Source organism: Melanostigma gelatinosum (genome assembly GCF_949748355.1).
Source record: "Melanostigma gelatinosum genome assembly, chromosome: 8".
NCBI lineage: Eukaryota > Metazoa > Chordata > Actinopteri > Perciformes > Zoarcidae > Melanostigma > Melanostigma gelatinosum.
In genome coordinates this window covers 5,748,547-5,820,635 of record NC_136641.1, presented here as the reverse complement: position 1 = coordinate 5,820,635, position 72,089 = coordinate 5,748,547, and the positions used below count along the sequence as shown (strand labels likewise).

Here is a 72,089-nt window from a genome sequence, read left to right as displayed (position 1 = left end):
ACTTATATTCATATGATGTCACTGTAGTCTATTGGTCACAGTACAGCAGCACAAATCTATTTTCAATTAGAAAAGCACACATGTATTTTTGATGTACATGTAGAATATATGACCACTAATTGGCTTGCATTCAATCGTAGAAAAGAGAAGAAATGAAATACTGAAGACTGTATATATACATACATGCTCTGTTGGACAGAGTTTAGAGCTTTGATGCTTCTCTTCCATAGCAAAAGCATTGCTGCACTTTAGAAAAAAACTCACAAAAGATCTGAGAAGCTTGGATAATATGTGTTGACACAATGAAGGCCTGGTCACATCAGCTTTTAAAGCGGCAAAAGTTTGCTGCAAAATGATTTATTTCCTGTAGAATCATTGCAATCACTTTGTTGGGTTGAAGTAAATCGAAGCAAGAATTGTTGCACTAAGTCATCTTCATCGACAGCATGAGACATGGCTAAAACTTGCCTGATTGAAACAAATTCCTGAAGACCTCAATCATTTCTTTTTAATTCGTACATGGGTTAGATGGCCAAGGTGACTTGTTTTGGGCGAGACCTCTTCTTCTTCTACTCTGTTTACTGGTGGATTACAGCCATGCGTAGCCTATGGCGCCAACTTCCGATGACACTGTGCTTGGCATAGCTGAGTTAATTCTCTCCAACCCGTTTGATAATTCGCATTTCTTTTTTGCGATGTTTTGAAAAGTTAATTCAAATTTCGCCCGAGAATAAAATGTAAACGCACCTTCCAGAAGTACTGACACTTTAAAAATCACTCCAAAAGAAAGATTGACCTCGCCAACCCATTCATGGGGATTTAGTGACCGCTTTAAATGCTGATGCGACCATGCTTTAGAGAAGGATATCATGGGAAATAGCTTGTAAGTTGGAGCGGCCAAGGGCAACGCGCAACTGGCATGACATGCAGTATCGCAAATCAGCAGTTATTTGGACCTAATTATCAGAGTACTGTAAGTACACAAATGTGCCAAAGCAGCCTTGCCTAACAACTCTTGTGTATTATTTTTGTTTTACCATTGATCTTATTCATGCAAATAATTTATTCATAATTTTTCTGCATTCACTGTGGGATGATAAAAGGAATGTGCCCAGGCTCTGCTCCTGCCTTTCTTTGTCCGTAAACACCCCCCCCCCTTGTCTTTATTGTTTATGTGATAGTGAAACGCAACCTTCTGTATGTTGCCTGTGTTGTTGTCATGTCCTGGCCCTGTAAGAATTGACCTCAACACCCTCCAGCTGATGTTGACGAGTTTGATCCATGTGAATGTGTAAACGCAGTACTCCTCGTTATGCTTTTCAATCAATCCCGAGCTTTGACAAACCACTCTGTCAAGTGATTTTTATTCTTTTTTATTTTGTTTTTGGTACTGTATGTTTCTTTTTTTTAAAAAGCAGTGGACTTGAAATCGAATGATCTTTTTATGGAATGATTCAAAGATGTCAAGTGTTTTCTAAATACAATAGCTGAACGGCGCTTTACTTTTTGTGTGTGAAATCGTTATTTATCATGTTATGAGTGTGTGTGAGTGTGTGTGTGTGTGTGTGTGTGACAGAGATCTTCCTGAGAACAGAAAAGTACAAAGAACATATACGATACTAATAACAATAACACATGACATAACATAGTGAAGGGCAAACAACATAAGAAAGAAAAGACCACAGAATAAAATGTCGGGGGCCTGGTATTGGTACAGTTTTTGGGTCCTTTCCTACCTTCCTTCTCACATCAATCATCCTATCATGCAGATACACTTACTTCAGTATCTGAAGTAAGCCAGATAAGAGTTGAATCTCACTCAATTGTCGCTCCCGGCTCAAGATGGTGGTGAAGATTTAAAAAAAAAAAAGGGATTTATTCATATCGTATTGAGATGAACTTCAGTGGTTCATAACATATGGAATTTAACGTTTAATGGACTGTACCTGTATAGCGCTTTTCTATTCTCTCGACACCTCAAAGAGCTTTAACACTATATGTCATCATTCACACCCATTCATGCACTGATGGCAATGTGCCACCTGCCCATCAGGACTAATACATTCACAAACTGTTGGCACAGCCTACAGGAGCAAACTGGGGTTAAGTGTCTTGCCCACGGACACATCGACATGGACTGGGTGAGCCGGTGATCGAACCTCCATCCTGTGATTGACGGACAACCTGCTCTATCGCTGAGGCACAGTCGCAAATTCATCTCCAGATGCTCACGTTCACAATCAAAATAAAATATTGGCCAGTCAAAAGGAGTGAGGTGTCAATGACGGTATAAAACAGCTAATAAAATGGGTTTTTAAAAACTTGTGAATCATTGAAACCACAAGAGGTCCTTGAGCATGGAGTCAGAAAAGAGCACAGACAATATAAGGCTGATTGTTCCAGCACTATGCGAGATTAGCCCAGGGCAGACAGAGAGATACACATACGAGCTAACACTTTATCAACCACATACAATTTGGGCAAAACAGAATGTTAAGAGCGAATCAGTGTTCCCCTCCCTTGTTCCGCTGCCTGGATTATTGCCCATCTTAATTTCCAACACTGTTGCCTTGTACACCAGCAGCAGCACCACATATGAAGACATGGTTTCCCTGACTACTGTCGAATCACGACACGAGAAGTTCCACCGTTGCTCACTGGGTTCCTCGCTGACATCTTTTATGAAGCCTGCCTGAGACACACACACAGAACACTGAACACCACAAGCAGGCTGGCATCATTAACACACACACACACTTGAACTGCGGCTCATTAGAAATTGACTCATTAGAAATTGACATCAAGAAAATATTTGGCTTGAACACGGAGCAAACAGATGAGACATGAACGATGAACGATAAAAAGGCTCACAGTCAGTTGTACTCTGGTGTTTTTACACAAATATATAGTCTCATAATCTCTCTCTCTCAGTGGCAGCCCTCATACTTTAGATGGAGCCAAACCACCACTGAATGTGAAGTTGGAGAAAGTGATTTCGTACCTCTGAACACAACATTTGGGTGTCTGGCTACATTGACTGTGTAGTACGATTTAGTGTAGTGACAGAAGAAGTATACTCATATCCTCTCTGATGCTTGAGTAAATATACAGCTAAATGAACTCAAAGCATCAAAGTAGAAGCCTTATTTTGTCCTCATTAGATTGATATCACTTATGTCCACTCAGTCCAGTTGGTTTTATTGTCCAATCCACCAGGGGGTGGTTCCTCACAATGTTTTAGCAGCCCCGATCCTATCATGTATTTAATGTCTGCTGATACTTTTATAACATGTTTGCTCTTCTTATTCAGCCTGCACACAGACTTCAAACCACTTCAATTTTTTGATGACCGGTAGAACCATTATCCTAATTATCAGAAGTACCGGTACTAAACAGGACGCAGGAAGTATACATCAAAGGAAACATGGAGGAACAATGGTGCGCTTTTCTAGCAGGGTCTCGGTTACCATGGTAATATTGTGACCATGTGACCTAATTCAGGTATACGAACAAAGATAATGATGAAGATCTAAAACAGCATGTGAGACAGTGACGTGGGTAAGTGGCTGCTTTAGAGGTAGTCCAACGAAAACATTATATTTCACACAATTTAAGCTTCTGCATTAATGCACTACAATTATTCAAACGTATTGTTCGGTTTGTAAGCCTCGTACCCAACGGGTTAATACGAATACGTGTATTGTTACACCCCTAGACGCACTCGATCAGCTTCCTGGTCACAAGCCAGGGTGGGAGGGGAAGAAGCATAATTACCTGAATGGAAGACACTCATGGAAACAGAGGTGAATGTGTGTCTGCTCACATGAGATCTAACACTGACCACTGAACTGTTCATAACGTCACATAGCAAATGACTTTCAAATGCATTCATTTGCTTTATAATGCTACAGAGAGGAAGGCCAAATCACTTACGTCTTACTCAACCTGGCAACACGCTGTCTGACACGCCCACCCCGGAACCACAACATTGTACCCTGGTGAGGCGCATATATATGGGATGTTAGCAACCATTGCTTGTAGAGTGGTGAGATACATCCGATTTCCCCAAAAAGATGGGAAATTGAGCGTGCAAAGCAGGAATTCTGTTTTTAGAAAGAGGAATCAGAAGCACACTGTTCCAACGGCCCATTACAAAACCCCATTCTCCCAAAAAATGACCGACTGGATTGAAAGACCATTTTCCCGCCATTTATCCAGAAAACTATGATGTAGTTTTTGCTTAATAAGCGATATGTGACATGTGCAATGGTATTTTCAGAGCAATGGGCCTGTGGAGCAATGGGACAACGAGCTTTCGGACATGTGGGCTTTCAGTCAAATGGGGTATTTTTCAGACTATTGGGGTTTCGGAACAATGGACCGTCGGAACCGTGGCATGGCACCGTTCAATCTACGTCCAGGTAGTTTGCACCGGCAATACAATCATTACAAAGGTGGTCGCCAAATTCCCTGCGTCAAAACATGATGACCACTGGCTACTTGGTAAGAAAGTTGTTTAGAGAAAATATTTGTCACACTGCTTCATTTAGACAGACAGACAGACAGACAGACAGACAGACAGACAGACAGATAGATAGACAGACAGACAGATAGATAGATAGATAGATAGATAGATAGATAGACAGACAGACAGACAGATAGATAGATAGATAGATAGATAGATAGATAGACAGACAGACAGACAGACAGACAGACAGACAGACAGACAGACAGACAGACAGACAGACAGACAGACAGATAGACAGATAGATAGATAGATAGATAGATAGATAGATAGACAGACAGACAGACAGACAGATAGATAGATAGATAGATAGATAGATAGATAGATAGATAGACAGACAGACAGACAGACAGACAGACAGACAGATAGATACTTTATTCATCCCCAGGGGGACATTTGTTGTAAGCAGATGGGGAAGGCACGTCAGACAGAACATCATTCAACATTATTTCCAATAACAGCGTCTTTTCATATATAGCCTTGTTTGCCTTACAAAAGTCGATGCAGCAATTCCAACTTTGCATGACCTTTTCTCAACACTTTTTCTGCCAGCCACATAGGTCTATGTGGTTATTAAACCCAGTGGGAATTACCTTTTAGCTCATGTATTTCGACAAACTAACTTGCAATCTGTGATTTCTTGCACGGCACTAAGATAATGTCCATCCTTTAGTCAAATCTGAAATATTGAATCAGAAATGTGGAATTACGAGCAGGAACAAATGCAGACTACACCCAGGTCAGCTGGAAAGAGATCAGCAGCACTCAACGGGCGGACACCGTACTGCATCAGTCCTGGATCGCTGCATTGCTGGCATGCTCAGAATGCAAGTCTAATCCAAGCGTCAGCATTTCGGAATTAAAGTGAAGGACAGGCTTGTGGATAGTTTCTTCGCTGATTGCAGCACAGGAAAGTCTGTGCCGGTTTTGGTGCAAAGACGGAAATCGGTCTACATTTAGCTGGGCTTTGAATTCCAACCTCATTGTCCGATTGTTTTTATCATGTAAAATGTTCTATGGTCTTCTTGGAAATTATTGCTTTCCAAAAGTGGTTAAAAAGTTTGATCTTTTTGTACATCCCAGTGTAAATGTGTGCCAGTGCAATATTTTAAAAGTAATGTGTCTCTACAGCCTGCAATAAACATGCAATTAAAAGCTACATGCAATTCATTTGGACGTCAATATATTTTTCCAAAACTGTTGTTTTTGTATTTTGTATTATGTAACTTTTGTTTGTGTTTTGCATCGCAGAAAAATGTATTAACTATTCACGTTGTGCTGAAGAGACTTTTTCAAAATGTACACGAAGTCAGGGGTTCTTAACCTTTTTGACCTCGGGGCCCAACTTTTCAAGTACAAAGTGTCCCGGGGCCCATTCAAATATTAACACTGTATTAGTTTAACGAATTGATCTCACTCTTGGTTTGATTTGTATTCAATAACTATATTAAATCCACTTACAGTTTAACAAGCAAAACCCTTGTCAAATAAATGAGATGATACAATGTGATGATCACAAAGACATTTATTTATCATGTGTACTCAACAAGAATCCCAACAGGCTTTCCAACGAGCGTTGGATGTTTCGTCGCTAAGTGTCGCTTTATTTTTGAAGGCTTCAAATAAAACCAATTAAAATGTGTCTGGAGCTGCAAAAGCTATTTGATATCACAGCTTATAAAGTTGTATATATAGTTATATTATATATACAAAAACTATAGTTTGTTGTATTTATGAAAATATAGAACAAGAATAAAGACAATTCTTGACATTTTATTGCTATTTTACCTGATATAACAATATCAAACTCTTATGAAGAGCTCAGTTTGCTGCAGCAGCTGAGGAATCGCTCATCTCCAGCGTGACACTTTTCAGCACATGCTGTGTGCTTGTTGTGGAAGCATAGAGGTAAGTCAGCATCGTTGGCAGTGAAAGCAAATGAAGATGTCCACGCAGAGTTAAACTCTCTATTTTCCTCCGTGACTTTTCCAAAGACAGCACTGGCAACACAGATTAATGTGACTGCGGTGGCTGCCACACACACACACACACACACACACACACACACACACACACACACACACACACACACACACACACACACACACACACACACACACACAGGGGCGGACTGGGGGGAAAAAGTGGCCCGGGAGTTACTGTCAGACCGGCCCACTCAATACACGGCGCGCTGCCCACTCAATGCACGGTTTTTGCAGCAGCTCACTCTTTTCTGCAACACTGTCTATGATTTTCTCACTGTCCAGCATCTGCAAAACATCTGTCTGAGTAGCCATCAACATAAAAGCCTCCAGGTGCTGTTGAGAGAGCGAGCTCCTGAGCCTGTTTTTGATATATTTCAGCGTCGAAAAGCTTCGCTCGCATGCTACCTGTGTGACAGAGAGGATAATCAGGAACCTGTATGCAAGGCCTATGATGTGGTATGCATCTGTCAGGAGGTTGTACTGCTTCAGAACTCGGTAGCAACAGATTGGACAGTCCTTGCAAGATGAGCACTTTTTGTAAACCATCTCTGCCTCATCTTCAGCCTCATCTTCAGCATCCTGGTTCCAGCCCGGGTTCTGTTGTCTTGGTTGTGTACTCCTCAAATACTGATGCCTTCAGCCTATCCCACTGTCGTGCCAGACGTTTGAGCTCGCTTTGTAACTCGCATAGTCAAATCAACGTAATTAACATAATGACAGCCACAAAGTCATAAGAACCAGTCACATATATTCATATGACAACAAAGCACATCAATCCAGCAGACCTGCAGCGGATCCACGCATTCCACCACACAAGAGCACGAGCCATCAAATATTATTCATAAAAACGTTACAAGAATTTAATCCCAGTACATCGTTTCAGTTCCAGTAAGAAGTCCTTCTCGATTCATGGACGCCGTGACAGTCGAGCCGCCCCTGTATTTCGCCGGTCTATGGCGGCCATTCGCACCTCCGCGGCCCCGCCCCGACCGTCGCCCGGCACGAGCGCACGGCGCAGACCGCGGTTATGGAGAAAAGTTTTTAAAAGCACCGTAGTGTCCAGCCGTGCTATGGCGTCTCAGATCGCAAGGAGTAGTATAATGTCAGTTTATACTGTTGATGCAGTTTTCACTGATTATTGACTTTCGGTATTAGAGTCAATTGAACGTGTTCTGTGAAGCATATAATATAGTCGGGCCGGCGATGTCAGAGACCGGCCCAAACCCCGTCGGCCTACCGGGGATTCCCCCGGTATCCCCGATGGCCAGTCCGCCCCTGCACACACACACACACAGAGGGTAAATGAGTGTTGTGCTCTGCTTAAGATCAAATGTTTGCTCCATCAGACACGGTCCTCAGGTGGTTTCTTTAAGAGCTGCTTCCATTTATTGCCATTCTCACATATCATATCTAATTAAAAAGAACAATCCATTGATGATTTTCAATTATTCTCTTGACCGTAATACACTCATCCTAACGTTAATTGATCAGTAAAATGTATGTTAATCCAGCAGCTGAACAACGTGCTCCTGACTCAGCAAATCAGATCACCCTTGTGTAATGAAAAATACATAATGACCTGCAACAACAATGTAATAGAAGTGCAACGCTAAATCAGTTAAACCCGATGGTATGTTCTGAGCCATCAATCTCCACTTGGTTTGAGCTTGAGATGATCAGTTGCTGTGCAAATGTTTTGTTTGCTACATACAAGGGTGATTATCTGAGATCAGTGTTTCCCAACCTTTTTTTTTTGTGGCCCCACTGTTTGAAAATGACACACCATCGCACCCCAATGCACAAAAGGTCTTATGAATCGTGGGAACGGGGAAAATGCCCATAAATGACCGTTCTTTACCATCACATTATATTATTTTGAATAGGTAAACCAGCCATTTACAAGAGATTCAGATTTGTTAAATCATAACTTTGTTTCATACTTAAATGAGAGAATGCATTCAGGCAGAGTTAACAGACTATCTTGCTCTTTTAATTTCATCTCATCAGTAAAACAAATAGAATGTACGCTAGCTTTTCAGATTGGATTCAATGTTTTGTGTCGGCTACACTTTTCAGAATCTTCAATCGATAAAAGTCCCTCTTTGTCAGTGTGTGTGATGTACCGTATGTACTGTGTGTACCATAGTGACCGGCCATGACAAGTCATCAGCAGTGCAGAAGCCCGGATTATGGATCCGAGGATCCACTGGACACGGCAGCTTGTGACCTTTAAAATTCTCTCTCCACTCTACGTCACTGAGCTCCCTCAAGACTAACTGTGCCCACTTACATAACCTCGTCCACAAAAACAAAGTGTTTCTGAGGGTATATGAAGTGCATTTGCTGTCTCTTTGTGGACTACCGTTTAGAATCCTTGACTTCGGCATTTTGGCCATCGCCCAGGGGCAGACTGGGGGAAAAAAGTGGCCCGGGAGTTACTGTCAGACCGGCCCACTCAATACACGGCGCGCTGCCCACTCAATGTATCGACCAGTCAGTGGCCTACTTGTAAAAATACCCATACACTGAACATTATTTTAGATGATTACAAAGAAATTATATCATATATGTTTGTTTTTTTACAACATTTGGATCCACCAATTTGCCTGGATGGACACATTGAATAAAATAATACTCGCTATTGTTACACTCCAAGGTAGGTATAGTTTGCTGGATGAATATGCTGAACTCTGGGCTAGTATCAGATGGTTATACCTGTGGAGCTGGTGGAACATGTTCTCTGTACTGCCACATCCAATCAATTTCAGCAAACATCCCAGAATGATTTAATGCAAAACAATTAAGGTATCAAACACGTATTAACACTTTGATAAACACGTCAGGACATCTTATTTGTGTCACCCACACAGGGAATTCAGTATAATATAATAATATATAAATCATATAATAATATGCTGTATAATATAATGATATATATATCATATAATAATATATATATATCATATAATAATATATATAGTATAATAATATATATATCGTACCAAAATATATTCACTATAATATAAAACACGCACACACACACATATAATTATTTATTTATATATCATTTCTCAGCAGGTGCTTCATGTCCCTCACTCCCTAACTGTCCGTGAGTCATCCACATTCAACCCCACTTCTCTTGTCATTTCTGTCTGTTGTTGAGGAAAATCTAGCAAATCTGCCTCGAGGGTAATCAAAAGGACCGAAGGACCGAAAAACAGAAGGACCAACATCATTTTAAATCTTTATGTTTTGTGGAACATATTGGGGCCCATTTCCTGTATATCAATCACTTCATTTTATTTGTCACATGTTATCATATAAGAAACAATTCCAGTGTAATTTCATACCGGCAGTACCTTCGATTTATGCACTTGTAGACGTGTTCCACCATGTCAGTGAAACAAAAAGACCGTTGGAGGGTCATGATTTAATTTGGATGTGTTTGATTAAGTTCTCCTTTTGAATGTCAACAGTTCCAGCTCCTCGCTTAATCAAGAATAAATCATTACCCATAGAGCAATGCTTATTTTCCATATTTAATTTGTTTGTTGCTAGTGTGAGCGGCGTCTTGATTATCTGCGTCACCTTAATTATGTCCCTCCCCCAGACATCAGAAGAAGTACTTTATTCATCTCTCATTGGGGAAATTCAATTTTCACACTCATGCTTGAAATGAACAATGAACATGAGCATGCACAAACAGGACCTGTAGACATGTATTCGTGGAGCTGCCATGTCAACACATTCTCACTCCCAACTCGTCAAATAGAGATGCTTGCAGAGTGTCTTCTCAAAATAAACATCCGTACTCTCTCAGTGACGGCATGTGAGTGGGCACTGAAATAAATAAACTCTTGCTTATCCTGTGCAAAACTCCAGGTTATTCAGATTAAGCCATTTCACAGGGCACATTACAGTAAATCCAGATTATCAAGGATGTACCGTGATATTATCGATTCCTACGAAAGATACTTACGATCACCCTGTAATCTTGCTCACGTGTTTTGGTTATGCCCAAAACCGCCTGGGTGTTGGAATCATTTATTTTGCGGTTTTCTATGAGATATTGATTGAACTGTCCCCAAAAATTGTCATTTCTGAGGAAGTCAAGGTAAGAAGAGAGTCCCGATTGTCATAGTCTTCAACCAATCACATCTTTAGTTTGACATGTTGGGCGTATTCTTTGACGTGCCAGAGCTACCGAGGTAGTCTACAAGTACGTCCCTGATCACGTTTGTTTTGCCGGAGATACTAATTGCTGATCATTGATAATCCATATTGGCAGATACAGATCTCTTTGTTGTTTGATTATAGCAGCTGGTCTACAAGGCTTCGGACCATTTGTTTTCCCACCGTCCCAAAAATAATTTGAACTGCTCTGAAGTCAGTCAATTATTATCCTTCTACTTTGTGATAGTAAGTTCTATGTTTTCTTCATAAAAACACAATTCAAATGATAAGGAAATAAAAGATTGTATATTTATTGATTTAAACAAATCTTGTCATTAGTAGTTTTTATGATATATCATAATCTGTTCAGAGCTAGTGTAAACAGGTCAGAATTTATCTCTAATATCTGTTCATGTTTTGTGAAAACATCTCTTTTAAACATCTGTATTTATTTAAGTTCCTCACCAGCACTACATTTGACGAGATTATATTTGAACACATCATAAAGTTAGCATATATCTTCGTCTAATACACATTTTCACTGAACAGAGTCTGAACGCATCATAATGAAACATGGAATGGTTGTTTACAATGCAACATTATCAGAGAAAAGCATGAATGCTGATGTCCTGATCGCATATTTTACTGAATATCGGTGGATAACAATTGTTTGTAAAACTTTATTTCATAGGATGATGGTTGCCGTTAAACTTTGTAATTATTCCGCAGCTCACATGCGTGACAAACCGAGATGGGGGATTCATACGGGTCACTTATCCACAATGGTCCGTTACACCACTACACTATAGCACTATAAACTTTGGTACGTCATCTCACAGGGAGGATATTGTTGGAGTGGGAGTTGGTAAGGGACGTTTGGGTGTATGGGTTCAAAATATGGGTTCAAACGTTTTTTGTTACGCTAATACATCTGTTACTGTACTGTTGAAAAAAAACTAAACACTTTGCTTTTCACAGGAAACATACAGTTTCAGTTAGTTACATGGATACAAACCCTTTTCAAAATAAACTCAGTATCAGATGCAGAGGTGCACTGGCCAAGCGGCAGTATTGGACGAGTTTGGAGTTAGAACCAGTTTGCCACATTATTGGGCACTTCAAGCAGTTGGGGGTTCAGTGCCTTGCTCAAGGGCACATCTGCATTGCCAAGGAGGTGAACTGGCACCTCTCCAGCTACAGGACCAGTGCGAGTCCTTCGGTTCTCAATCTGAGTCCCTACTGATTGAGCTACTGCCACCCTATCAGTGTTACGCAAGAATACCCTCAGGTGGTAATTCAATGAGCATGTTGATGGCTACAATTATCTTCCTCTGTCACAACACACAAACTCAAATAACCTGAAAGGTTCATGTAATTACTGACATGGCACACATTCAAATGAGTTTTGACTCAAGCTGGTCAACGTCATTATGCTCCTCTCGGGAAAAGTGTCAAATTTGAGCAGTGAGCAAACAACTGAGTCCATAACCTCATTAACACTGACTGTGGGGAAATAAGCTGCATTGATGCATGCATGGATGGTTATAATGATACAAAAGCTCGAGATTTATTCACAGCTCCTCCTGCTCAGCCAAGAGACACCAGGGCCATAAAGATAGATAGTGGTAATGACTCTATAGATATGGATGGACGGATCAAACAAATGCAGTACTTTCACCCAGGAGACCCCAGCTTGTGTCCCGTGTAAAACCAGAAGTCAAGCATTGACTTATTCATGTTGACTACTTAACTTACATACTCCTATTTTAACCAAAACCATGATGTTTTCATGAACCTAATCAACTCATGCAGATTGGACGCCAAATGAAACGGGTTGTCCTCAAAAAACTGCTTAAGTTCGTGCCGCAGTTCAAAAAGCCTTGTCAACACCTTGCCGCGGGACAACCAACGCACTTCAGTATGCAGCAGCAGTGCTTTGTGTTCGCTGCCCATCTCATTGCATAACAGTGTGAACAGTCTTGAATTTAGCGGACGCGCTTTAATGAAGTTCACCAGTTTCACAGCATCATTGAGGACTGAAAGTAGATCAGCTGGCATGTTTTTGGCTGCGAAGGCCTCCCTGTGAACACTGCAATGTAACCAGAGAATGGATGGACAGACTTTCCTGATGTGAGCTATAAGCCCTGTGTGCTTCCCCGTCATCGATTTTGCCCCGTCAGTGCAGATTCCCACGCAGCGTGTCCAGTCGATCCCATTGGTCCTCATAAAGATGTCAATTAAATTGAAGATTTCTTGTCCTGTTGTTCGGGTAGCAAGGGGCCGACAGAACAAAAAATCTTCCTGCACCGTGCCTTTGAAAAGGTAACGGACGTACACCATAAGATTGGCCAGATTAGCCACATCTGTAGACTCGTCTACTTGTCTTCTCAATGGAGCTCTGATGGATCGGTGCTAGGCTATGCTAACATCGTAGCAGCTCCACCAGCACTCAATAACGTCACGTAGACGTAAATACGGCAGCGTCTATTCATTGTTTGTACCGTATGGTTTACACACACACATGCATACACATAGTTTGGTCCGGTCTCTATTGATATGAGGTATCGTAGCGCTCTGGGTGAACACAGACGGCTACAGGATTTATTTCCTGATTCAACAACGGCAGAAAGCCAGTGATGACAGGGGGAGCAACTCAACGCTGATAGGCTGTCGCACCACGCGATTATTTCGCAGAAGTTGAAAAATTTCAACTCACGCATTCGCGATTTTGCGGCGCGATGGACGCGTCCACCAAAAACGCCGCAAAAACGCGTCCAACGCGGCGTGCCATCGCAAAATCGCGGCGCGCCAGTCTCATCGCGTCTGTGCATAGACTTTGTATGTATCTCGACACGCGTCAACAAATCGAAGCGTTTGGTGTGAACACGGCATTAGACCACCATTACATTTTCCTCTCGCGCACCCCCTAGAGGCAGCTCGCGCACCCCCAGGGCGCACCACACTTTGAGAATCCCTGATCTAGACCATCAAAAGTTATCAAAACATTTTTGATATCTCTTTGCGTTTCGAAGATATGGACCAATAAACTTATTAGGGCATGGCTTATATATCAATACACATAACTTCCCAACCGTTTGTCCTAAAATTACAAACCTTGCAGCATATGTGCACATTGCATCCTGTAACATACCCTTGTTTTGCATTCAACCACTAGGGGGTGCTACAGTAAACCCGCGAAGTTGTGCTTTTTGTCACTTTTTGCATTTTTCAGCCTTCATACTTTAACGAACTCCTACAAAATGTATGCGATCAACTTCTACTTTGGTCAGGATGCTCTTAAGACCTTTGTGATTAAATGTTATCAAAATCGGGAGTTTTCATCGAAGAACCTTGACACGGCGTGGCGGCCATTTTGCCTCATTGGTTATGAAAAAGGAAGTTGTTATAACTCCAAGGTACATAATTCAATCCGCACTAAACTTCTTATGCATGATGCTACTTCAACCCTGAACATACTTCAATTGAAAACATTTCAATAACTCAACGCGCCGCCTTCTGGCTAAAGGAAATGTCATATTTTATACTTTTATTTATTCCTCCCAGCCAGGTGACCTGATGAGTCTCAAATTTGGTAAAGATAGCCTTTAGATGTTGCCTAACATTATTTATTTGTGCCCGACTGCGAGAGGAGAAAGTGGAGAAAGCCCGACGCACACACACAGAGACACAAAGAGAGTTCTGGGTGTCAAAGGTACACTCACACAAAAAATCTGTCAGAAAGTATACTTGAGATTAAATGCTGATTTTTCTCGAGTTGTTGGTCTTTGCACGTTATTTCTGTTCTCCAAGGTGAAACATGAACGAAGAAAATATTAACGGCAGTACTAACCGAATGGATGTGCGTCATAGAAGCAGATCCAATAGCGAGCGCTCCTCCTTGTCGTGCCTCATATAAAGAGCTCTTCTCCTCCGACTCTCAGAGACTGAACCTGTGTTACTCCGGCTTGAAGTTGAAGTCAAACAGATGGCCGCTCTGTTTAAACAAACATACTTTTGGTTTCAATATTTCCACATATAGAGCTGTAATGGATTTAAATCTCACACTCTCCGGACGCGATTTGGGCGCGCTGGCGCAGAGACTCTTTGGGAACAACTCGCTGTTTCCATTTGAAAACACCAACAAGACAGATGAGGAAGGCTTGGAGGTCAACACGGATGTTTACTCCAGGGTGATAGTCACCGTCATCTACGCTGCTCTGTTCGCCGTGGGCTCTCTGGGGAACTCTGTCACCCTGTACACTCTGCTGACCAAAAAGACGCTGCAGAACCTCCAGAGCACCGTGCATTACCACCTGGCCAGCCTCGCCGTCTCCGACCTGCTGATCCTTGTGCTATCCATGCCCATCGAGCTCTACAACTTCATCTGGTTCCACCACCCGTGGGTGTTCGGCGACGGCGTGTGCAGGTGCTACTACTTCCTCCGGGACAGCTGCTCCTACGCCACGGCGCTCAACATCACCAGCCTGAGCGTGGAGCGCTACATGGCAATCTGCCACCCGTTCAAAGCCAAGAGCATCATGTCCCGCAGCCGCACCAAGAAGCTCATCAGCGCCATGTGGCTCGCGTCCTTCGCGCTCGCAGCGCCGATGCTCTTCGTCATGGGCCAGGTGATGCGTAAAGGCGAGAAGATATGCACCACCATCGTCTCTCCTGTCACTATTAAGACCGTGCTGCAGGTGGGTGTCTTGTTGCTGGTTTTAGTGTTGGATTTGGGACGTTACATAGTTTACATGTCTGCCATAACGCTTGACAAACTGTACAGTTTTACACCCGAATGTGTCTCCAAAATCCCGTTTTTTTGCGCACCGATATCTGGTGATTTTTACTGCAAACTACGCACAATAAAATACATCATAGCCTTCACCTAAAGGAGGTCAATGTTATTAAGATATTTAGGTTTTAATATAACATATTAAGATCATTTAGCCACATGTTTGTCACCTCGCTGCAGGTTTATTTCTGCCAGGAAACTGGCATTCTCACCAGCATCAATAACATGATGCTTCTTTCAGCTAAATGGAGAAATGGAAATTGTAAACTACCAGATGATCAGGAAAAAGAGTCTAAAACTAAAAAGTTGAGCTAAATTCGAGGAGGATGCTGCTGCAGGTGTGACGTGTACTCCAGTGGGTGTCCTCGTGGCTATGCGGGTAGGGCTGAAATGATTGGCGTTTCATGCAATTCATTGATTGACAGAAAATTAATCTGTAACGATATATATGCAGGGGCGGACTGGCCATCGGGGATACCGGGGGAATCCCCGGTAGGCCGACGGGGTTTGGGCCGGTCTCTGACATCGCCGGCCCGACTATATTATATGCTTCACAGAACACGTTCAATTGACTCTAATACCGAAAGTCAATAATCAGTGAAAACTGTATCAACAGTATAGACTGACATTATACTACTCCTCGCGATCTGAGACGCCATAGCACGGCTGGACACTACGGTGCTTTTAAAAACTTTTCTCCATAACCGCGGTCTGCGCCGTGCGCTCGTGCCGGGCGACGGTCGGGGCGGGGCCGGCGCAGGTGCGAATGGCCGCCGTAGACCGGCGAAATACAGGGGCGGCTTTACTGTCACGGCGTCCACGAATCGAGAAGGACTTCTTACTGGAACTGAAACGATGTACTGGGATTAAATTCTTTGTCAACAAAGAATTTGGTAAGTGACAAACTGCGTTTGTTTTTTTACATCTGCAGTAACGTTTTTATGAATAATATTTGATGGCTCGTGCTCTTGTCTGGTGGAATGCGTGGATCCGCTGCAGGTCTGCTGGATTGATGTGCTTTGTTGTCATATGAATATATGTGACTGGTTCTTATGACTTTGTGGCTGTCCTTGTGTTAATTACGTTGATTTGACCATGCGTTGTCAGTTATTGACGTAGCGTCCCGTCACGGATTCATGTATCTGCAGCTTGTGTCACTCGCTCAGAGACAAGCCGTTTTGAGTGCGAGCTAGCAGCATGGCACCGGTACCAAAACGTAAATCCTTTAAAGGTGGAGCTGAAAAGCTCAGGGAGAAAAAGAAGAGATATCTGGAGGAAGGTGCAACAAAATATTTAAAAATCTCTGACTTATTTGGGAAACCACCGACTGGTGACAGTGTTATGATGGTAAGTTGTGGCATTGACTTGGCCAATGTTAGCTTGCTTTTCACAGATGAGGTAGTGTTCGGCTACAAGCTAGCCTAGCTAACGTTAGCTAGATAAATGATAAATGTCCAAAATTGAGACCGTTATGATCTGGTCAAATAAGCAAGCTGGCGCTGTTCGCATCATCGAGATTATCTAATTTAACATGTTAGCCGTAGTTACTTGCTTACAATCGATGAGCAAGCTATCCATGGTGGTAGTTGTAAAGAGGGCAATCTTATCATTTCTAATAATTTATGTCAAATAATGTTTAAGTTAACCAGCTCTCAACAGCACCTGGAGGCTTTTATGTTGATGGCTACTCAGACAGATGTTTTGCAGATGCTGGACAGTGAGAAGATCATAGACGGTGTTGCAGAAAAGAGTGAGCTGCTGCAAAAACTACTCGTGTAGTGAGGTAATAATAACACATGAGTATACTGATATTGTTTTTTATTACTATGTGACTATAATGCACCTGGGCTGGCAGAGTTAGTTTAGGTTCTGTTACTTAACTTATTGTTTTGTTATGCACCTTCAACACCCCTACACACACACACACACACAATCACACACCCAGCATGCAACACTACTGATACCACTGATGTTCACACCCCATCGTATGTTCTGTTCATTTCAATATAGTTCAAACTAATTCTACCCTCTGATTCCAGTTTCTTTATTGTGTGGTCTTTCTCTGCTGACATTCATTCCTTAAGGCTCTGTAGTTATACGTATAACCATCTGATACCAGCCCAAAGTTCAGCATATTCATCGAGCAAACTACTACCTTGGAGTATTATTTTATTCAATGTGTCCATCCAGGCAAATTGGTGGATCCAAATGTTATAAAAAAAAACATATATGATGTAATTTCTTTGTAATCATCGAAAATAATGTTAAGTGTATGGGTATTTTTCCAAGTAGGCCACTGACATCGATACGTGCGATGCATTGAGTGGGCCGGTCTGACAGTAAACTCCCGGGCCACTTTTTTCCCCCAGTCCGCCCCTGTATATATGGATAATGAAAATAATCTTTTCTTTTGACAACAAATATATATATTTTATATAATATTTTTATAATTTTATATAACATATACGTTTCTTATTAATCCAAACAACGCCTGACAGAAATTAAATACCTCCTCGCTCAATTTGTACTGTGAGCCGAAAGTTAAATTCGTATTAATCTTATGTTGGTTTACACTGACGTTACTTTCCAATTTTCTGTCAAGCTAAATTTCACCTCTTTCAAATGTTTCATAACTGATGTGAATGATTTTGTCGTGGGCATTATCATTTAATAAAATGTATTATTTGATTGCATTTATCTGGTTTCCCTTTTTAATGTATCATTGCATTACTGCATCTGCTTTGTTAAAGCACTTTGCAACTATGTTATGAAAAGTAAAAATAAAGTCATGATTATTAGTATCATAAAAACAAGAGCATTTCATTTCTGGCTGCCTGGATTAGGAAATAACAGTCGCAACCTGAGAAACGGGTTCGAAACGCTTTTATTGTGTAGCAGACTGAACATGTCTTTCCTCCCCATGGTCACAAGAGTGTTTGAGGAATTTTGGGAAATTCCTTTGGATGCAGCCTTTTTTTGTGGATGCTTATTTGATGCTTTCATCTCTTTGACTCGAATGTAATGGGGAAAGAAAGCTTAAAGACAGTACTTGCTGTAGCAAAATAATTATTTTACTATTTAAACACATCACTGCCTTCATCTGAACATTTAATTGTTAACCAGGCCAGGGGCGTAAAGTAAAGGGGCCCCTTTCTCACTTCCTACCTCTCTACTTCCAGCTCTACTTCCCACCCACCCACCTTCGACCTAGGCCTTCATTTTGATCTCAACTACACACCCGTAAATCTTCACGAAGACATCTTGCACATATGCAAAGCTATTGCTGTGACAGAACATTATGAACAGCTGGTGACTCACAAGGTGAAAGCATTATTGAGCTTGTAATAATGATAAACGCCAAGGCCCTGGGTTCCCAGCTCCAGACCTCCTACCTTTTCCACTCTTCTCTGCTCTAGCACACCTGAACCAGCTGATGCCCAAACCCTAAGCAAAGACACACCGATCTGTGGAATGCGGACGGGAGCCTATTATAGTCTATAATAAGGGCAGGGTCCCTGCAGATACAGACACCACCGCAAGTTTCAAGTGCGTAAAGGGTATTGATTGAGAGGGATTGTTACTGTGTGAGCCTATATATCGTTTTCTTGTCATTGTGCCTTAAACGTAAAGAGCCTGAGTGATAAACGCGGAGAGAGTGACACCCACTCTTTCACATTCTGAGCACAGTGGCCCTCTCTAACAACAACAACAACAGAACATTTCTCAAGACTTTCCCCACCGCTCGCCCGAGATAAATGGCTTTGTTCTGCAGGTCGTAGTTCCCGTAAATGATGAAGCCAATCTGCCCGTCTTTGTTTACCGTCCACATACTTAGCATTGCCTCAGAAGCCACGGCTGATGCGATTTGGGTTGTGAGAGAATTGGAAACGATTGGGTGAACTGTTTTGTGGATGCTCTGTCACTCTGGCGCAGCATTACTCAGCATGAGACAAAAGGTAAAAGGAAAGGGGATATCAGCTGGTGCGTCTGTCTTCACCTTCTGTGTAATCAGTACAATCACCATCATCTCTGTCTTCTGCTGTGATCTACTGTCGCCTCATCACACTGATATTTCTTCCGTTTGTCTTGCCATGTCTTGTCTTTTGTTTATTCTTGTTTTTGCCTCTAATCACTCCTGTAAGACAGACAGTTACTAACTGAAGCATTGCCAAGGCCAACAGTTGTTATCTTCCGTTGCTTTCATTGAGGCTATTGGCATTCGTGAGCCAGGCTCCGGCAACTACTCTGTGTCAGCGGAGAAACATTTTTCCTACACAAGAAGTCTTACCCTATAGGAAACATAGAAGACTGTGTGTAATATTTTCCACTTGATCTAAAAAAAAAAGCAGAACAATAAATAAGTTGGGACGTCTGGAACACCTGGGGACGTCGTGTGACGCACACCGACACGGGGGGAAACCATCAAATTGCTCCCATTACATTTTAAAAGTGTGCCGTGCATATGTATATGGATGATGCAGTACAGCGTCTTTGCGCGCCTGCGTTCAAACCTCTAGTCTGGGCCTTTTCGATCGTACTGCGTTGCCTCGCCTCTACCCCCGCCACCCACGGGAAGCGCCCGCCATTCGGAACCTGAAAACCTAGTGCGGTGCGGCGGCCTCTTCCTTTTAAAATCGACATGAATGCAAGCGGTTTTGATTCAAAAAGAACAGAAACTACAATTTTTAGACTGAGCTCCATGGGGACCTCGTGCTATTTTTAGAACATGCCTTGCGGGCGACTCGTATGTTTTAGGAAATCATGTCACGTGGTCTGCCTCATGCTTACTGATGAGCTAATGTAGGATGACCAAATAGTAAGAGATGAATAAGAGCCCTAGATTTTAGAGAAGTAACCGAGACCTCATCAAGTGCTGGGGGTCCGGCCCTGCTCTATACTGTAGTCTGCTGGAGGCCATTATTGGGTTAATTTATCAGTCTGAATTGAATACTTCCCATACGGCGGGATCTTCGTGGCTGACTATCACTGATCTACCGAGCTTTCTGTAAGAGCATAACGGCCGTGTGTGATTTGAGACACCACTATGTAAGTATACATAGTGTGCACAGTGTGCTACATGGAAGTGAACTAATGGAAGTATCCAAATTGAGACAGAGCATTTATGTTAGTGTGTGTGTGTGTGTGTGTGTAAGGCTATAGTAGGAACACAACTTTGTGTTTGTGAATGCACGATCGTGGCAACTATGCTTGACAATGAACATGTTGGTCAAATCTAGGCCGAATTGATTTATGGGGTCCTCAAAGATAATGGTGCACACGGCAGGGAACTTCAGATCGAGGGTAACTTAGGTCATTTCAAGCTGGACCCTATTTTCCAATGTTTTTGTGGTTAAGTGACTAATGGGGACCTACATTTCTTAAATTGGTCCAGTATTGAGGGAGAACCATAGTCTGCATATAAGAAGTGGATGCCATTTTCTTGCAACCAATGAACGTGAGTGAATATATTTGGAATGCGGAGGAGTGATGTGACGACTTGTACGGCTCTGGTAGAGGTAGTGGCCTGTCAATCACGCAGTATCCACGTCCTCAAGCATACTCCGCTTTATGTTATAGTTGACTCTCAATAGGACCATAATTTACATTAATTGTAACATTTTGGTCACCTGAACTTGTCTTATTCGGCATTTGGTTGTACTTAACTCCTCCCTGTCTTGTCACTTCTGGTTGCAAAAAAAAAGAAAAAAAGATGGCGACGGCCAAAAACATGGTGACAGACAAAATGCCGAACTTGAGGCTTCAAAACCGCATTCCACAAACCAATGGGTGAAGTCATGGATAGAGTCGAAGCTCTGAGTTTACTCAATAATGCATTCCTGAAATTGTGATGGTCCTTTGTTTGGTTGTGCCAAAAAGGCAGGTACATGTAATTGGTAAATGGGGCTGGACTGGGAGCACCTGGTCCCAATGATCCCATTCATTACTTAAGTCGACGATGATGACTTAAAGCTAGGATGTTTACAGCCGCTTCATGAGCAGTAGGTGTTTCACAGAATAGTCGACTTTCAAACCCACTCGTGGATACTACTGAGCATTACATTGTAGACATTGTAGTGTACATCTGTGGTTTGTTACTGCAGTCAAACAGTCTCTCGCTCAGACAAGCCTGCTGGCAGATTAGCCCAATTTAGATTGCAATTCAGACCGCCTCTCGGAGCCAATCTAGGACTTTCACCTACCCCCAGGTGGGTCCTGCCTACATTAATTAACCCTATACTCTGTTGTATTTGAGACCTTTTTGACTAAAATGAATCATTGATGATATCTCCCGCGATTAACTACTTTTTTGGGAGTATAATGACTACTAAAATGCAGCAGACCTGAATGCCCTAGTTAGCAGTAGCATTGGGTAGCCCTGTCTGCCTTATTGGTACATTTAAAGCAACAGTTCCAACAACGTCACTTCCCTTGCACAGTAAATAGTTCTGCACATACCACAGCATGTCTGCGTAGTTCACAATTTAATTTGTAAGTGACACTTCACAAGATACACTCGAGAAGAGCCAGATGTGGGTGTTTTTGCGTGCGATTATGAAAGCCCACGAGGCATGTGGCATGTATCTTATAGGCTTGATGTAAATATTTGGATTGGTCCCTGCTGAAAGGGGGATGGATGTTTATTTATTTAGATATGAGGATATGCACAAGCCATGCATGGCAATTAGGAGTGCAGTTTGCCTGGGGGGAAAGATAATTGGGCTGTCTATGCAAACACTCACTAAACGGAAGTCAGTTACTTAAGGGGAATAAATATTTAATGAAAGAGCAGTAGAACTTCTTTCCACTTTATGTGGAAAGGGGTAAAAACAAGGACAAATTGCTACATGTTACTTATTAGAGACATAAGGCTATTTCAGTTCAAGCCCTGGAACAAATGTTTATGTTCAAATTGACAGCTTCTTTATTTGTTTGAGAATTGTCCACCAGATGCACACAGTCTCTTACACCCGTTCCCTGAGACCTCATCAGCCTTGACACCCTGCCTATCTCCCCAGCTGCACCTCAGTGGCTCGTTAGTCTCGGGTTAATTCAACTTGCATAGTGTTAACACCGCGCCATTGTTTATATAATTCTCAGTGGTTGTGAGTTAAGCAGAAGTGGCAATATTACAGGACAACATTCCTTTTGCTTTTTGGTGACAGTGCCAGGAAACCAAAACTGGATTTTGCTCCTCAGTCCACAGTGGGCTTTCCATTTGGGAAAGACACGACCAGCCCATTTGAAGGTATTCCCAGTGGCGGGCCGTGCATTTTATACCTGGGCCTTCACTGCTGTCCTGCAGCTGAAACACAGCTACGGTTATTATTTGTTTCGTGTAAAAATGAAGCTCAACACCTATAAATGCTCGAACTGCAGAGTGCAGATATATGAATATGCCGAGACTGCGTCTCCTCTCTGCTCTGACTGCTGCTGTGAGAGTCCGCCTGTGAGTGCTTTGGGGCGGCTCACGGCAGCGCCCGCTGCTCGTTCACAACAGTGCAGAACGGTACGTATATTATGATTTGTAAAAACAAGTTGTACAAATCATAATATATAAACCAGCATATTAAAGCTACTGCAGATGTAAAAACAAATGCAGTTGACTTTCCAAAGCTGTTCCCTTAAAGACAAACTCCATCCTCCTTTCTTTGTTGATAAAGAGTTTAATAGGTAGGTCGAAGAAAACAGAAATGGACTTGTGAGGGTAAGAAACTGAGGCGCTCCCAATAATTAGTTTAAATTAAATAAATAAATAGTTTTCCAATAATTGGTGTCATTTTGTCAGTGTAAAGTTCCAATAAAGTTTCACTGATACCTATTTGAAATTTGCGTTGAGTCTCTCTAGAAAAGTCAGCAACAGTCAAAGCGAGAGCTCTAAAAGTGTTCTTTTGTATCCACTTTACACTTGTTTTTTAAAAGAGTGCCATTGCTGATGTACATTGAGAGAGACTGAACTGGGCTAGAAACAGTGTGAACACAGCGGACTTCGTAGGGAAGACAGTGTGAGAAAGGTTTGAGTGAACATGTCAGCGGTACTGTTGTATTTAATGTTGTTGCTCAGCCATTTGGGGGTAAAATGGCTTTGTGTTCTCCTTCCTTTGTTTCTACTTTATGGAATCTTGACGAGGACAACGGTTTCATTGCCTGGCCATGGCCATTCAATGTGTGCAAGGAAGAAGGATGGCACAAACAGGGAATGTTATGCTACCATGGGGATATTGTGTGAAAGTCTTCACATACACATTTGCGGAATGTAAAGCATGTCCTGCTGGTAAATCGACGGGCATCACTGAAATTGTATTATTGTGCAATGGCATTGAGTCCAAAAACCCATGTGACAGAATGACAAAATATGTGGTTACAGATGGAATGACAGTCTGACGTTCTGGTAAACATAAAAGGTTTACAAGAATACTTTAATTGAATATGAGAGTGGAGGTAGGAAACTGAATGATTCTTTTGGACTGCATTCTTCGTGCCATTTTTCTATGTTAGAGACAAAGTAAAAACGTTTTGTAACAATTACAGGCAGAGCTTGTGTGCGTTTTAAAAATGTTGTCTCTTTTGTACAAACAAAAAATTGACGACACTGCACTGCCCACTGAGAAAAGGAACCCAAAGAGGAATTGACTCCTACGCACTTGAATATAATTAGAAAGGTGGCACGCTTTCTCTGGAGTGTGCCACTAGCTCAGATTATGGAAAACAACAAAGTGTGTTATCATAATTATGCAGACGACACACAAATCTACATAACTATGTCACCAGGGGACTATAATCCCATACAAGGGCTGGGTAACTGCATTGAACAAATCAACAACTGGATGTGCCAGAATTTTCTTCAATTAAACAAAGATAAAACAGAAGTAATTGTTTTTGGTACCAAGGACGAACAATTGAAAATCACCGCTCAGCTTCAATCACCGATGTTAAAACCCACAAACCAAGCCAGAAATCTAGGTGTAGTTATGGATTCAGACCTCAACCTGAACAGCCATATCAAGACAATTACAAAATCAGCCTACTATCACCTGAAGAATATATCAAGGATTAGAGGACTTATGTCTCAACAGGATTTGGAAAAACTTGTCCACGCATTTATCTTCAGCAGACTGGACTACTGTAACGGTGTGTTTACAGGTCTCTGTAAAAAGTCCGTCAGAAAGCTGCAGCTGATTCAGAACGCTGCAGCTCGAGTCCTCACTAAGACCAGGAGGGTGGATCACATCACCCCAGTTCTGAGGTCTTTGCACTGGCTTCCTGTCCAACAAAGAATTGACTTTAAAATCCTGCTGTTGGTTTACAAAGCACTGAATGGTTTAGGGCCAAAATACATCTCCGATCTGCTACTACCTTATGAACCATCCCGACCCCTCAGGTCGACTGGGACCGGTCTACTATCTGTTCCCAGAGTCAGAACTAAACATGGAGAAGCAGCGTTCAGTTTTTCTGCTCCACATCAAAGTCCCAGAAAGCTGCAGGTCTGCTGAGACCCTCAGCTCATTTAAATCAAGATTGAAGACCTTTCTGTTTGCTGCTGCCTTTAATTGAACCACATTCAATTCATATATTAATCAATTTCCTGCATTTCTGCATTTTACTATTGCATTTTATTTCTTACACTGTTTTTTAATTGTTTTTAAATCTCCTTTTCTTTTGCCTTATGTTTTGATGCTTTTAATGGTTTTATGTGAAGCACTTTGAATTACCTTGTTGTTGAAATGTGCTATACAAATAAACTTGCCTTGCCTTGGAGGACAATAATACCATCACTGCTGCCAACATGCTTCTGGAAATGCTCTTCTCTTTTTATTTCCCAATAGAATCTATTCATTATCTGTAGCACTTGATCTTTACTAAAATTACATTTTTGCATTATTATTTTCTCTGTAATTGCACCTACCGTGCTCTTTATGTAGAACCATGGCATTTTGAGCTCCAATGTTGCTCGCCCGACCAAGTGTGTATCTGTGTTCAGCTCGGTGACTGCAAAGGACTGTTTCAGACTTGTGTCATCCAAAAAAATGTCACTATCGATGAGATTGAATGTGTAGTGTGATTTATCTAGAAATCATCATTATTAACTCAGTTTATACGAGAACGAAATGTAAGACTTCAGTCATGATTGTGAAATCACGTGTTGAATCAAGTGAGGTTTTGATTAAGTTGAATTAATAATGGTTCTTATAATGAAATGTTTAAGAATAAGACATGAGTATGAAAGTTGACCAAGATAAATGTCAGGATTTATCACGCTTTGAATTTATACGGTTTGTGAAATAAGGAAATGAAGGAGCTGATTAAAAGTCCGGAGAGGTCCAAGCGGGCGCAGATGGCTGGTAAAAAGGGAAGTTCCCAAATTAAAGTTGTTGTTTTAAATTAACAGAACTGGAGAGCATTGGTTCATGACCGAGGCTGTCCTGAGCGGATTACCTAAGGCTGGGGTATTCATTTAAGTCATCGAGGTCCAGTTAGAGAGAATTCCCTCAAGCAAAGGTCTGAACAAAACAATGTCGAACTCGAGTTATGATTTAGTCCCATATGTATTGATGTACAGTTGTATCAATGTCTGTATGTAATCAACAACTGACTGAAGTCAAATAAAGAAAGTCCAATTGAATAATATGTCAACAATATTTACTGTCAGATTTTAAATTGAACTGGATGAATTATGAATAATACATAATCTAATGAGAAATAAATGTTCTCTTAATTAATTAATTAAACTCAATTGTCTTTGCCCTGCAGCTGTTAATTCAGGGTGAAGTGATGTCAATCAAAAAAGCCACAATTGTAACGGGTGTGGTAAGGACCCAGAAGCAGTACGACAGACACACAGAATAGTTGGAACGGAACTTTATTCCAGGCAGAACACACAACAGGCAAACAGGGGAGAAGGCAGACAGGAACCAGAGGAAGCACAGCCAGAATCTCGTGGTCGGGGACAGAAGGCTGAGTTGTTCATCGGGCCGAGGCAAGGAGGAGAAGTCCAAACAGGCAGGATCGGTAACGGGAAACCAGTCGGAGGGTAACCGCGGGGAAGTCTGACATAATGCGATCTGAATTTAATCTCCACGGTCTCTGAACATGAGGCACACTGGTTTTGAACTGCCCATGTTAAGAATGAAGATATAAGAGTCTGTCCATTATTGATTGAAAGCTGTGGTTAAGGTGTCCACATTTCTCTTTTTGTGTGCAATAACTTCTCTGACTCACATATTTCTCCTGTGGGGTCTCTCCGTCTCTCTCTAGTCTGTGTGAATATCTGCCTGGAGTTGTGACGCGTATCAGAATGCACATATCTGATTGGCCGAGTATCATCATGTGATGTGATTTACAACACATGTAATTGGTCGGTGTGTTTCCTGGACCGCTGAACGAGTGGCGTGAAGGCTAGAAAAGCTGCGCTCCGTCAAAATCAACTAATTCTCAATTATCTATCGGTTGTAGGTCCCGGTCCAGATACAACGGTGTCTGGGTCCGGCCCTGGACCGCGGTCCGCCTATTAGTGACCCCTGACCTCAGGCATGCACTTGTGAGAAATGGGGTTGATGTTCAAGTCAAGTATTTAGTTTGTTTTAGGAAATCATGTCACGTGGTCTGCCTCATGCTTACTGATGAGCTAATGTAGGATGACCAAATAGTAAGAGATGAATAAGAGCCCTAGATTTTAGAGAAGTAACCGAGACCTCATCAAGTGCTGGGGGGCACTATGTGTCTCTGAACTGTGATTGAAGATTCAATTCAGAGATTTTTTGAGTTTTTGCCTGCAGCCTTGTTCTTTATAATACAAGGAGTTTGTGAGTAGAACAGCAATAGGAGAATAACCTGGGGACAGAGTTTAATTCAGTTGAACTAATTCTTGATCAGTTGATTGCGTTTTCAACATCTGATTGATGTTGTTGCTGTTTTGTTGCTGGAAGGCTCTGGATTTCTGAAAAAAAGTAATCCATCTGCGTTGAAGGAAACGCTTCTTTGTATTCATTATAATTAAAGTGAAACTGGTTTCATTCAAGTGTCAATTGGCCTCTCTGCAGGATGTAAAAACATGGATGTGTAGCTAAGCCAGGTTCATAGACCAACGCTCTTGTCGGAAGTTCTAAACTCAAAAAGTAAATTCCCCTGCTGCAAAAGTATCCCTGCAGCTTAAATAAGGAAGCTGTCGTTAACTTAAGTGTTTCAACGTAGTTTCTTTAACATCAAGTCACTTCAGGTTCTACTGGAAAGGATGAATCACATTTGCACAGGTCTATTTTGATTAGAAACTGTGACTAAGTAGGCAGTCTAATCTCTACCAAGTATATGTGCGGGCTGGTCTAAAGTCTTGCGTGTGAGTTTCAGGGTAACAACAGAAATAATAACGCTACCTTATCCAAACGGACAGCTCACAGGCGCGCAAGCAAGTCTGTTGACACCGACCAAACATCCACCACCGTCTCTAGTGAGAGTTGTCAAACCGATAGAAACTGAAATCTGAGCTGTGCAGGGAAAACAAATCCAAAGGTGTGAAGCACAGTGATCAAAACACACCGTAGCAGTGGCAGATGGAGCTATACATATGTTCGTGTGTGTGTGTGTGTATATATATATATATATATATATATATATATATATATATATAGCACATGTGCAAGTTTACCAGCTAATAAGTGAGTGAGATATGTCATCCAGACATAACAACAAAAACAAGGCCTGCACAAGGAAACACAAACTAAATAAACAGGCTCGTGCATGAAGGCTGAGGAGAGAAATGATTGCAAACATGTAGACTGTGTTTGCCCTCATCTGTGTTGAGTTCAGGTTGTGAAGGTGGTGGTGATGAGAACAAAATGAAGACATGAGCGTTTCAATTTGTGGCACGTTGCTGCTGTATGAGTAAACGAGTGGTGAGTCGGATTTTAGTTCCAGTTACCTGCTTTAATGGATTTTCCGGATGGACATTTATTTTGCCCCAAGGCAGATGCTGTGAGCTGCTCAACATGTACATTTGTACCAATCTTGTTTGTTATGAGCTGCAGCTCCCTCATCCCCCCCCCCCCCCCCCCCCCGTTCAGCAGGCAAATGCCTCTTTGCCGGTTGCAGCCGGTTGCAGCCTCTCAGGTTTTACACCTACACATTAAAATGTGAGCAGAGCGTGTTATAGCTCCTGCTGTGATGATAACACATAATACACATTGTGCTTTATTATTATTATTATTATTATTGTGCTTTGGGGTCTGGTCACAACAGCAACATCTGCCATCCTTCACTTTGCTCCTTTAGGCTCTCTCATCACTGCTGCTTATCAGTAAATCTAAGTTGTCATATTTCTCGGCACAGCACAGTAATCAATAAACAACATTCTTGGAAGTGTTTCTTTTCAAGGTGGACTGAAACCAGGGTAGGAAATTTACATATTTTTTGGGGGCAATTTTTGCCCCCACTGACTGAAATCCAGGGGCATTTTCAAAAAATTGGGGGCACTTTTTGAAACTTGTGAAACAACATTTAACCGTTGTTCAAAATAATACATATACTTATTTAGGCTTACAGTATATGAGCAATTGTCATCAAATGGCAATAAGACTATTAGGCAGTAGTCTACAGATTCAAAGTGTTTTCTTAGATTTCTTTAACAAAAAACAAACAAATCAGACAATCATATTCAATTTTATTCTTATTTCTTTGTGGTTATTTATTGTTATTATTACATTGTTTAAACAACTATTAACAATTACTAAGTCAACGATGCCTTGATTACATATACATCAGTCATTGTATGGAATTATTGAGAAAGATATTTTTGTAGCAACTCAAATATTGTGATATTACTCATTTTTGTCCTGAACATATGCATTAGTGATTGTATGGACTTTTTGAGAAAAACTATTTTATAGCACCTTAAAAATTAAAAACAAATGTGCCATTTCAAGGTACAAATTCAGTTCAGAGTTTTTGCTTCGTAAAATATCTTAATTGACTGTCAGTCAGGTATTATTAACTTCCAGCAACCCTCAACTCAAAGAATAAAGACACTTTAGGTGTATTTTCCCTTTAACTCACGAGATGCAGGTAGCATGTTTTATACTTAATGTGAATATAATTCATTTCATCTAATTTCCATTATGCAATATTTATACTCTGTTGGCATCTTATTCTGAAAACCGGATGTTCGTCTGAAGAAACCGGATGTTGTCTCACGTTAATCTTTCCGTTAACTTTCAAAGTGCTTCGGTCGCTCCCGATCTGCACCGTGTGAATGAGTTTACCGTGAATTTCAGCATATAGGTGCACTAACATGTAAGTGTCTGCTGAGTTGACCGCAGTCACAGGTCCGATTAAGAAGCGCTCCATTTTTTTATTTGTTTCGAAAGTTCGGGGGCATTTTTTTCCCCTCTCCTAGTGATATCGGGGGCAAAATGATATTTCTTAGGGGCATTTTTGCCCTTTGCCCTCATGTATTTCCGACGCTGACTGAAACATTATTGTCACTGAGAAAGCGCCATTTACAGATCTATTGGAACAGGAGGTAAACTGTAGTGGGTCAAGGATAGTGGGGATGTTACATCTAATGTATGATGTGACCAGGTCAAAGAATCTTGACGATAGTCATCAAGGCTGACTGAAACGTGGTTCCTTCCTAAGATCCCCAATAATATCATTACTATAAATAGATACAATGTTTTTTAGATGTGATTGAAAAAGTAAGGGATTCAGAGTTCTGATCTGTGTAAAACACCTCATGCTCAGAGCTCTACAAATATGTATATATTGTTTTGGACCTCACACACTAAAATCCCAAATTATCACCAGAATGATTTGCCAATCTCTGGAATTGATCATATTTTCTCGTCTACCAATCCTGCACTGGAAAACGTCTCACAATTTTGTAATGTTATTGCTGAGAGACGTGCCCATTATGAAAAACATGGAATTTAAATAACAGTCCTTTGCTCTGCCCACAACTCTCCAATGCCACTCACAACAGAGCCAAATGCTGGATCCAATGCCACCCTTGAGGACTGATAAACCTTCAGTTCACAAAGAAGCATCTGCACCAGCATGATTAGTCAGCTCTCTGCCCACGATGGTTCCACTCAATTTAATATAACTTTGTCACACCTCCCACCTCAAGTCAAACAAGTATCTGGTCACATTACCTATAGATCATGTCGTTGTCTTATTTTCAGTTTGAGGTGTCCGGTTTTACAGATGTCTCAATTGTTTTCTTTAACAATAGTGGTCTATGGGGATGATACAACAATGAATGATATAGTGGGAGTGGTCATTGGAATAAAAATTTAAAGCAATGCTGAGCAGTGGCACCGAATCCACTTCTTATTGTACATCTGTGTCATGTACACAACTGCTATGTATAGGTAGGTACTGATGCGACATATCTTTGAAAAGCTAAGATTCTTGTGATTCGATTGATGCAAACCATTTCAAGATACAATCACAACAGCAGGTACAATCAACGCCTATGTCAGACCACCAAAAAACAGACAAACAATTACAAAATTGAGGCAACTCACCTATGAAGCCTCATAGTAATCCACCCATTGATAATATTCCAACATAAACGGTCTTGTTGCATTGGCAAAGGTCCAGACGATCCAATCCAGTAACATATTTAGTCCAAAACACATTATTACGCCCATAAATACCCACGGACTGCTGTTGCACCATTTCAAATCAGCCGGCAGATATGCCTAATTATTTATGTATTTTCTGTAGTAACTCCAGTTCGCATGTCAACATTGCATCTCAAAATGGCGGCTGCACTCTGACCTTTCGATTGACACCTCACTTGACCCAATAGGAGCGTCCATGTCCTGTCCACAGCCTACAATAGCTAACGAGAGTCCGCGTTGAAGGAAAGTGCCTGTCCCTCTTCTTTCGTGTAAAGACCGAGCCAATTGCAACCGATCGTTCTGATGACGCTTCGCCATGACGGCAATGGAATTTTGAAAATGACGATGTGTTGCTTCAGTGGGTAGATTTACAGCCACGACACGGGACGTCAGTGCGTAACAGCGAGAGTCTGGTGCCTGCTGCCGTGCGTGAAATGCAGAGTGTGTTTTGAGACTTTAGGGAAGTGAATAATGGCGAAATAACTTATAAATTACTGTATTTCGACATGAATACGTATTAGTTTGAATTATGAATACACATTTTGTAGATTGCCTTTCCCCAGTGAGTCTGCTGACCTGTTGGGGGGAGGGAGGTGTTTGTGTATGTGAAGTTGTATTACCCCTTTGTTTCACTGTGTGTGTGTGTGTGTCTTTAGGTGTTACTGCTGATCTGGGGGAGGTATATATATAGATAGAGTAGATATATCATTTATATATATATATATATATATATATATACCCTTATATGCCTTCCCGCCGCTCTGTGTTTCATTGTGTGAACTGCTGACGTGTGAGAATGTAGAAAAGATGGAAAAGTTTTGTAAATGACCAACTGTTATTTCTTTATTTTCACATAATAGCCAATCATCTGATGTAGATTCAGATCAGGAGTGGGTTAGGCCTTTTTAGCCTAGGTAGCCTTTATTTCCAGAGTGTTACCTTTTTAAAAGAGACCAAAACCATGCATGTACTCCAAATGGTTCAAGAACAGCTTTCAATTTACTTTGGGTATGCCTTGGATAGGCGTTTTAGGCGAATTTTACAGGAATGGCAACAGGGTAACAATCTAATGCTGCGTTCACACCGGTCGCGTTGATTTTTTGACGCGCGTCGAGATTACATACAAAGTCTATGCACAGACGCGATGAGACTGGCGCGGCGCGATTTTGCGATGGCGCGGCGCGTTGGACGCGTTATTGCAGTGCGGTGGACGCGGTGGACGCGTTGGACGCCGCAAAATCACCAACGCGCGAGTTGAAATTTTTCAACTTCAGCGACATAATCGCGTGACGCTGTGGCGCGATAGCCTATCAGCGTTGAGTTGCTCCCCCTGTCATCACTGGCTTCCTGCCGTTGTTGAATCAGGAAATAAATCCTGTAGCCGTCTGTGTTCACCCAGAGCTCTACGATACCTCATATCAACAGAGACCGGACCAAACTATGTGTATGCATGTGTGTGTGTAAACCATACGATACAAACAATGAATAGACGCTGCCGTATTTACGTCTACGTGACGTTATTGAGTGCTGGTGGAGCTGCTACGATGTTAGCATAGCCTAGCACCGATCCATCAGAGCTCCATTGAGAAGACAAGTAGCCTACAAATCGGCATCATTACGTCGTTATTTCGGAGTCCCTTTTTGTCGGTTTATTGCCGTTGAATCACAGCCAAATCAGTTTATTTAGTGTTCCTACAGCTGTAGTAAACAGCGACCGGTAGCTTGCTAGACAGTGAATACAGCTCGATACAATCCACGGAGCTCCTCTGAACAATATTATGAACCAGACATGACGGCGTTTGGCATTCCGATGTTTGAGGGACTTCCACAACACGTACAAAGCAGCAATTGTCCTTATTCCTTTCACGGTTGACAGCGGAAATAAATGGCGGCCAGGTGAACGGCTTCCAGGACGATAAACCACGCCCCCTCTCCGGCGCTACGAGATTTTGCGGCGTTTGGTGTGAACACGACCGGCGGCGCGTTGGATGCGATTGTGCAGTGCGTTGGACGCGATTTTGCAGTGCGTCAAAAAATCAACGCGACCGGTGTGAACGCAGCATAAGACAGATATATTCCAGCTTGCGTTGATTTCCTTCTCTTTCCTTCTCTGATATATATATATATATATATATATATATATATATATATATATATATATACATACATATATCACTGAATATATAGAATTTTTTTAATCAGAAAATAAAAAGAAATCTTAGCATGTGATATGTTTCACATTCTATCTTTCCTCCCCTAACAGGTCAACGCGTTTCTGTCCTTTGTGATACCCATGGTGGCCATATCTGCACTGAACGGGATCATCGCCAATCAGCTGCTGCGGATGTTCCGTGAGGCGGAGCAGGACAACCGTGTCTGCGTCGTTGGGGGAAATCCCACCATGCTGAATGTCACCGTGGAGCCCAACCGCGCTCAGTCGCTGCGCCATGGGGTTCTTGTTCTCCGTAAGTGCACACCAACCCACTTTACACACAAACATACATACATGTACTTCCATATTTGAAGTGAGGTACGACGATCCCAGTCCCTTTTGCCTGATGGTGGAAGCTGTTTAGCTGCTCGGTCAGATTGCACATGCATGCAGGAAAAGACAGTAAGTGATCCATCATGGTGTCCATGATCTGCACTTCACTACTCCAACTGAGTAAATGCACCGTATCCCGTATCGAGTCAGTGATGTATTGTGTTACCACCTGGCTCAAGGCTGGCAACAAAAAAGGGAGGCCACATGCAGAGATCTAACCCAAAGCCATTTATTTGAGCTCCACAACTTCAGCAAGGATGAGACTGGTGCAGCAGGCCCTGCTGAGAGAGAGCGAGACACTCCCAGAAGTGCTGTCTTTTATGCCTTCTTGGAGGCTCCAATCCGATGGGCTGGTAGGAGCAGGTGACTGTCCCAGCTCCTCCCACCAGGAAACCATCACAGAGCAGGAACACATCCAGCCGAGTGGGAGGGTCGGCACAAGTGGTACATCAAACCAGCCAACACTGTTATTTAAAATGGTGATTTATTTTGCTTAAAACCATTTTCATATTTGGCTGAAACAATTCACAAAGCTGACTGCCAACCTCCCTCTCAAATTTTGATCCAAATCATACGGCTACAATGTTTAGAATTACTTGATTTTTGTACTTGCCAAGCAATAATTCTGACAATCTCTTGACAAACAGTATAACTACAAGACTTAATGTAAAACATATTGTGGTTACTCAAAAGCAGGGAGGCATATTTGTTTAAATGGCCTGTTTGTGTATTTTGAAGTGGGGCTGTACGAGGTACACATCTTGAGTTAGTGTATTACCTACAGTGCACGGCAGTCGGCACGCTTATGGCATATTTAAACTGTTACTACATATACATGAAGAAGTTTCATAAAATAAACACACAACAACAAAAAATGCTATATTTTATTGATACAAAAAGAATCAAGCATTAGTTCCTCAGCAAGATTTAGCAAAATGCACAGTGGAATAAATCAGACAGCGTAGCATACTTCTAATCATTCTTGTCCAGGCGGCTGATCAGGTCTGAAAACAGCGAACAGACCACATAGTCCGTCCTGGTGTTGAACAGTCCAATACTGTTTCCTCGTCAGTGTGTTTCCCCCAAACTCAAACTGAACCAACCCTTGTGCTGCGTTCCGGAGAACTTGGAGGCTGGAACTTTCCCCGTTGAACTTCCCGCCTCCAAACGCTCAAGGGCCAAATGGCAAAACATAAACAAAAACCATGTCATGGCCTACACACACAATTGCAGAATAGCTTCTGTGCAGAGAAGAACTTCATGATGTTTACCGTAAGTAGGTACCTAATAAAATGGTGACATTTTTGGACATCATTTCACTTGCAAACAGGTTTTACTATATGATGGTATGTATTGTTTGAATTAAATACATGCAAATATACTTTAAGTTGCTTTTTAGTTGATGGTTTATCATTTAATATGTGTGCTTCCATCGCTGTGTGATGTCAGACAACTGCTTTTTCGTGAAAATGGAGTTACACGTTACATTACATTACATTAGTCATTTAGCAGACGCTTTTATCCAAAGCAACTTACAATAAGTGTATTCAACATTGGTATTCAAGGGAACTACTAGTCACCAGAAGTCATAAGTGCATCTCCTTTTTTTTAAACAAGCATCTAAGAGCATAAACCAGAGCATAAACCTGAGCAAAAGAATAACTCTACTTTTAGTATGTGACGATATGATGTAAATATTGTATATTGTTTCCTTTCAACTGTGAGAGTCACTGCAAATGCACGTCTCCGTATTTTAGCCCCCGTGTCTTGTTTAGCCAAGGGCATGTGTAATAAACTCTTGGAGAGCTCAGCTTGACATTTCTGCCATTTCATTAGGGCCTTGTAATGAAATGGGTAATGTCTGTCTATGATGGTTCTGCTGTCATTGTTCTGAACTATGTAGCATATCACATTGATTGAATTGAAAGCATGAATGGGTCAAAATGAATGTGGTGGCCAGATGGGTCCAGTTCTGTCTCTCATACTCCCAGTCACAGCAGTCGATGTCGAAATCTGTCCTGATGAGTGAGGATCTGTGTTGCACTTCAGCGTCAATCTGATCAGATTGATAATGCCATGCAATTTCAATTACGGGAAGAGGATTCTTGAAATGATTTCTCATAGTGTCGCTGTGATTGCTATCTCTATCACGCAGACGTAATGTAGAGAGACTGACTAATCCTCACTGTCATGTGCTTCACGTTCTGCACTCAATTATGACTGAGACACTGACCAGAATGGGGCGCAGATCACCCCTCTTGACAGGCCATCCCTCTCTTTCTCTGTCGCTCTTTAACTGAATTAGATCTGGTGTGTGTGTGTGTGTGTGTGTGCATGTGTTCCTAGGTTAAGTTTGGGGATATGTTTCAGCCTAAAAAACTATTTATTGGGGCAATTTGGGACAAAAGCTGTGTCCCCATTCGGAAAAAGTTGATTTTGATGCCATTGGTTATAGGGTTAGGCAAGTGGTGGTTATTGTTTGAATGTAAGTCAAAGTTATACCCAAAGGTGACCTGTGAGTGTGTGTGTGTGTGTGTGTGTGTGTGTGTGTGTGTGTGTGTGTGCATGCAGAGGACCAGAGGACATTTGGAGGTCCACTGTTGATCACATTTTAATATAAAGGTGTAAAACCTCAACTGTAGTGAATGTCCTTCCTTGATTTAAACTTGACAGTGAAATGAAATGAAGAGCTACCCAGAAGACAAGGGAATGTAAAACATTTTCAAATCTATGACAGTAAGGATCTAACAGCAGACTTTTACCAAAATGTAGAACCAATCCTGTTCATCGTTGCCTTGGAAATTCTTCCACTTTTCACTTCTGTTAATGGCCTCACTGAAATCCGTAAATGGACTATTCAATTTTCTCATTAAGCTTAAATTCCAAAGCATCTATATTACAATTTGTTGTTCATTTTAAATGTTTCATTCAGTCCTCATCCAAACACTTTATGTGTATCCTTGAGGTCAGAGACCGATCTTTTGAATCCTGCATTGTTTACTACGATGCCACTGTCCATCGCCGATGGCTGACAGTCACCGATCCACTGAGCCCAGTGCTGACTTTCCATCGGGACTTACTTCCTAATTTGTGTTTTGGAACAAAGGTAAAACATTTTAGAGTTGAAGTTGTGGGGGTGTCATGTTTCAGTTATCACTAGCGGTCCATGCTTCCATGATTCATTCGTAAGAATATTCAAAAAAGGGTGGATTGCCAGGGTTTTGGAAACACTGTCTGATGAATGGCTGAGTGAGTGTGAGTCCGCGCGTGTGTGTGTGTGTGCGTGTGTGTGTGTGTGTGTGTGTGTGTGTGTGTTGGGTGTGTGTGTGTGTGTGCGTGCGTGCGTAATGACTGACTGACAATGACAAATCACAGTGGCCAGAGCACTAAGTACGGAGCTGCCAAGCTGGAATTGACTCTGGTCAAATGAGATGCCGCTGACTTTTTGACAGACTGAATGCATGCAGCGCAAAGACACACGCATTAGTGGAACTGGCTCCATCCTCTCACACTGATTTCACAGCTTGAGTGCGTCTGGGTATTTAAGCATTCCTTTACTGTACCCGTATGTTGATGTTCTTTAATAGCTCAACGTAACCTTTTCCTACAGCCACCGCAGAACTGAAAAAACGATCAGTGCGAAGTGATGGCGGAAAAAAAAGTGTCATCTGATGAATGCCACCTGTAATGTCGCCACAGAGCCGCGAGAGAAAAGACGAGAAAGTGTGCATCAGACTGTGATAATCTCTCCTCACAGGGATGTAGATTGGGACACACGTATCTGTTCAGTTTCCTGCAATGTCTAAGATTGGACACTGGCCCCAAAATAGCAACATCGAAGTGAAGTAAGATAAAATGTTCCCATTTGTTTTGTTTTCTGCAGTGTAAAATAAAAAGTCCTTGTAACGTGGAGTTTGTTTGCTTTGAATTCTGGGTATGACAGCAGGGTTCTTTTAAGAACTTACATGGAAACTAGAATTTTACAGCATTTTTCCATAACTAAGGAAACCTTCTAAGGGATTCTGTGCAACACCCTTAAGTAAGTCTCTCAGCTAAGGAGAGAGTAAAAACCTGTCCTCCGACGCAGTGTACCGCCTTGTCATCCAATAACACGAGCATGGTAGATGAAAGAAACAATCTGAAAACCCACAAAGAAACCCAACAGTGCTGTTTGAATGAACTATTGATTTGTGCCAACTCAAATGGCTTATTTATAAACCTGTTGAAACAGGTTATTTTCCTCTCTGCTGTTTGTTTGAACACATAAAAGCAGTTTTTTTTGTGTCACGACTCAAATCAGAACACCGACATCATACACATGATCGAAGCTCACTATGTTCAGTGGCAGCAGGATCTCCATAAATCTTTTTAAAAATCCTTTAAGAAAAATATATTTGCTCCTTATAACTTCAGATCATGTCTCATGTTTTCTTCGGTATCAATTGTCCGGGCCCAGAATTCAACCTCTCCACCAAGTTCGAGTCCACTGCAACAAGTTGACAATTCTGTCTGATATATAGTCATTTGGGTGATTGTTGTCAAATGGAACACAAACAGAAAGATTTCCACGATGCGGATCGATGATGACAACCATTAACATTTACCCGGCTTTTATTTTGACTTGGGTTAAATTGGTCTAATGGCACACATATTATGGAAGATATCAAGGTACTTTAAAACCCATAGCAACCCTATTGCCGCAATTTGTGTCAAAACATCACACGCCTTCGTCTTGGAGTTATAAGTCAGACAAATCTGAGCGCACAGACATGATCGAGATATTATTCGATTCAGTGAGAAGTTTTCCTCTGTCTCAAAATCTGGTTGTAGTTGGATGTCTGTACATCCATGGGTACCTTCCTAACAGGAACTGCTAACTTTGCATACTTTTAATGGTGCCAATTTGCTGGTGGGGTCTCAGTTTGGTCTGATTTAGTAACGTGGTTAAGATATTATGTTATTTAGTATGGCATGCTGGCAGTTGAACCTGTATATATGAGTGCAGATGGCTGTGGAAACACATTTTACAAAATTGAAGGAATCTAGACTAACTTACTTCTATTAGTGCATTTTGTTGTGACACAAAGAGATATCTACGATTTCACTCCTTTTCGTGTGTTTTCAGGCTTTACATTTTATAAACAATGAAATACAATTTAAAATGATTTCCCTGTGATTTGCTGGGGCAATTCATCCACATTGTCACTGGGTTGTTGAGCATGATTGCATGGCGGCGCATATTTTGTATTTTCCATCAAACACTTAAAGATATCATTATAGTGTATGTCCTTGTGTCCTCAATACAAATCTACATGTCTGTTATTTGTTCAAGTCTGGTTTTTAAATATGCGCATCATAATCTGCGTGGACAATTTTGCAAATATTCCCTTTCTGTCTGTTTTTGTGTGTTGTATTGCTCTGTATCTGTAGTACTATATCCTTCCTCTTGCCCTCTGACACTGTCTCTCTCCCTTGTGTGTTCAGGAGCGGTGGTTATAGCCTTTGTGGTCTGCTGGCTGCCCTATCACGCTCGCCGCCTCATGTTTTGCTTCGTCTCCGACTGGTCCGAGTGAGTAACGATCCTTCTCCTCCTCTCACGCGAGGGAACCTCCAGTAATTTTGGTTGCTCTGTGCAGAAACACACCAATGCTGCATACGCAGTGCACATACACCAACACAGACTTTCACATGCATGCACATTACTTTGACATATGCAGAGACCGTAGCATGCACACACGCTAATAATATTGGCAATAGTTGCATTTACTGGGTCATTAGTTGAGAGCGTCTGACAAAGAGGAGCAGGTCAGATACATCTTCCTGATTAGAATGCCTTCATGCACATTCTCATCCTCGCTCTCCCTCTGACACACACCACACACACACACACACACACACACACACACACACACACACACACACACACACACACACACACACACACACACACACTTGTCTCCCTTTCTTTTCTTTTTTCCGAAAACAATTAGTCCTTACAGTGTTGTCCCTAATTAAATCAAACACACGCTGTTTCAGTAAATGAGCGTTAGTGCTGGGAAAGCCTCGTATTCTCCTCTATAAGGATGTACAAACAGCAGTTTTTAGGGTTTGCACAGTTCCTCTGTCATTGTGGCTTATGAGAAACATTAATCATATTTCGTCAACCTCTTCCTGTTTTGTTTTGTTTTTTGTACATGTTGGATTTTTCTTCGCTTTATCGCTGATTAATATTCACGTCCTCATGACAAAAACAGTTGAAAAGAAATGCATTGCCGTGCAAATTAAATGTGGAAAGTTTAAAAAAAAAATACCCCCAATGTCAAAAAAACCTTTAGATGTGGGAATAAACATTGTTTGTTTAGTTTGCCAATTCTGTCTCAAAAGCCTCACAAGCGTTGTGTCATGCATAATTATATGCATGTTAATAATAAAAACATTCAGTCACATTTACCTTGAAGCAACCAAACTGTAATATGACTCAAATTCGTGTCTTATTCATAATCAATTGGTGTGATTGTTGTTTCACATCATTAAGCAACTAGTTGCCAAGCAGATTATGAGAATACTTTGTTGGTGTGTGAGTTTTCTGCATCATGGCTGCAGTGGAGGCATTATTTAGAGGCAAGCACTGTTATTATTCAGACACCAAAGAAAACACAGTGTAAGTTAGACACAGTTAGACCTAAGACAGGCAGACATAGTGAAGGAGTGGGTGTGGTGTGTGACTAAAGCAGCATCCTATGCACCTGTACCCTTTTCCCTCCCCCAACAAGGAGCCAGGACAGCAGAGATATGTTTCCTATGCAAGAAATTCCCTTCATTGAGTAGTGACGTATTAACAATTAAAAAGTCCTGAAATGTGTCACTCAGTGTGTGTGTGTTTGTAGACTGGCCCCTAACTACAAATAGCAGATACTGATTGCAGGAGTCCACTGTCTAATTTGAATCCTTTTCCTTTGGAAGTTTGTTGTCATTGAGCTGAGAATCACCCGTTTCCATGAGACAGTGATAGACACAGGGCTCCCCTTTCCTAAATCAGTGGTGCAATGCGCAAATATCAGAGAAGAAAATGAGTATTTTGCGGGGGGCTCAGGGCACATTGACAGACTTTAGCCAATTTTGTGTTCTGTTGGCCCTTTCAATCCTACCCCTCATTCATCTTTGATGGTGTCTCCATATACAGACAGACACGCACATCATTGACTTTCCGCACACTTCAGTGACCCTTGTCCACTGCAACAGCAGAACAGATCGATACACCAGATTTCAGTAACTGAGATGCTGCTTGGGAGTATCTACACTATGTGTGAGGACATTGATGTGTGAGGACATTCATTTTCCCCTCAGTGTGCGTTGTTTCCGGGTTTTAAGTTGTCTTATCTTATCCGCTTGTTTCTATGCTACATAATATGGAATGTTTTTTTTAAAGCTGCTCAGTATTCAAATGTTGATTTGGATTTCGACAGTCAACATTATAAATGAAGTTTCAAAGCTTCCAACTATTTGGTACAGTCCTTGTCTTATATGATGAGTCTCATATTCTGTTTAAGGATTAGGAGAGTACTCCATTTACTATTGCTGAATTAATGTTGCCTTCACATATTGGGAAGGGAAGGGACAGGTATGAGGTCCAAAACGGATTTGTTTTTTAACGATAGATGCCTGCACTTTGCATTTCTTTAAGTGTTTCCCCACTTTAGTATCTTTATCACACTGACTTGCTTGATTATATATTTATACATGTTGTAGTCTCTTTAATTCTCCACCATGTGTTTCTTGCCTACCATCTCTGTACCCCTCCCGTCTCCTGTCACATCTTATGTAATCTTTATATCTTTAATTTCCCTCGTCCTTCTCCTCTCCAACAGCAATAAGAGGGGCCGAGTCAGATCACTCAGTTAAACACTCTCACCCAGGGGCCTTTGTTGGAGTTGAGCCAATCTGGAGCCAATTATTTTTCTGTGGCCCCTGCTGTTCTGTCTTGAACACTAATGCCCACTTTTTTTCCGGACACAGACATCTGTAGGGTAGCTAAGAATTTGCAAACCTATAGCACAAGTGTTTGCTGCTTTACTCTTTTTTACATGTATATTTAACTCCTGTAAGTTTTGGCCCTTTGTGTTGTAGAAATAAAATAAACCAGCACCCTGAAGATAGATAACTATTTGGTGACTATCAGGTGTTTCGACTATATTGCTTTTCTCCAGTTCCAAAAACTCCACAAGTATCCGATATCCTTATCTCGTGTCTTCTATGCCTCCAAGACAAAATCATGCTTTCTCTGAAACAGCGGATTCCACAATCCCTTTTCAGAGCACTCAGAGCCGCCGTCTTATTTGTTCTTTTATCCATATTCCTACCCCTACCTATGCTATGTGTGTTATTTACAAAATAGTAACATCAGACTATTTTTGCCTCTTTTTACATTTTTCATTGTCAACATTTGTTCTATTGTAGTTTAGAATGATGAAGACAGTGGAGAACAATAGGATGTTGGCTCTACAGGAGGACTTGTACTCCTTGGCAACTGGCATGTCATGATCTTAAGGCATTCTATTACATATCTCAAATGGCTTAAGAAAGATGTTCATATAGCTACCCCCGGAGCCCCCTAGCTTTGGAGCTGAGCCATGAATGTTTAGAGTGTCTCGCTCCGCCCCTGAATCCACAGTACAAGTGATGAATTACAGCCAATATATCCATTATTAAAGCTGCATACAGCTGGAAGGAAGCTGAAAGAGATGTCTTGTATGATATGTTTAATATATCTATTCAAACACATAAATATGTCACATGTAACAATGGCTCCCTGTCTCCTGTTTTCTCACAGTGACTTATACGACTTCTACCACTATTTCTACATGCTGACCAACGTCCTGTTTTACGTCAGCTCCGCCATCAACCCAATCCTCTACAACCTGGTGTCGGCCACCTACCGCCAGATATTCTTCTCCATGCTGCGCTACTTCTGCTTGCCCTGCCGCCGTACACCCAGGAGGCACCCCCACCCCTTTAACCGTCACTCCATCAGCATCTCCAGCAACCACACCCTCTCCACCAACATCATCAAAGAGACTGCGTACTGATTAGGCTGCAACGGAATACACTTCCTCAGGCTATGAACCCATCTGTGCCACATTGTGAATACTTGTCCGACTTCATCCAGGACATTCTGGAACTGGTTTGGAGACTGTTGGCACAGGCTGATCCAGTACTGATATCGCCATCATAAATGTGACATGTGGCACCAAGTGCCACATGTCACATTTATTATGTGTGATTCTGTGTTGTGTCTTTGTTCATTCAACATGAGTTTGGGAAAGAAAATAAAAAACAACATACGACGATGGAAGTATGAAAAGGGGAAGGAAACGGGCAAAATAGCATCTTTTAAATAGAAACTGATATGTAAATGTTATATACGGTATAGATGTTTGTATTGTACCAATGATTCACACTGGCTTGGTGCTGTACAGTGCACATGACTCATTGTTTTCAAGAATCAACTCTAAAACCTCTTGAAAGTACTTTGTCTATAACTATAGCCTCTGGCAATACTTAGCCTCTGGCAATACCACTACTAAAGTGCTGATGCAACCTTCCTTTGTGCTACATTGGGTGAGCATCTGTGGATGAACTCAGCTTTGATGTTGGGGGAAAAAAAGTTGCACAGAGTTGGTATTTCTCTTTCTTCAATCCAAGTTGCATTGACTGCTGTGTGGGAAGAATCCGTAGCGTCATTACCACTTACCTCACTTGCCTATCTTGGCTTTGTCCCGAGCAGCTTTTAAGCACAACTTTAGTCGAACAGAAGGTGAGTTCAAATAGCTGGTCCTCAGACTCTGAAATATAAATGTGCATGGAATTTGTAAAAATAGTGCGTACAAACCATATGAATATTTCTTGTGAGTTTAAGTGTGTAGACAGAGGAGTGGGGATGTCGCGATACCAGAAATTTATAAAAATAAAACGTTTGGGAACCAAACAAAAATGCAAACAAAAATAAAATGTTTGGGAACCGCTGGTCTAGAGGTACCTATGGTGCTTGTGGTACTGTAGAAAAACGACCACCATCACATTTTTTAAATTCTGGCATCGACTGGACCGACAAGTTGCTGTGATTGATTATTTGAAGTATTTGTACATAGTTACCATGTGGAGCAAATAATAAAATGTAAGGATGCAAAGGCACAAGCATGCTTATATGAAACGTAAAGTCGAATGGAGCAAGGAGCACTTCAACAGATACAGAGAACCCACTCGATTGCCTCCCCACCAGCTGCTGCTGGAGCAATCGGAGGTAATCTGGAGTGAGATCTGAGCACTCCAACTATTCCATTAGGAGCAACACCAAGATGTGAAACAATCTGGACTCTCCCTCAGTTAAGGCACACTAAGCATTACAGAAGGATTACAGAAATGCTATTTCCATCATTTATTCATGATTTAGCAACAGCATTCTGAAAGACCAAGAGAATGGAGCTAGCGCAATGGCCACGCTTCTTCTGAATGATGTTGGGTAGCAGAAGAATGCCTTGATTGCGTCTTTATTGTCGTCTAATTCTGGAATACGTTTTTAACCAGAAGGGGGATTATTCGCCCAGTGCACCAGCTCAGTACCCCTAGAAATTACGTCCATCGTGGGCGATTCTCATGATTTATGTCCAGCTACACATTTCGGTGCCAATGCAAGAAGTATTGTTTGTGTGTACTTATTAACTGTAACCACGATCCTACCCCAATCATAAGCTATTGCTGTTAAGGCATAAACCTCACCAAAGGGTTATGATCTTTCCCCAAAAGAAACAACACCCTAACCTCAAGCTTAACTGTTTTAATTTATCCTTTTGGCTACTATTCTTGAAACAAACTCGTTTGTACTTTGTGTCATTCGAACACATCTGAACGCAAAAAGTGTTTATAACTGTTCCAAACAGCGAGACTCAACATCTGGGGGAGACGCCAGGTGTCATAGAGAGGGGATAGGCCTGATCATCGTTGAAATAAGAAGAATCAATCCTGGACAACTTTTTTCTTGCACTTCTTCGTAAGTACAAAAAGTGGCATGTATGAATAACGAAAAAAAGAGTGCTTGTAAGAGAAGTTAAAACCCTACTATGGTCTAACCTCTGCATGCTTGGCCAAATGCTGGTACAGAAAGGTGTCGGAGGTGAGGTTTCATTAATTTCCCAAAAAATAACCTCAATTCAATAAGTGTACTTTCACCTTGACATTTCAACTCAACCCTCCTCATCTCAACCAGAGTAAATTACCTCAAAGTACTGAAAACATAAGCAATGGACCTAAAACGTGTAGTTGTGGAATCTAATCAGTGGTTTGCAGATATGTCCAATATCGACATTCTTGTCTGGCGATGCACAGAACAGGAAACACAATTGTTGTCAACGAAGTTCTTTTAAAATCCTAAGTTCCTATCCAGGTAAATCAAATATTGATTCAGGACCAAGACTGAGAGGGGTCATCGTAATCATTAGTTAAACATTTTCCTCTGGACTACCTGTGGCTTGTTGCTTGTGTTGTCAGTATTATGCGACATAGGTGTGTACAGTATGTGAGGGTAATGCTTTCTCCATGCGTGTACTTGTATGTTCCCCAAAGAGTACATGTAACTTACAATGTATGGTACTAGTTTATGTGTTTTTGAACAAATTACAGATTCTATGGTATGTTTGTTTTGTTGCTTTAAAAACATCATTGAATCAGCAGCACTTGAGAATGTTTTATCCACAAGGTTTCAGTTATTTACAAAAAAACAAATGTAAACTCTGTGGTAGAGCTAGAGGAAAAGTGAAGGACCACCAAATGTATTAAGACAGAGGTCTTCAACAGGGGGTTCCAATCAGCCATGTTTAACTGTGGATGACACATTTCTCTGACAGAATGTTATTTCATTTCATATTAAAAACAAATAAAGGAATGGAGATATATATTATGCTGATGTACTGACTTTGCTGTTATGTCTCTGTCTTCTTCCTGTCACACAGGCTCCTCCCACATTTACACAAGGCTATGCAAACAATGAGAAGTGCACACAATTGCACACACACACTCACCATTAAGCATTGGTTGATCTTTTTTACAGGTTAAGTATTGATATGGATCTGTAACCAGAGCAGGTATTACTGTTCTTTCCCTTATGAATCACTGTAATTATAGCCTCCTTCCAGGATGGTGGGAGTTCACCATGGGCAACCGTACAGTTAAATGACAGAAAGTATTGGTATTTTCTACCACTCCGCTGGTGAACCATCAGTGCCAGGGGATTTATTTGTTTTCAGTCTACCCATAGCTTTCTCTATTTCTATTTTTGTAACAGGTGAAGTCTAAAAGTCATTCTGGTTTTTTCCAATTACTGGTAGGTCACGGGTATTTTTGTGCCGATTTCAAGCAGTTTTTCCTTTTCCTTCTTGTATGTTTCTTCTTTAGCTCTCTTGATAGCTGCTGTCTTAGCGATAAGTTTCCCTCTCATAACTGCTTTAAGAACGTCCCACAAGATGGTAGGATTAACCTCTCCATTGTCATTTTGGTATGTTTTAATCTCTGGTTTGATCTTCTCAACAACCGACTTGTAATTTAGCATTCCAACATTTAGCCACCATAATGTTTTTCTCTCCTGTGGTTTTAGCTTGACACTAAGATAAACTGTGGTCCGACACGTCTGCTGCTCCAATTTCACAATCCATAACTCCGTATTGGATTTTATGCTTTGCGAGGGACGGCGCGGTTTTGATTCTGACTGGCTAACGATTCTGTCAATCAATACCACGTTGTCCCAGCTCAATTCTATGGACTCTGACGCGTCTAAGGAGGGTTCATTGACTGAAATCGACCAATGGGCTGCTGAGTTAGGTCGCCATAGACACAGAGAAACTGCAGTCAGACGAGAATGGATCCATGAATCACAGACACAAACAGGGCTCAGCTTCTAGATTCTAGCTCTCAAAATGAAGCCAAACTGCTGTATTTGGATAGATTAAACACTATTAGTGATAAAACAATTGAAATATATAGTTATACAAGTATAGAATATTACAATGGAACAGCTGGTTCCAAAATGACCATTTTGGTGACCTTGCGTGGCCTCTGTACTAAAACCTCTCTAATTTTGTTCTGCTTCACTTTATCAAAGTCAAACTTTGCACAGAGACTGTTCACATATTGTTATATGATTTGAGAGTGTTTTTAGACTTGCAGCTGCATCATTCCAAAGAAATAATAACAATAGAATTGCTTTTTTTTTCAGGCAAACCTGAAACTTTTCAATTTGAGCTGTGTGCCATCTTCCTTTACTCTTAACCAGTAACATATACACTGATATCACATCTGAACAAATCTCACAAGTGTTACCTTTATAAATTATTAAAATAGACCTTGTAGTTGCAGAAATACCCTCTTTTTAGTATGGGTATGCAGTTTTCGAGCAGAGGCCTAAAAATAGGGCTAGGGTCCAGAAGGTTTTAAGTACCGCTTTGATCGGCCCGTATGCCATTGATATTAGACCAACCTCGATGGAAATTGTATTTATTTGGGACAACTCACACAAGAAGCAGTTTCAACATGCTTTACAAACATAGACAACGCATTGGAATACAACTTTAAAAGATTGAATAAAAGAGAATATGAACATGTACACGTTTATAGGTAATCCTATAACCCAGGGATTCCCAAAGTGTGGTGCGCGCACCCCTGAGGGTGCGCGCACCACACTTTGGGAGCTGCCTCTAGGGGATGCGCGAGAGGAAATGTGTAATGGCGGTCTGATGGTGTAATAATATTAAATATAAAAAAAAATGTAATTTTAATTTAAAAAGTGGGATTTTTCACAAAATAAAAACATGAATTATAAAAATCCCCTTTGTAAGATTTAAAATTAAAAACGTACAATTTAATAAATGCACTTGAGCTCCTTCCGGCAGACTTGCCACCTGCCGCCAGTCGTACACACTAGCCAGCCTAGCTTGTGCGGCTAACGTCAGCTAACAGCGAACTTCATGCATTCAGCAACATTCATTTAAATATGCTAAACTGGCTGAAATCGGGGAAACTGTCAGGTGGGACATCTGAAGCCATCAGTCGTAAGAGAGAGAGAGAGAGAGAGAGAGAGAGAGAGAGGAATCGGAGGCGAGAGGAACGGAGAGGTACGTTGAGGAGAGAGCGGGAGAAGAAATCGAGCCAGAGTCAGAGGAAGATGAGACGGAGGAGACGGAAAAGGAGGAAGGGATAGCACAGACAAATCGGGAGCACATCGGCCCATCGAGTCAAGGTGAAAAAAGAGGAAACGAAAGTGAGCATCAGACTGGGAAAAAAAAGAGGAAATATGATGAAAAGTATGTGTGTCTGGGCTTCACTTGGATTGCCAACACAGATTGCCCAAAGCCACAGTGCGTGGTGTGCAGTGAGGTTCTGGCTAACAGTCTGAAGCTCTTATTTACGTCGCCACCTGAACACCAAGCATGCCAGTGCAAGTCAAAAGCCCCTTACATTGTTTATATCGAAATTGGAGGAGTTACAAAACAGCCAAAAACAACTGGAGTCTCATTCATGTGTTGGGTCTATAAATGACGCACTACGGGCTTCATATCTGGTTACAGAATAGCGAGAAAGGGGCTACCGCACACAATCGCCGAAGACGTGAGCTTGCCAGCTGCCAGAGAGATGGTGGAATGTATGATTGGGGAGAAAGAAGCAAACAAGTTGGACATGATCCCGGTGTCCAACAACACTGTGTCGCGCCGCATCGATGCTTTGTCCGAAGACATCCTGGCTACATTAGTCGCTCATTAATTGTAAATTAAATGTGATAATCTGCCTCTGAGCCTGTGCGTGTGTGCTCGCATCCTGATTGCTCTTTAAAAGTGACGCCTTGTGTAACTGAAAGTTATTGAAACTTTGTTGCAGTGTTTCAGGGCGTTTTCACACCTTCAGTTCGTTTGCTTTGTTCTGATTCAGGGATTAATATGATACAATGTTGCAGTTGCTCCTTTGTTCGGTTTGTGTTCACACTGCAACATTTAACAGCGGACTACATCTTGTAAACAAATGCCACGCGCGAGCAAACTGTTCTCTCATTGGTCCGATTCTTATGCGGCTATAAAGGCTTAAAAGGCTCTGTTGGTTTTTTTTCTTCTTTTTATTAAGGGGGGGGGGGGTGCGCGAACCCGGTCTGAATGTAGAAGGGGGTGCGCGGCCTAAAAAGTTTGGGAACCGCTGCTATAACCTAATGAAGAAAGAAAATAAAGACAAATAAACAAAATAAAATGAATCAGCATAATATGAGAAACAGCAGCATGAAGGTACTGAAGGTAGACAAACAATCATGTTTAAAGGAGACAGCAGCAGGCTAATGGCGTAAATGTGTCGCTGTGCGATTGGATAGAGAACACCAGCTGATTAGAACAGTTATCATGTTTGACAGCCCTGAACAATGGCAGCAAGGAAATTATGAATGAACATCCGCGAGTAAATGGCAGATATGAGAAATAAACTACAAGCCTAAGCATATCGGGCTTATTAGCACATTAGCACATTAGCATGTATAGCATAATATCGTCTCCCTGACTGAACTTACGCTAGAGCAGGGATTCCCAAAGTGTGGTGCGCGCACCCCTGGGGGTGCGCGAGCTGCCTCTAGGGGGTGCGCGAGAGAAAAAATGTAATGGCGGTACAGTCCCGTCTCCTAAAAATTACGTTCCCCCGAAACTAAAATGCATTCTCAATTACGTTTGACTACAAACGTATTTTGTCCCTGATTACGTTTGTGTTTGACGTATTAAAAATACGTTTCTCATCAACATATCTTTGCCATACTTTAGTCTTTATTATTTTTCTGTGATCTGCCTCGCCTCTGCCCCACCACCCACCAGTTGTTGACCCGCGGCCTGTTCCGAGGGCTGACAGACCTGACGATCAGGTGCCTCGCGGCGGGGGCGGCTGGAGACCTCGCGTCCCGGCGCCAACGGGTGAGCGCCGCCACTCGGAACCATAAAACCAAGTCCCGGATTTCACCCGGGGGATATTGTGGAGGTATTGTGACCGGGTGATGTGCATCGTTGCTGGGGAGGTGCGTGTGTGTATGAGCGCATTTCTGACAGGCGGCGTGTTGTGGTAGTATTCTGACCGCGTAATAGGGAGAAGGAGAGGCGGTGGCGGAGAGGGAAAAAAATGTTAAAGAGATGGTGGAATGTATGATTGGAGAGAGAGAAGCGAACAAGTTGGACGTGATCCCGCGTCCAACAACACTGTGTCGCGTGCATCGATGCTTTGTCCGAAGACATCCTGGCTACATTAATTGGTCGCGTGAAGAAGAGTGAGTTTTACTCTCTGCAAGTAGACGAGCCTACAGATGTGGCCAATCTGGCCAATCTTCTGGTGTACGTCCGTTACCTTTCAGAAGGCACGGTGCAGGAAGAGCTTTTGTGTTCTTTAACTTGTAAACAAACGCCACGCGCGAGCAAACTGTTCTCTCATTCGTCCGATTTTTATGCGGCTCTGTTGCTTTTTTTTTAAGGTGTGTGTGTGTGGGGGGGGGGGGGTGATTGGGGGTGCGTGAACCCGGTCTGGATGTAGAGGGGGGTGCGTGGCCTAAAAAGGTTGGGAACCGCTGCGCTAGAGCTTCATTTGGTCCGAATGAAAAACAGCTTTTCACTCTTTATTTTGTTTTTTTTCACTGCAAACAAACAAGGTTTGTTTTACATTCAACGTGCATCTGCACAATGCAGTAAAGTGCATCATGTCCCCATGCTTACGTGTGCATCCTTAAGGGCATGCTGTTATAAGATATAAGAAAAATATGCTTCTGCAAAAATCATCTATAATTTGGTTCAAATGAATGGCTGACTTGAATTTCTTTACCTTTTGTTTCCATGTTTTGCCTGAGAAAAGGGTTCGAAGAAGAGACGAGAGGATGAGGACAGTCCACTGCTTCCCACATTAACCAGCTTTTCTCACATCTGACCTTCAGTATAAATTCCTCGTGGCTCTGTGGAATTCATCAGTACTGGGGGAAGATTACACAAATAAGGAAACATGGATCACAGATTTGGGGTGCTGGGAATACCCTGCTTATAAATTAGAGGAACCAAAATCCCTCCATTCTTAGTTTTCTCACTTGCATGGTTAGTCCTACTCACACAGCTCTGGGGAACATCTTAACCCATTCCCACAACCTATCGATGTAGACACCAGTGTTAGGAGTGTTGGCCACAATGAATGACATGCCAGTTTATAAAGCAGCCGGGGAGCAGTGATACGCTGCTGTTTGTAGCTGGCCTGACACAGAGGCGTGAGACTCATGATGATGCATTGCAGCCTGCTAGTGTTGTCACGCAGAGATACTAATCACCACGTACCACAGTGAATTCACATTAACTGAAAAAGAACTGTAGCACAATCTTTTATTTTCCTCTCTGTCATTATTTAATTCATCTCCAGCTGTTGACTCGATGAGGGATGTAGGTATGGGAGTCGAGCGATAAAGGAATGAGGGGATGAAGCGTGAGGTATGAAGAGTTTGGGGCGGAGGGATAAGGGGACGAGGGCTGAGGGATAAAGGGATGAGGGGAGGAATCAGGGTCATGGAGGAGAACGATGTTAGACGGGAGTCAGCTGGAGGCAAGAGGGAGCCGCCTGCCGGAGTTGAAACTCAAAGCGAGTGAGCCATCTCTTCGTGAGCTGTGATTTTTGCAGAGCATCCAGTGGTTCCTGTAGAACGGGAGGGATGTGGAAACTGAGTAAAGGTGAAGTGAACAAATCAGATGTGCTTAAATACTTTTCTGCAGAAATGGGATATGTTTGAGGCATGGTCTTTTTTCCCAGAACCTATTAAAACATTTGATTTCACGAACAAACCACACCAATGACAACATGGTTTTAGAATAATTTATTATATATGGAAGATGGAGGGGAGCCATGATTGTGAATGATTAAGGGTCCAGGATCCGGACAAGATTTTGCAGAAGTTGTGGTGACACCATGAAGCTTGTGGCCACTTTGCCTGTCTGAGATGAACAGAAGGTCTTGAGCAAATGCTTGACTTAGGTTTCTTCGGATTAGGTTGGGTTCATTTGGACTTAGGCACAAATTTAGTCGAAAGAGGTAAATGGGGTGAGGTAGACCGGACTGGTTGCTCTTGCTGCACTGGAGGTGGTAGATGAAAGTGTCAGAAGGATGAATGGAACTGTCAGACATGCTTGGGTGTCAAAATGGATAGAAGTTATGGGTAGTGGTGAACTCTGAGCAGCACAGAAAGCAGAAGAATGAACATAGATTCCAAGACTTTGTCTATGATTAGAGACAGATTATTTGAAAAGAATAAGGTAGGTAGTGGATTTTCTTGTCAGGCAGCAATGCTTGGAGTGAGACGGAGTAGAAGATGATGTCAAGAAATTTCAGGGGTATGCTGGGACCTTCGGTTTTCTCCGGAGAGAGGAACTCCAAGTTCATGAAATACGCAAGTCAGAGTTTGGAGCTGGGGGTGAAGAAGGCGGTGTGATGGTTTGTCCAGCAGATCCAGTTGAGTGCTTTGGTTAAAGAATCAAATATTTTCAGGCTGCTGTTGCACCCAAAGGTCACCCACAGCAAAGTAGTACCCTTCCAAAGGATGCTGGAAAGATGCCAGTAGTCAGTAAGTTCGTCAAACTTTGTATAAGGAAGCTAAAAAACTTGCAGGCAATAGGCAGTAGAGCATGGCTGTTAATTTGAGTATTGAGATAATTACAGTCTGTGCTTGGTTGTATAATGAGGGTACGTTGGTCTGGCATGGGCTTCGCCGCGGAGGGAGCAGGTATGGAGGAATCAACAACTTGAAGTTTTGCTTCCCAGGTCATTGGGGTCTTTGTTTATTAGGAGCTTAGGTGCAAAGCAGAGGGTGCATGTTGTGGCCGGATGGGATGGTGAGCCAACACGGGAGCTTAGAGATGTTTTTCCCACAGGTTGTCATGAGGGAGCCGTCGCTCTCATTAGCTGCAGTCAAACAGAAGTCAGATAGAACGGCCGAGTCATGGACAAAAAACTCCATTCAACATTCCTTACTTACTCACTTTCTTGCTTTTTTTCAATGATATTTTTGTTAGCCTGCAGGGTTTCTACAAAAACTATACTAAACATTGGAAAGTAATTTACATTTGCTACCAAATACACAGAAGAATTTTACAAAAAAATATACCAAATATCTGTATTAATATGTTTAAGCATTGTACAAAATGTTCACGTCATATGATTATGAATACAGAGAAGAGCACATGGTCGTCCCTGCACCTTGTGATTTACCTCAACCCTGCATCTGTCAAGTTGTATGTAAAATTGTGGTTTTACATTAGTTTTGGACACGTCAGTTTCCGCTTGTTACATGCATACAGTCCTTCTCAAAATCCACTTCAAACGCAGGTTTACTTTCTTTTTAGGTTTTCTTGCTCAACTGAACTTCTTGGTTAGGTTGAGCTAACAAAAGAACTTGGTTTGGGTTAAAATATGTATACAACTCCACTATGTCTTTATATTGCATGTAGTTGTTTTCTGCTATAATAATGTTCAGAATGTTAAATACAGCACCTTTAAATACATTGATGTTGTGAACATGGCCAGACAGGCCAATACACATTCATGTGCACACTCATATTTCTTTCCACTGCAATGATACACAATAAATTATTTTAAAAAGGGGATGTTGCCATCAACAAAGTAATCAATACTTCAAAGTATAATGTGTTATTACAATCAATCAAGTCCAATGTTATAATAAAATCAAGATGGCAAATTTAGAAGTACAATTATCAGGCGTGTAAACAAAACAGAAGTCTTTGTTTTCAGTTCATTGAGGTTCAGTGGCAACATTCCTGTCTGGGGAAAAGCATAACTTTTCTGTTTTCAATGTAATAAATTCACTTATTACCTGGCACACACACACGCACACACACACACACACACACACACACACACACACACACACACACACACACACACACACACACACACACACACACAGGTGAACTTCACCCACTACATGCTCCACCTGCAATTTCATACATTTCAGATTGTGTGTGCATGGTTTAATTTATATGTGTAAGAGTTTGAATTATGGCCTATATGCAGCCACTTTTTACAGCCCTTTTTTAACACTCATTGATGCATTGTTGCATCCTTGTAGTCTATTAAATCAGTTTGAATGAATTTCCCTCAAAAAACATTCACAAAATGATGTCGGCCAGATATAAAGAAAATACTTTGATAAAGCAAGAAGATTACAAGAACAACACTCCAGTGGCCTGGGGGCTGGACAGGTAACCAGACAGATGACAGGAATAGCTGTGTGGTACCCGTGGTCTGACACCAGAAGGCAAACACAATAGCAGGCTCTATAACCCGTAGCAGAGAGGACAGCGATCAGAACAGGAATCTTCAAAAGGAAAACTTACATGCAATGAAATGCTCTGAAGCAGGATGTGACTTCTTCAATTGACTCCCCTCTCTCAACCCCACACCCCTCTCCTTGGAACTATACCTCCTCACTTCTTTAATGTTGTGTTATTTTTAACCAAAGTATCACCATTTTATTAATAAATGGTCAGAAATGACAGGAAAATGTATAGATTTCTGACAAATAAGGTACACAGGCTGGTTGCCTTTACTGTACACATGTGGATCAAGCTTACGTATGAAGTCCCCCCTAAAGGCCAATTCTAAGACAAGAAGAAGCTTACTTTACTCTAGGAACATTTTCTGTGAGTCCTTTAATCATAAAAGTTGTTATTTTGTTTGTTTTTAAGTTATGCACAGTTTCATGATCCATTTCAATAATTCTACCAATTAAACCGTCGCTCCTGATGCACGAACACTTTCTTTGATTTAATCCAGCACCATGATTTTACCACATCAAAGAAGAAGAAGAAATAACAAAATCACGAAAGCGAGAGAGATGAAGAGAGGAGGAGAGACAGTGTGTGGGTTGCAAAATATGGTTACACAGTTGGCAAGAATAAATGATGGCAATGCAACAAAATCCAACGGGACATGTGGGCAGCACAGACTGACATGTTTAATGTGACATTCATGAAACATCACCTTCTGAAGTGTTTTCCTCGATATTTATTTTTCTCTTTTTAAGTTCAATGAGAAAAGATGGAAAAGACAAGAAAAATTAGCAGACCAGCTTTGTGGTTATACAACTTGTTATCACACGTACCCTGCCAGGTATATCTCATATTATAAGGCAGAATTAGGGGCTGTTGTTGCAACATGACTACCGGTAATCAGTCGATCTCTTTAAATGTAGACAGACGTGACATCAATAGACATCATTTGTGGTGTTAACATGGTAGGAATGAGAGCTGTCACCACAGGTGAATATACTCTGACACCTAGTCAATAGTAACTTCCCTTCCGTGTTTGTGATTCCTTACACACTTTTGGTGCTTGTGTGTTCTCACGGTGAGAAAGGTAAAGACAAGATACTGAAATAAGGAAGAAAAGAGCTTGTATTCAATGTGGAAAATATACAGAAAGAAGTGAGTAAAAAGATGCATTCTTGAGAGTCCCACATACTGCAGCATTACATTCCACTGTCTGCTTTATCCAAACTGTTTTGTCAATAATACACTTGTAACAAGTAGGTACCATGTATGGCGCCGATCTTGGATGTGGAAACACGGCTTCACTCACAACTCGTCAAATACTAATGCTATGTCAGTGGCCCTCGGAGTCTTATAGAGACACATTGAAGCACCCTTTCCACATTGGATGGGTCAAAGTAACACAGGAGGCCGCTGTTTGTGTACCATGTGAAATTAAGTCAACGTTGACTTTTAACTTAATCCTTAAATCACATCTTAACTAATGGCAGTTATGTAACAAACATAGTTATTTCATGTAACAAACCTACTTGTTTTCACCCAAACCACAATCCTAACCAATAACATGTTGCCTGAACCCAACCGAGTACTTTTGTTTGGAAGTTTTATTTTGAAAAGAGACTGTAGGCTACGTTTCCTGAACACAAAATACTCATATTGGATGAGTTGGGAGTGAGGGATGTGGCAATCTTGTTGGATACCGAGTTACACAAGACTGTCGTGACCAATGTATTTGTCTGTGGCTTCCCGGTTGGGGCACATCCTGACCTGCCAACACAACTATTATAACAGTAACATGACCCGCTGATCCCAGAGCTGTGATGGAGAACTGATCTAATTAACGGTCGCTGTTTGTCAGACTGAGAAAGAACACCTTTCTGGGTTAACCCAGTAGCCATGAATAGAAAACCACTGAGTCACCAATCAAAGTCAAGCAAATGGGTTGTTTTTTTTCTTCATATTGCCATTTTGGTAACCAAAATAAATTGCTGTAACACCACCCAGTTTATAGAGGTGCGTCATGCCCTTTGCATTTTTTTGTGCCTCAGAAAAAATGTTATTTTTTTTAAACGCTTAATGCCAATGGAATATGGCAGAATAATTCGTAAGATAAAAACATGTTGTGAATTTTGGAAATGATTATAAATGTCGACTTTTGGACTTTGCAACGCTCGCACCAGTCGGTAACAATCCTATCTGCAGCCAACACTAATCTAAGTCTACTATAATATTAATGTTAGTGTAGCCTTATCTTTATCAAATTTGGATGTCAACTTTTTGAATGAAGCTTTGGACTATTTGGTGCAGCGCTACATGAAAGTAAGCCCACTTACCACTTTGAATACTATTTGTATTCTCTTTTATTTGATCTCAAGTCCCTTTCACATTCCCGGGGTTGCAGCTGAATACTGATTAAGGGCACCCGTGTGAAGCTGTGGGCCGGGTTTATATGGTTGGCTCGTTAATCTGGGTGGTGTTAATCTGCTCAATATCTCCCTAAACTCCCTGACACTCCCTGGGTTTTATTAGTGACCCAAGGGTTTTCTACCTGTGGGTTGTGTGTAAAGTTAACACAGTATTGTGTCAATGCCATATTGACCCAAGGTGGATGAGTTTTCACACAGTTTTCTCTTTGTATGTGAAGTTAAAGCTGCAGAAAGAGAGAGGAAAATTCATAGAAATGAACAGACAGACATAAAGCAGTATGAGCAGGAAATAAATCACAATCAAGTGCAGTAATTCTGAGCAACAACAGGCATACTAACTGTGGAGAGATGGGAACAATGCAAAGGATGGGTAGACGGTGAAACAGATGGAAGAAGCCCGATGACGCAATGGCCCATCAATCAATTACAATGGCCCGTTCATGCCAAGTCTTGTCTAACCCTTGGATATGAAATGCCTGGTTGACCTTCACTATGGCAGTCTAGCTCACATTCATACGGCACTAATGAGACTGCGACTGGGTGGGATGAATTGCATGGCTTGGCGTTGTGTTTATGAACCATCTTATAGAATAGACTAACAAAAACACGCAGTAAGAAACAACAAGAGCAAATTCACAAACGAGAGAATTGAGGAAGATAAGCGGCATGCAGTGTGGCATGAGTCAAACCAATGAATGAAAAAATGAATGTTTTGTATGGTTGCTGTGTACGCAGCTGCAGAGAGTCAATAATGGGACTTGTGTGTAGTTCCTGAGGGTGCCGTGTCACATTCCTTGAGGTCAACGACAAACACTCGCCGGTGCTGAGTAAATCTGTTGAATACCTGCGGATTTGGGATGCCTCCAGTTAATCTGGGGAAAAGTCGTTAAAGTTGTCATAAAATGTTCACAGACCTTCAGAATAAAATATGTATTTGGTTTAAATGGAAGTAGAAATCATTATCATTAGAATTGCAGCATGTTTTTCCTCTGCTTATTGAAGCTTAGCTCTTGTCCTTGATTGAAGGAGGCCATCAGCAAGCAGTGCTGTGTGATTTGAATATTTCGCTGACATAGATGTGGACATGGAATAGTAAGTGGATCCCACACTAAGCAAGGACACAGCAACTTCTTCTTTGGTTTATCTAAAAAACGATGTTAGAGAGTTCTGGACACGCTGTAATAAGGAGTTGATGACATCTTCTGAATCCTACGGCTCTAATCATTCCATTTTGTGGAAATTTCACATTGCGCTCAAAGTTAGGGTTGGTAATTGCGCATGAGAGGAATTTTTATCACATGTGTGTAAACATTACAGTCAACAAATTGATCGTTGCTGAACCATTATTATGAAATAAATCTGCCCCGTTAGGTTTTAAGTTCATGGTCATTTATAAATGTAGATGTTATGTTAATTCATGATGTATTTTTGTATGTTTGGGTCCCGGTGAGACAACACATTTGTCTTCTGAATCAGAATCGGAACCATTTATTTGCCACGGTATGTTGCACATACAAGGAATTTGACATGGCGGGTGCTGCATAACATTAACAATCAGAACAGTGCAAAAAATTGAAACATATTAAAATGTACAATTGTTCGAAAAATTCACTCGAGGCCGATGTAAAAATCATTAAACAGGACATTTATCCTTGCAAGAAGGAGACGGAGTTGATTCACATACAGAATATGCATCAAGGCTGCTCAGAGGTTTGTCTCTGAGTCTCTGCTATATATACTTGAATAACAACAGAAAATGGTGAAGGAGGAGAAGATTGAGGCAGAAGCAGAGGTGCAGCTGTATTATATGATCTTTGAGTCAATAACAGGCAGTGTGGGGGCACAGGGTAATTTACGATAAGTCATTGTCACAAAGGATAACACACGAATTGCGTTCCACACAGCGTAGTCTGCATAGAGTATCTGGAACATCTGCTTGCTAACAATTCGTTCTAGTACAAAAGTCACTTTATCATAATATTGACGTTTTCTACAGGTTTATTATCTCTTAATTAGGACAAACACATGAAATGCTCACCAAGTAGTCATCTGTGACACCTAATCTACAAACCAGCTGAGACACTTAGTGTCAGAGGAAGTTCACACAAGCACTCAGTATGAGAACACAGGCCTGTGCCAACGAAACGTTCCTTAGTCATTTGGTTTTTCCCAACAAAAATCAAATATAGAATAGAGCGAAGTGCACAAACAAACAGATGACAGTGGTATAAACAGCTGATAAATTGCGTACATAATTCAATTAAGATTGAACATGAATTGTTCCCATGCTCAACTATGAGACCAACAAAAGTAAACACAGAAAGTAACGTCCTAACAGGGATCTGCACCGAGTTCATCAACCAGAGTTGGAAGGAATACCGTACATCATCTAATTGTGTAATAGATTAGAGTTAACAAGACATCACATTCTTTGGGTATGAATTATCCGGGCAATATTTTTTTCCACACAATCAGGACTTTGTCTCCCAGCTAGCATAGTCATTTTGCACAACATATGAAAGCATCTGTTCTGATTTTCTTTTCCTCTGATTCCTAATCATAATCACTTTCAACCCTTCCTTTCCTCATCTTCTCCAAGTAACCTAATAGGGTAAGTGATTGTTAGAAAGAATAGGAATGAGCAGAAAGGAAAGACAAACACAGAACACCCAGGGAGCAGTGAAGTAATGCCAGTTAATGGAAGTCTTTGGTGTTCCTGTCTTCCACCAATAATGACCTCGAGCTTTCATTGAACTCGCTAAATAAAATGCCTTGCTTGGCTCTCAGCCCAGACAAACGCAGAAATTCCCACACCTCCAAAGAGGTACTGTGGATTTTCCATCAAGAAAAGGTCTCATACAATTTGTCACCCTGTTCCGACTCTCCAGGCGCCTGCTTATTAACAGATAACATATTTAAGAAGTACATTACCAACGGCATCAGTGACATTTAGAACTGCACAGCTGTTCACCCACAATATATAACCAATACAAGATGTATGCAAATATCCCCTCACACTAACACAAGCAAGCTGTTGTGTTGTGTCCCGGTCATCTCCTGTGGTGCATCAATCATGCAGACAATTGAATTACCGGTATCTTTATCAGCAAGCTCTGTAGCTTCAATCACAGAGTAAGGAAACTAATACATTGCACTATTAAAGGTCAAATGTGTCGCATTTCAGTGGATATGATGAATTAGTGTTTGATCCCCCGAAACTAAAAATCGTTGTGTTTCTATTAGCTTCGAATGAGCCCTTCATATCTACTGTTTCTACAGTAGCCCTGAACGGACGTACCAAACACCCGCTCTAGAGAGCCTTTCACATTTTTATGTTACCTGCTGCAGGCCACCGTAGTTCTCCGACATGCTTGTGAAACTGAGGTAACGTGAGCTGCAGAGTACAAAACTGTCAATCAATGGCGTTACCGTGATTTTTGCAGCTCACGCTACCGCAGTCTTGGTGAGGGAGGACTGAGCGAAGGGGAATTCAGTTGGTGGCAATCTGCAACATTGCAACATTTGTTTAGAATGGATTTGTTATTTAAAGTGACTAGGAGTAGCTTAGCTAATGTAATGAAGTGGACGAGTTGCTCAGCTCTCACACTCCGCAATTATATCACAAGTGGCTTTTAAGGGTATTTGTTAGCGTGTACGCACTTGCATGTAATTATCTGATATGTCATCACCATCGCTACTTCGAATTATATAAGCATTTGAATATCTCTATATTGAAACAAATGTAAATTAAATGAAGGTGTGGGTGGAGAACAAGTGAGACCGAAAGATGAGAAACTGCACCAATCAGAGACACATTTAAATAACAAGACATGTTCTTAATTTGTTCCATAAGGACATTGTGAAATATATAGAATGTGCTTTGATGTTTTATTATTATGGCTGTTCAGTGGGTGGGTTGAAATGGAATAGAATGAAATCAGGTGCTAAAAGATGTTGGCCATGATTACCCCCTGAAATGTATCTTTCAAAGAATTGTATTTCTGTTTTACTTCTATGGTCGCTTTACCTCTTCTAAGATTTAGATTGCTTTCAAGTTTAAATTTACCATACAGAATAACATGACAGTTGACTGTGTGCAACTAATGTAGCATCTTAAAGGCAACTTGAGAAAAGCACGCCTCCATTTAGATAAATGTGTGGACATTTATCAGGCTTCACACGGCTCCCTCAGGAGCCACAAAAGGCTTTATATAAACTTTTGACATTATGCAGTAGGACTCGCAAACACTTGTAACAACTTTAATGTGTAAAATCGATGGATCCAACGCGACGTTTGTCATCCGATCATGCCAGGACACACAAACTGTCAGGTCTGTACGCTCCAAGATCGGATCTGGATCCAATCAGCCAGACCGCATTGCCTCGCAGTGAGTTCGGATGAGGTATGGACAGCATGCGGGCACAATCAGGGATTACTCCACTATGTCTTTACAAAGCTGATGCTATATTAGTGCTCTAAATATATAGAGAACCTTTAACTTCTGTCTTTCCCAGTATTTGGGTTCTCCTAGACTGCATCACGCTGTCGTCCAGGTGACGCCACAGTTTGTGCGAATAAAGGATAAAGAATTACCTGCTGTTACAAGTTCACTACAAGTGTGATGTTGATGGCTATTCCGTTGGTGATTGAAGGGTTTGAGCAGACCCAATTTTGACACGACAATCGGATGTTAGCCTTTTTATTGCTTCAATGGCATTTGTACGACTGAAAAATCCTGCAGCTTTGAACCTAGGGGCAAGTGGCATAGGGCCATGATGCTCATCGACTGCAGTGTGTGTGTGGGTGTGTGTAGCCTCTCCCTTAGCTGCATTATGGCATGTCCTCCCTTTTCTTTTGCCATCCTTTTCTCCTCTGAGAGCTCCTCTGTGGCATTGTTAAAGCTGCCCAGACAGGCTCTCTGAGCTCCACCAGATGGTGCAGCATGTGGTAGGCGCTGTTCCAGCGAATCTCTACTCCTTAAGCAGTTTTAATTTGGGCCTCCACATTTGCTGTTGCACCTGTGCAAGCTTTAAACAAAACTAGAAAAAGCATTTCCTGCTGAAAATGCGTTGGAATGCTGAAAACTGAAATTAATCGCAAAAACATTGCTGAAAATAGATATCCAATTCAAAAACTAATTGCAAAAAGCTTAATAATTCAAAAAGGTTAAAGATTACAAATATGAAAAGTCATATCACACCTCTCCTGAAAGAGCTGAACATTTTGATATTTGAACAGTTTCTGTGGCTTAAAAAAATTCATCAGTGGTGATATTTGTAGTAGTATAAGTTGTAGTAGAAGTATTATTAGTAGAAGTATTAGTAGCATTAGAATAACTACTAGTAGTGGTATTAGTGATATTTGTAGTAGTAGTAGAAGTTGTAGTAGAAGTATTATTAGTAGTAGAAGTATGAGTAATTAGAAGAAGTAGTAGAAGACGTATCAGTAGTCATAGTAATAGCTGTAGTCTTGGTCATAGTATTTAATATCACAGTAGTAGTAGTAGTAGTAGTAATAGTAATAGTAATGGCAGTAGAAGATGTAGCAGTAGTAGTAGTACTAGTAGCAGTCATATTAATAGCTGTAGTAGTATTACTACTTTTAGTAGCATGAATAACAGTAGTAGTAGCAGTTGTCGTATAAGTAATAGTAGTAGTGGTAGTAATAGCAGTAGCAGTAGTAGTAATAGCAAAAGTTATAGTAGAAGTAGTAGTAGCAGTAGTAGTAATACTATATTAGCAGCAGCAGTAGTAGTTGTCGCAGTATTAGTAAGAGCATTCATTTTTTTTAACAAAAAAGCCTAATTTTGAGCTTAATGTTTACATACAGTTAATCCATGAGGCTTTTATTTTGAAAGGGTGGGACTGGGTGGGGGAGGGAGGGGGAGAGGAGACATAATCATAATGTTTGAAACATAAACAGAGGTTATTAAATGACAGGCTTCATCACAAGCAGTTCAGTTAGAATTCACTCTCTGGGGCTTTTATTTTGAAATGGGGTGTGGGGTGTGGGGGAGAAGAGACAGAATCATAATGTTAGATAAACACAAACCGGTTATTAAATGACAGGCTCATCACAAGCATTTCAGTTAGGATTCATTCTGTGGGGCTTTTATTTTAAAATGGCGTGTGTGTGTGTGTGTGGGGGGGGGGGTGGGGGGTGGAGGAGGGGGGTCTGTGAGTCTGTGTGTTTATCAACATCACTAATTGGCTCAATTAGTGATGTTGACCTGTGTGCCTGAAGCCATTTGAAAATATTCTCCATAGAGATCCCATTGAAAATAAAAAGCTTAATAATTCAAAAAGTTTAAAGGTAGAAATATGAAAAGTCATAGCACCCCTCTGGTGAAAGAGCTGAACATTTTGATAGTTGAATGGTTTCGGTGGCTTAAAAAATGAAGGAGAAGAAGAGGTGGGACGGAAGAAATAGAAGAGGTTGAATAAAGATTCGAAGAACAATAGTTGGAATGCTGTTAAGCATTCCAACTATTAAACAGGATAGCAATTCATTTCATTGTCACAATAGCAATAGCACCAAAATATAACAATATCAAAAAATGTGATGAAGTCAAGGAACATACCTTAGCAGGGGTGCTGCTTCTAAATTGTCCCACCAGCGTCTTTACTTTGGTCCAAATGTCAGAGCACAGGAGCTGTAGGTCAAGAGCCTTTTCCCGCAATCGGGTTCAATGTATGTGCAAAGCAGACTGTGTGACGGAGCTCAGTTCCCTGCTACAGGCAATCATATAAGAGGCACGATTGGTAATATTTAACCGTATTAGTTATTCCCAACACACTATAAATAAGTTATGGACGTAGTTACAGTGACATCACCCATTGGTTTGAGGACTGCAGTTCCAAGCCTCAAGTTGGGCATTTCAGTTGTCACCATCTTAGTTTTCTTGGAGCTGGAAGGGACCATATTTGGACCAGAGGATGGAAACTGGAGAGGAGCGAGGTTTTATATATTTTATATAATTAATAAAGGTTGGGAGGTTAACAAAGGTCAGATTTAAGGGGCAGTTAGTCCCTTATTATAACGTTTTTCAAACTGTGTGTTTGGGTTGTACGGGAGAAGAGGCTTCACAGGGATGAAGGGAAAAACGTATGCAACTGGATGTTGTGTTAACTTCCCCAACTAAGATGAAGAGCAACACACAACCCTAAACAGGGCAAAAAGACATATTTTTGATGTTCATGTTACTGTGTTAGTCTGAATGGGAAACCAGTAGAGCAGTGATGCATTGCATAGCAGACTATACGACAAGTGGATCCTGGCTGTCTTTTATATTACTCGCATAAAGCCCACTGAGCTTTAATCATTTTTTGATGCCACGACTGCTCCCTTTGGCTCAACTGTCTAGAAGAAACCAAGTCCCTGCTGTGCTGCTTCCAGCTGTTAACTCATACAGTAAATTCTGCAACTCGCTTCATCTCTGATAATAAGGTGCGTGGAAAGCCCTGATCTGCCATAGTAAAAAGGGGGTCAGCCCCATGTTCCCTATAAGCATCATTGCTGGCCCATGTTGAAATCTGTCTGAGACAGACAATACTCGTATACTGGCAAGCACTCGTTGCATTCGTTGGTTAGGTTGCTTAGGTTCGAAGGAATATTGGTTAGGGTCAGGGTAAGGATATCATGGGAAGCCAATCATAGACAGAGTATGGCCATGGTCATGCCTTCCCATGGTAGAAAAATAATATTGGCCCTGGGAACATCAGGTGACACCATTCTGCTTAAGAGTTAGCTATTTGATTCCGTTTGTTGTATTTTCCGAGCAATGGGTCTTCGGCACAATGGGCGATGGTTTACATATGTTCTTCCCCCAAGGCAGGTGCGTATGGGTGCATGGGTCAACCAAAAGAGTGTTACTAGTGGCTAGTCACCAGGTATGGTGGTGCCGTACCTGGTGACTAGCCACTAGCTGTCTGCTACGCATCACCTCAACTTATTGGAGTCACTTAACCTCTCGACCATGTTTGTTGTGATGCCTTCTGGAGAATTTTTCACGCAAATATTTGACAAATAATATGGCTAGCTGTGTTAAAGTGCAGTACCAGGCGGCAACCTCCAGTTCTGCCAAGGAAAACTTGCATTCTCTCTACTGACCAGCAGGGGGCGGCGACTCCGTTTGCAAAAAAAGGTCAGATTGTATGGAAGTCTAGAAGAAAATGACTCTACTTCTCACTTGATTTATTACCTCAGTAAACATGAGTTTAGGGCCTTAATTGCTAGTTTCAAGTCTTTAATACAGCATGATGTTCATTTGATGAATGATTTAATTTAATAAATGATGGTCTCATTTAGAGTCAAATAGACCATAAAGCAAAGTATGCTTTAGGGCGGGCTTACTGTGATTGACAGATCGCTGCAGCTACCAGAGACGTATACGGTGTCTCTACGTCACTCCTCCGCATTCCTAATATGGTAACCTTCGTTCACCGGTTCAAAAAGTCAAGATGGCGACGGCCATAATCCAAGAAAGCGACGGCCAAATCGTCAATAAAGGCAGTCCACAAACCAATGGGTGACGTCACGATGACTCCGTCCACTAATATACAGTATATATGCAGTACACAGCCATTTCCCTAATCATTACAATGGGAAGCATCCAGGACTGGATGGAGCTAGCTGCCTGTTTCCAGATAGAGCTTAGTCCATGCTGGGCTGTTGTGCACCTCTGGAAAAGCCAAGCATTAAGGGAGACGAGAGGTGGCAAAATAAACCAGAGCTGTATAGGTCTACCAGTCATTAGAAAGTGGCATTGCAGTACAAGTATTTTATAAGCTGCTTAGTTGGCTTAATTAGCTAGTTAGCTACACCTGATGAAATCTGAAACAACAGTTGTTATTTAATTCCTATGTGAAACCAAGAAAGACTTACATTTGTGCTAGAATGGAAAGCATGCAAGGTGGAGCAAAAGTAACGAAGGGGTTGGGTGATCTTTCGCTTCAGCACCCACCCACTAAAAAAATGAGTGAATAAAAACACATTTATGTATTTCAATCAGGAGAGACTTACATTAGAATATAACAATAATTAATTATACACGCATACAAATTGAATAGTGCACATTTTTGGCGATTGGACTCGTGAAGTAGGATACCCGAGGAGTAGGGATGCTGAGGTCAGATAAGGCCTAATCCCCCTGGAGTCCAGACACTGGTGGTGGTGGTGATGAAGGGAGTTGCTGCAATCCGCTGATGAATGAGGAGCATGACTCTGATGCTGACTGGAGGTGACTGGGGTGGAGGAGGGTTGCATCTGTTTTGAGCTGAAATGACAACTGACAGCAGCAGAGAAGAAGAGAACGTTTTTTAAAGTTTGACAGCAATGACGTAATTGGCTTCAGGAAAAACTGTGCAGAATCTGATTGGTTACTTTAAAGTGAACGCCCCAATCAGCTGATTATGATTATGAATGAAAAGGTGTGTAAAGATAGTTATCCCGACTGAATTTACACTTAAGCTTCATATAATGCCCACACGGCAAAGGGTTGAAGAAAGTATCAATAACTCTTCATCATTATCTGTTATAATTGCTTAACCTGACTTGGAAGGACTCACGTCTCCTCCGCACCAGCGGTGCTCCAAGCATGCCAATGCTGCTTCCAATGCATGCTTCCAATGCATGCTGCTACACCAGGAATTCTGCCACGCTCCATCTCAGCTTCTCTAATCTCATTACTCTCAGACATGGAAAGGGATTAAGATTTCATCCTGTTGTCGAATCAAGGAGCTTAACATTCGCCATCTACTTTACTCCCTGCAGATAAAGTTCATTCTTTAGCTATCAGCTCCCAGCAAAAGCGCTGAGCTCCACTGCTCTCTAGAGTGCTTTTTTGCACTGGGCCAATGAGCCATACATATTACAACATAATCATCAAAAAACAAACCACATTAGAGTCTTCATATTAACATCTCTCTGGAAACAAATATCATTTCATATTTGACATGTTACATAACAAACGGAACTGCAGTTTGAAACCCGAGGAGTTGTTCAATGGAGTGGATTTAATGAAACATTTTACTATTCATAAGGTGTTGTTTGGCCAGACAGTCTGATTGGCGAAAGACAAATAATGACGTTGAAAATAGAAAATATTTCTTTGCCAATTGCTTATTCAGAATAGGGGTCATTCTTTTGCGTATCTTTTCTTATTATTTTACTTTATCGTGAGATGACTTTATTACCAAGTAATGTAGATTTAGTGAATGTACAGTACACTCTGTGTTTTGCCCGAGGAGAGCCGATGGACTCGAACCGGCAATCCTCTGATTGAAGGAGGACCCTGCTCTGCCACTGAGCCACAGTCGTGTTGGCCTTTTACAGTGTAATTGCTGCTGCACAAAACATAGGGTGGACATTCAGTTCTTAATATCAAACATTATTTTTGGCCATTATCAAATTGCATTAATCCTGTTGGCGCTTCTACTTTAGAGAGTAATTAAGTATACCCATATATATTGTAAAATCAGATTTACTCCTCTGCTCCTTTGAAACATCTCAACTACGCCTTGGCGCCATAATGAGTTTTCTTTTGTAAGTATGGTTTCTTGCTGAGAAGGAAATCTAATAGTACATGTAAAATGTATCTTAACATCCCAATCTTTAATAATATTCTCTTTTCACTGTGGGGAGGTCCCATTATTGTGCCCAGCCTGGAGTTCTAAAAGTGTCCATACTTTTGCTAACAGTTATAATGAGAAAAGGTCTTCACAGCTGAAGTGATTTGAGACTGTCTTACAGTTTACCTGGCTCTTCCATTTTGCTGTCTCTCCAACTGTGCTCATCCATGAAAGCAGAGTGCCACCCAGAGGCTTCCAAGATTCCCAGATTACTTCCAATAATAAAACTGCCACCATTATATATGTAGGACTTAGGAGCTGAAGCATTACATTGGATAGAATACACTTATCTAAGAAAACAAAAAAATGCTCTTAGCATTTCTTTCTTACGGTAAAACCATAGGGCTACCTTCACTCTGATGAAGCGTGTTTTACACTGGGTTTTTGCTTTAGTTTTGTTTTAAAAGCGGTATGAATTCAAATAGCTGTGTCAATGAACATTCATTGTTTCAGCGTAGGTTTGGACAATAAACCATCGTGTTGGTGACGACTTGCCTATAGGCCGAGCTCAGCACTCATTGGGAGTTTTTATCCTGTGCTTTGAATGAGACTCTCCAATTGACTCCACAAAAGTTTTTGCTTTTATTGCGAAACGGTGGGACCGGAGTTGGCAGAGGGTCGGAGGCTGGTGCTAATTGTCAGAATTTCTGAAGTGTGAAACAGGAAACAAGAATTGAGTTTTTGTGACCTGGAATGTGAGACGCTCCGATGCTGAACTGTGAAACCAGTGCGAGCCTCCACATGAACTACTACAGTATATCGAGTCTTCTGTCTTGGTGATGTGGTAGTAATAAAAGATGCAGATGCCATCCCATGAGGATAGGAACTGGTGGCACAGTTTTAGTTCCGTTTTGCATGCTCTATTGAGCGTACAGTGGTCATGGAGGGATGGAGCGGAGGCGGCAACTGAAAGACGGTGTGACAAGTTGGATCAACCTTGAGGGATGATATGGATGATGTAGTTTAGGTGGCCGAAAGAAGTTGGTGTTTCTGTCTGTGGGCCAGGAGGAAATATGACATTAGTATGGAGATCCAATGGATTTTGTCAGTAGGCAGGGAAGCTTGGAGTGAGACGGAGTCAGAAATAATGTAAGAACTTCCAGGGTTTGTATGGGACCTACATTTTTTTTTTTTGAGAACAGTATCTCCAACTTCATGAAAAAGTGGCGGCAGTCAGAGTGTGGAGGTCATATGTTGGGGGTGAAGAAGGTGGCATGAAGGTGAGAAAGTCATCTCAGAGATGGATGATGTACGGGAGTTTATAAATGTTTGTCCAGCTGATCTTGCACCCAAAAGTCAGACCCATGGCGAAGTAATATGCACCCTTCGAGAGGACGCAGAAAAGGTGCCAGTAGTCAGGGTGGATGGGAAGCATTTTGAAGGCACTGGTGATGTCTTCCTTGTACAACCAGGCTCCTTGAACTGCAAGGTCCATGAGGGTTGTGGCATGATCGATTGTAGTGTACTGCATGGAGTTAGACTGTTGATGGTAAAGCCATGGGGGGGATGAGAGGTTAATGATGACTCTCTTTTTATCTCCTGAATATTTCCTAGAAGCTAAGTTGATTCTGAAAATGGCGGAAGGTGGGCTAAAGAACGGGCCAATCATGAATGTAGCTTTAACTTCCTCAGCCAGGAGTTTATGGATATCCTGGCACATGTCGGAGGAATTTGGCATAAGAGAAGAGAAGAGGAAAGGATGCTGAGATGGAGGGATGCATGGGTTGTTAGTGAAGTATTGGGAAAAATAATTACAGAATGAGATGCCTCTGCGACAGAGAGAGTTTGTGGAGTTACGACCTGGCCATCTGAAAGTCCTGATGTGGATTGCTGGGCTGTTGGATGCAGCTGATGCGGCGCCAGGGCTGGCCCTGATCTCCCCTGGGCCCGAAGCTAAATTCTGGGAAGGGAAATATCCCTCTGATGCCAAAGTCGGTATCTTCCCCTGGAGCTGCATAAAGACAAGGGACCGATGACTTCGGAGTTGTAGGAGGATGGATGCCAAGAGCGTCGGGGAATGTAAACAGCTGAACGCAAGCAAGGCTGCTGGTGACGAAGGATGGTAGTAGATGGAGGAATCTCCAGGTCAGGAGTAAGCTGGTATTCTTCAAAATGAAGAGGTTTACAGTAGTTTTGTACATACACATGGGAATCCATGCTTCCCACAGAGACTCTCACTACAAGGAAAACATACTGCTTATGAAGTGACTTTGATTTACCATGGAGCAGTGTGTGTATCTGTGTTTTGTTTCTCAAGGCACAATGACTTCCAGACAAAATATGCGACGAGAAAATGGAGATATTTTTTACATACCTCCCTTTGAGGCTTCATTAAGGCTTCAGTTCATGTAAGCAAACATTTAACAGCAGACAGCTATTATGTGGATGTCAGCTTTGATATATGTATTGAAAGGGAGGAGGGGGTTGGGGGGTTCTTGACAGAGCTTGATATATATTGTATGTGTGGGGTGAGAGGACAGGTGGAAGGTATTTATGCTCTTATATGATTCACTGCATACCTCAAGAACTGTGTGAGTCCAGCTGAAATGTTTAGAATAAAACACCAGACCGTATTGATGAGAGAATAGGGGGAAGCATGCACTGTTTAACTGTATGGGGAATGCAATGACTAGACTTTACAGTCCTGCTGAGATCACCATACAGAGAGAAAAAATATAGTTTGGACCCAAAATATGCACAAGGGTTCTCAATTCCTTTCTATTTGGAACGGGCTTTGTTCCCACAATTGAAGAATCAAAGTAATTTTACCCGGAGCTATTTTCCTCTTGGCTGATAGCTTTGCTTTAACGGTCCCCGTCAGTAAAAGAGCAAGCTTAGCAAGTTGTTTTATCTCTTAATCTGTATTTTTCAAAGGTCTTTCCCAATCATTTTTTTATTTATTTATTTGCGTTCGCAAATCATTTTGCTGATTATAAGAGAATTAAATTCCCAAGCGAAAGTATATTCTAATTTATGAAATAGAATTAAAAAGGGCAGGAGTGAAAATGTTTTACATACAATGAAATAAATTGGACTAGGTCAGGGTAAAATACTTTATTAAACTCAGCATATTTTATGATGCAGGCTTTCTGTTTCAAAACCTTTTAACTTAGGTTGTACATGGTAGATAGATGCTGCAGCACAAATACGTTTATCTAGGTCTACGTTAAATAGATCTACGTTAAATAGGTCTCTGTAAAAAGCCCGTCAGAAAGCTGCAGCTGATTCAGAATGCTGCAGCTCGAGTCCTCACTAAGACCAGAAGGGTGGATCATATCACCCCAGTTCTGAGGTCTTTGCACTGGCTTCCTGTCCAACAAAGAATTGACTTTAAAATCCTGCTGTTGGTTTACAAAGCACTGAATGGTTTGGGACCAAAATACATCTCTGATCTGCTGCTACCTTATGAACCATCCCGACCCCTCAGGTCGTCTGGGACCGGTCTACTTTCTGTTCCCAGAGTCAGAACTAAACATGGAGAAGCAGCGTTCAGTTTTTCTGCTCCACATATCTGGAACAAAGTCCCAGAAAGCTGCAGGTCTGCTGAGACCCTCAGCTCATTTAAATCAAGATTGAAGACCTTTCTGTTTGCTGCTGCCTTTAATTGAACCACGTTCAATTAATATATTAATCAATTTCCTGCATTTCTGCATTTTACTACTGCATTTTATTTCTTACACTGTTTTTTAATTGCTGTTAAATCTCCTTTTCTTTTGCCTTATGTTTTGATGCTTTTAATGGTTTTAAAAGGACTGCACAATATGTCGCCATTTCCTCCGGGACCGAGTTCGTGCAAGGCATACACTATAAAACGCAGATCGGCAGAGATCTTTTCCAGACGTGGTTTGTGTGCGAGTAATTGCAGAATTGCGGCAGTGTATGGTTGATTGCGTGCAGCGCAATGTCTCAGGGAGACATCGATTATTGTTTCAATGTATGTTTTAAATCTCCTTTACTTTTTACTACTGGATTTTATTTCTTACACTGTTTCTTTAATTGTTTTTAAATCTCCTTTTCTTTTGCCTTATGTTTTGATGCTTTTAATGGTTTTATGTGAAGCACTTTGAATTACCTTGTTGTTGAAATGTGATATACAAATAAACTTGCCTTGCCTTGCCTAAATGTGTAATTTAATAGGCAAGACGAGGCAGTTGATTTATGCAGTACATTTCCTACATAGTGGCAGGCCACATATTGCTGCCATGCCAGAAAACAAAAAACAGATTAGTATCAAGTCAGAACGTAAAACCCTGATTGGCAATGTTGAACTTAAAACCATCCGAGCCTCCCGTGCCGCTCTATCTGCTCAATGAGAAAACCTCCAGAGGGGCGGACTGATGAGCCATATTCCTTAATTTATCTGTTCTCTGCAAACCACTTTTATCAAACATGAGTTTCAAATTATTGCAATCTGTGCTAAGTTATCACTTTATAAAGTCACTGTTTTCACTGTTATTGTTTGTCTTTCTCTTGCTTTGCATTATTTCTTTTGGCTGTTTATATTAAAGATGGCTCTGAATTCGTCATTGAATCAATATCTGTACTTTATTTGGATGGTATGCTGTATAGCAATAAAGTGATGTGTTGAGAAAGATAAAAATACAAAGGAACACCATTTGGCATGTGTTGGAACATTGAAAGTAACAAAAATCAGCTGTATTGTGAGAAATGCCACCCCAACCGTGTCATTCTGCCATCTAGGCAGCCTTAAATGTCCAGCCGTTTGAAAGTTTGCTGGAGAAAGCTGTGAGCTATTGTGTTCATTGTTTGCGCTGAGAAGACTCTCTCTGCTTGTCATTCAATGTCATTCCTCCAGACAGACATTTGGAAACAGCACAGGTGGATGGAGAGAATTTGGTTGTAACATCGCTAAGAGTGGCATGAACACGGACGTATCTAATGAGATGTAACCGGTGATAATAAACTGTCCGGGCATTTATCATGAATCCATTATCCGTCTTTTAAATCCTTTCTCTGCTGTGATTAGGTCGTAGTCCTATCTGTTATATGCTGTGTCACAACGTCTCATCAGTT

The 72,089-nt window shown here is 41.4% G+C and overlaps 1 protein-coding gene across 1 annotated transcript; it reads left to right on the top strand.

Annotated features, from left to right (window-relative positions):
- Positions 1-14,729: 14,729 nt before the first annotated feature.
- Positions 14,730-42,720, top strand: ntsr1 (neurotensin receptor 1 (high affinity); the record flags this gene model as incomplete). The annotated part of the gene is made up of 4 exons (XM_079273464.1): positions 14,730-15,380; positions 33,353-33,554; positions 39,119-39,203; positions 42,465-42,720. 4 exons carry the CDS (start codon positions 14,730-14,732, stop codon positions 42,718-42,720), a joined length of 1,194 nt encoding a protein of 397 aa, XP_079129590.1.
- Between the last annotated feature and the right edge of the window lie 29,369 nt (positions 42,721-72,089).